Source organism: Chenopodium quinoa, unplaced genomic scaffold, assembly GCF_001683475.1.
Source record: "Chenopodium quinoa cultivar QQ74 unplaced genomic scaffold, ASM168347v1, whole genome shotgun sequence".
Classification (NCBI taxonomy): Eukaryota; Viridiplantae; Streptophyta; class Magnoliopsida; order Caryophyllales; family Amaranthaceae; genus Chenopodium; species Chenopodium quinoa.
The window spans coordinates 1,383,006-1,454,611 of record NW_018742418.1 but is presented as its reverse complement, the minus strand read 5'-3'; the positions used below and the strand labels follow the sequence as shown (position 1 = coordinate 1,454,611).

Here is a 71,606-nt window from a genome sequence, read left to right as displayed (position 1 = left end):
TCTTTGGTGACAGGATTTGCTACTCCTCTATAGCAAGGCCTTCAATTTGAATCCAGTAGTGGACATGGTGGATGTATGAATTGGTGTCTTTTTAGTTACACCACACCTTTGGATGACAAAGCGAGAAGGTTAATCATATATTTTTGAGATTTTGAACTTTTAATACAATCTGAACCTGGTGTTTGCTAGCAGGCTGCTTGTTAGCACTGAATTTTGGAGAAAGATTTCAATCATGTAAAGATTTGGTTTGTTGACTTGTTCTCATCCCTTTTTTCTCAAAATAATTTCAAAGAAAAAATAAAAACATCATCCTGTAATCATTTTACTGCTGAGTGTTGATTTGAAAGCTTTTGCTCAGCTTCCCCTCCCAGCAGGTTATTTATGTGCATCACATGTGTTGATGACTTGATACTATGCCGAGGGCTGCCTCCTAATAAGGACAGGCAAAGCTATTAAACGAGCTTTTTGAGATTGTATATCAAATCCGTAAAGGTCAGATTATAGTCAGTAGTGTTAATGCACACGTAGGGTACTCGATCCAGATTTTGGATTTTAGCACCTGATACTTGATATTTGCTAAACCTAATACTCGTAATAGTCGTGAAGGGTACTTAGAGACAAATAAAAATTGGGCTGCTCCGTGCACGAAGTGTTGCACTACTGTACAAATGTACGATAGGCTTGAGAATCCATGTACTAATTGATCTGTCTGAGAATCTCCTCTCCCTAGTTGGAATGTACAATAGAGGACTGTTGATAATCTGTTATTTCTGTGCTTATTATTGAAGTTGTCCAGTGGTTGACTTAATCCTTTTAATTTGGAAAGGGGTAGATGAACAAATATTTTACCTAAATTAGGCTCATAACAAATCAACAAAGTTTGCTAGACTGTTTGCCAACTATTGTATTTGACATATTCTGTATATTATGAATAGTTTGAAGAGACTATTTTTCAATTAGTTGAATAAACGTGGTTAGTTGTCTAAAACCTGTTCAATATAAAAATTCTTATTGTGTAGTTGACACAACCTAAACATATTTCTTCTCAACGACTTAGCAAGTTAGCAGGCATATGTATACCATTTCCATTCCGTTGACATTCACTGATTCTTGCAATGGATAAGGATGGTCATGTTTTTGTTAGACTTACTTCATAATGAATCTATATTATTGCTTCTAGTTAAAAAGGTTATTTACTAATACAATAGACATAATATTGACACCCTGTCTTCAAAATTCTAGCTCTACCACCACATTTTAACATAACAAATAGGTTAGTCATAACATAATAACTACACTTTTTTATTGGTACAAATTACACATCTATCAAAGATCGTTTATTATATTTGTATGTGGTGAGAACCATCGAAGTTCGAAGGAGGTAATATAGACACATTATAATTTATTTCTGACTAAACTACATTAATTACAATTTTTTTTTATGTTACTCCGAGTCATCAAACTCTTTCAAACGATTATCTTGTTATGTTCCTTCCTTTATATTGTACGATTCCAACAATTAATGTTTAGTCAATCCTAAATCATTTTGGCACTAATGATTTGTTATTGTTGTAGTATATTAATCCAAGTCACAAAATAATTAAAGTAAAGAAACATAAAATTACTACACATTTTCCAGTGCTCATCTTAAGTGGGATTACTTTTCCCTAATTAGAACCTAAGCAAAGTCAAAAATAAAGCCAAAGCTCAACAAACTAAGGGCTTGTTTGGTTAATATAGGAATTAAATTCCTATGGTAATTTGTATTTCATGGGAATTTATTTCCTTCATACAATTTCTAGAAAATGACTGTTAGTTGTTTGGTTCTCATAAAAGAATTTGAAATTTATGGAAATTTTGAGTGACCAAGGAGGAGGTAGGTAATTAACTTCCCATGTTTTGTGGGAAGTCAAAATTTTCATGAATTTCCAATTCCTCCATTTTCATTTTTTGTTGTTAACCAAACAACTACCCAATTTGCAAATTCCCATAAATTTTCATTTCCCGCATATTTAAGGGGTCGTTTGGTTTGCAAAGTGGAATCGGAATGGAATGGGGAAAGGGTTTGGAGGAGAATGGAATGAAACCCTTGAAATTTAGGGCGTTGTTTGTTAAAAAACAAAAAAAAACAAAGGGAATGATTCCATGGAACCACCACCATAGCACCACCATTTAGGGTATTATTTTGACTTTTTTTTTCTAGAAATTGGTAGTTTGGAATTCCGGCGGCGACTAGTGAGGTCGGAGGAGTGCCGATGAAGGTGGAGCGAGGTCTGGGGAGGTGCAGCGAGGTCGAGGGAGTGCCGGCAAAGGTGGAGCGAAGCAGGGGGAGGTGCAGTGAGGTCGAGGGAGTGCTGACGAAGGTGGAGCGAAGGTCGGGGAAGGTTCAGCGAGGTCGAGGGAGTGTCGGCGAAGGTGGAGCGAAGTCGGGGGAGGTGCAGCGAGGTCGAGGGAGTGCCGCGAAGGTGGAGCGAAGGTCGAGGGAGTGCCGCGAAGGTGGAGCGAAGGTCGGGGATCGCCGACGAAGGTGGAGCCAAGGTCAGGAAGAGCCGGCGACCATCCGGCGAGGTTGGTGGGATGTGGGTATGGTGGTGGTTGGGGAATGGTAAAGGTTAGGGGGGTGGGGAATGGGGGTGGAATAAAAATGGGTAAACCCAGAAATAAAAATGGAGAAAAGGAATGACAAAAGTTGCAAAACAAACGCTTACAAAGAGAATCATTCCCATTCTCTTTCCCCATTACAGCAAACCAAACGGCCCCTAAAGGTTAGCCAAAAAACAACTAACATAAGCAGCTCCAATATAATAATCAAATAGAATCATGACCCGAAACCCTCTCACCGCTCGACATGTGACCGTTGCGGCAACGTTCTAAAACCATTTTTAAATTTACTCACGCTCTCTTTTTCTCTCTCATCTGCCTTCTTTACCGTTACTCTCACCACCTAATTCATCTTCCCCAACAAAAAGAAAAAAAGAAAAAACAAAAAAACAAAAATTTTACTACTTTTGTCACCATTAACGTAAACTTTTAATCCTCTGAAAACACCTAAATTTTTATAGATCATTTGAACAACAGATTTTCTAAAACCCCAAATTTTCAATTTTTCTAAAAAATCACAAAAACCCATCTTTGATTTGCCCTGTTTCTTGATTAAATTCTTCAATTTAGTACTCTAAATTGTGAATTAACCTTTAAAGTTTCCTAATTTAAGGCATACTTTGATCAATTCTTTAGTTTCTTGGTTGAATAATGGCAACATTAGCACCAGGAGTTCTAGTAAAACTTGTTGATGGTTTAAAAAACAGGGGTGAAACCCACGGGCGAGCACCGGAGCTCACTTCTTCAGGTGACCGATATCGTACCGGCCGAGCTCGATGAGAAGAATCTATGGCCTAAACATGGATTCTACATCAAAGTATCTGATTCTTCACATTCCATCTATGTCAGCCTACCTTATGAGCAAGATGATCTTGTTTTAAGCAATAAAATGCAGCTTGGTCAGTTCATTTATGTGGAGAAATTGGAGCCTGGATCGCCTGTTCCAGTAGCGAAAGGCGCTAAGCCGATACCGGGTAGACACCCTTTTATGGGTACTCCGGAACCTTTGATGGGTCTTAGAGGAAAGAAAGAAAAAACTGAGCAAAAAGTGGTGATCAATGGAACACCAAGAAGAGGTTCTTGGGAATTGAATCAAAATAATGGGTTTGATGGAAATATTGTTACTTCTCCAAAGTTAAAACCTGTTCCTTTAGATTTTGATCAATGTACTCCAATGAAAGAAAAGGGTAGTGCAGTAAAATTTCATCCTCCTCCAATGTCTCCTATGGTTAGATCAGTAAAAATGGTAAAAGATCATTGTAATTCAGGAATTAGGGCTTCTGTTGGGGGTAATTTGCTGTCTTCAAAGTTTGACTCAAGGGGTGAAAGTCCTGGTTTGGTTAGGAAAAGTTGTGTGACACCCACTACTTTGAAGTTTCCAAGGAGTAAAAGTGTTAATGAAAGAGGGCCAAAGGTTGCTTCCACTCCTAATATATCTGTAGGTACATTGCTCTTTCGAGTTTAGTGTTACGTCGTGTATCATTGTTTGTTTTCAATTTTCGTGTTTTCGATTTTATAGGTTGTGTGATAAAACTAAAAACTTACAACGATATCGAATAGACCCGTAAAATGTTGACTATGTGAGATATAAATGTGCAAATTGCTGATATATTGATTGTAATTATGCAGGAAAAGAAAAGTTGTACACCTCCACCAAGTCTAAGGAGAGATGGGGGTTGTGCGAATTCAGCAGTAAATGTGCAGAATTCTGCCAATTCAAAGGCAACCCCACAACAGTTGCAATCACAGTCTAGTAACCCAACCTTTAATTCTAACAGTGGCACAAGTTTATCAGTAAATTTACCAGGAAAGCTTGCTATGCTTGGCAAAGTAAGTTGTTTTGATCTTTAACTGTTGATTGAAGTGAAAATTTTGTTCTTGTTCAGCTCTGACTGTTTTTGCTGTGTCTTTTTTTGCATATCAGGAAGCCGTTCAGCAGAGAGAACGAGCTCAAAAGATTGCGTTTCAGGCGTTAAGACAGTCTACCGCAACAGACAATGTTGTCCGCTGCCTCAAGTAAGATTCACACTGATTTTGTACTACTTTGCTCAAAATTAGTTGTAACATTGTCCTAACCCCTTGTATAGTGATTGTACGGATTGATAAGTTATGACATTAAATTAGTACTCCCAAGTCCCTTTGTCCGGAATTAGTTGGTATATTGTCCTAACCCTTGATGAGAGTTATGACATTAAATTAGTACTCCTAAGTCCCTTTGTCCGGAATTAGTTGTTATATTGTCCTAACCCTTGGTGATTATATGGAATAATATTTATGATAGATTGCCAGTGGTGTTATTCTAATTCAGTCTTATTCCTGTAATTGATGGTGGCATTTTAGGAAATCGGAGAGTAGTTTCTTCTGAATTTGGAGTGTTAGTTTAAATTTGGATCAATAACATACTTCATGTAAATAATCAAAGACTAAATATGTTAAAGGGTTTGTTTTGCAGGATGTTTTCGAATTTGAGCAAATCAGCAAAGGCAGATGCACCAGCAGCCTGCTTTGATCAGTTTTTGGAATTTCAAAATCAAATTACACAAGCAGTGACTGACATGGTGTCCATTCAAGCAGCTGCTTCCACCCTCGAAACTAAATTAGAAACGAAAGAAGACGGTCCAATCTTACACGAAATAACACATAATTCCATGGACCGGTTCCACGACAATGAACCAAACAGCACCTCTAAGAGAAGATTAGCCTTGTACAAGTCCATTGCATCATTTCCTGAAAGAGTGAGTGAAATTCAGAAACCCAGCAATAATGGGAGGGTCTTAAGGTCACATTCTAAACCAAGTTTGGACAAGAAAGGAGAATGCACTAACATCGAAAATGATGAAAACAAGCAGCCTGGTGCTGATTCAGGGTGCTTAAGCAGCATGATCAAGTTGTGTAAGCAGATAGAATCAGAAGCTGGGAGTTGGTTTATGGAGTTTATAGAGAAGGCACTCGAAATGGGGTTGAAGAAATCGAAAGGCAAATCGGATGCTGATGTTCGAAAAGTTCCTCAAGCACTTATCCTTAAGGTTATGAACTGGGTTGAGGTTGAGCAAAGTGATTCGAGCAAGAGGCCAGTTCATCCTAAGGCTTCTCAAATTGCAAGAAAATTGAGAATCAAAGTGAAGAACCCTTAATTCTTTGTAATGGTTGGGATTCTATTCATTGCATATTATTATATGATTCAATTCAATGGTATTGAAATTATGATCATTCTTTTATTTGTTGTAGATCAATTTATGAGTGGTGATTTTAGATTGTAACATAAGATCAATTGTTGATTAGTGTTTAGACTGTACTTGTGTGTTGTAGGAGTTCAGATGACAATGAACTTCTGTCATGCCTAAAGGAACTTGGCCCAATTGGACCTTCTTTGTAATACTAACACTATAAAGGAGTTGATTCTTGATTGTCCATATGGTTTGTTTTGCTTGGTAAATTGTTTGCTTGATAATTTGTGGTGAATTTTAGAGCTATCATTTTTTTTATTGATTGTCTTAGAGTTGATCCTAGTGGATATTTCGTATTTGATATATAAGTAAATGTTACAAAATAAAAAAATTAAAATTAAAAAAAAATTAAAAAATTAAAAAAAAAAAAAAAAAACCCAACTAGATACCACTCGATCATATTAATTCATACTTGAAGTATAGACTAATGAGGAGTTGTCACCAAAGTTTTCAAGATTGACTCTAAATATTACATTGGCCTTGTTTGGTAAAGAGGTTTGATAATTTTAAAAAGCTTATTTAGGTGTTTGCCCGTTTGGTAAATGACTTATTAAAAGAGTTTTTTGGGCTTAAAAACTTTTTCAGTTGAAGCTCAATATGGCCTTGTTTGGTAAAGTGCTTTTTGAAAAGCTTTTAGCTTATTGAACATTATTAGAGATTTGGCCATTTTGTGTTTGGTAAATAGCTTATTAAAAGAGCTTTTTTTAGGTCAAAAAGCTCTTTTTAGAATAAGCTCTTTATAAGAGCTTATTGAACAATTAGCTTATTGAACAAGGAAGAGAAAGACCCTGTTTGGTAATTAGTTGTTAGTTGGTTGATATAGTTGATTATATTAACTGATTTAACTAGCTCATTATATTAAATGATTTGACTAGTTGGTTGTAAATAGCTAGTTGTAAATAGCTGATTGTGTAAAAATGTTTGGTAAATAATTGTTAATTATTAGTTGTTTTAGTGTATTTAATACTAAAAAAACTAATTCTTCAATAAGCTAATTTCAAAAGGCTCTTATAAAGAGCTTTTTCTAAAAGAGCTTTTAAGGCCAAAAAGCTCTTTTAGTTAGCTATTTACCAAACACCAAAATTAGCTTTTTAATCTGGTCAAACCTCTAATAGTGTTCAATAAGCTAAAAGCTTTTCAAAAAGCTCTTTACCAAACAAGGCCAAAGGATGTGGATATAGAAAAAGCTCTTTATAAGAGCTTTTTAAAATTGGCTTTTTTATTATTAAATAATGAAATAGCCAACAACAAACATCTATTTATCAAACACCTTTATACAATCAACTATTTATAATCAACGTCAAAATCATCTAATATATTAGCTAGTCAAACACTCAAACTAGTTAATACAGTTAGCTATATCAACCAGTTAACAGCTAATTTACAAACAAGACTTTTAAGAGTTTTTTTTTTTTTTTAAATTAGCTTATTGAACAATTAAGTTTTTGGGTATTAAATACACTTAAACAACTAGCAATTAACAGCTAGCTACCAAATAATTTTACACAATCAGCTAAATACCACTTGCTAATTTAACTAGCCAATGAAACTAATTAATACAATAATTTATATCAATTAGATACCAGCTAATTACCAAACACGACAAATATAATCATAAAAATAAAATACAAGTAGGAACAAAAGAGGAAAATTTGACAAGAATAATCCACCTTTAAGGAATTTTCTCAAAATAGTCTAACCTTTTGATTAACTCAATATAATCCAACCTTTTGTCATAGTCTGCTAAAAATGGTATGGTTAACTTGTTACCTGCTTGCTTTATAGGTAATAAATATTTGGAAAATTTGTAAAAAAAAAACCTTTTAAATGCACCATTTTGCGAAAAAAAACCTTTTAAAAGCTTTTTCGTAAAAGAAAACCAGAAGTTAAATTTTTTTGCAAAAGAAAACTCAATTGTGAAATTTTTTTATTGAAGACAACCTAATGCCTCTAATTCACTTAATTAAGCTCTAATTTCTTCTAATTATCCTCTAAGTCTCACTTAACCATTTATTAATTAATTTAACTTATAAATAAATAAATAAAACCCAAAAACGACCACCCCCACCACCAATCAGCCACTCCCTCCTTTTCCCCCTCCCATGGCAGCAACCCCCTCCCCCGAACACCGCCTTGAACCCCCAACTCCCGGCCACCCACCTCGACGGCCAATAAAAACCACCACCCCCACCACCAACCAGCCACTCCCTCCTTTTCCCCCTCCCATGGCAGCAGCCCCCTCCCCCGAACCGAGCCACCGCCTTGAACCCCCAACTCCCGGCGACCCACCTTGACGGCCAATAACATCGAGCAATTAATGGGCGTTTCCAGTCAGGTGGCACGCTTCTTCTCCCTCTTCCTTTTCTCTCGTTGACTCACTCTCTCTCCCTCTTTCTCGCAGTCGCCACCGCGTCGTCGTCCGCCACTCGATGTTGATGCTCTCATCGCTGTCTAAGGGGGGAAGGCGGATAATCGAGGTTAGGGTTCAGGGAAGGGGGAGGGTTGCAGCGGGGGTAAAGGGGAAAGGGAGAGAGGCCGACCAGCGATTCAGGGCGGTGGCTCAATTGGGGGGAGGGGGCTGCTGCCAAGGGAGGGGGGAAGAGACGGAGAGGGTGGCTGGCTGGTGGAGTGGTGGTAGGATGATAGGGTGGTTTTAATTAATTTAATTATAAAATGGCTAAGTGAGAGTTATAGGATAATTACGAAAAAATTAGAGCTTAATTAAGTGAATTAGAGGCACAGGTTGTCTTTTGCAAAAAAAATTAACTTGGGTTTTCTTTTACAAAAAAGCTTTTAAAAGGTTTTTTTTTTTCGCAAAATGGTGCATTTAAAAGGTTTTTTTTGACAAATTTTCTTAAATATTTAATAATTTTTTTAAAAAATGATTAAGATATTTTTGTTGGTTTTCCTTCATAGTGCTTTCGTCCGTCCTCTCTCTTCCTTCATTCTTTAACAAAGCCATCTTCATTTTTTTTACAATTACTGTGAAAAATTCTTCCAAATTGATCTACACATCAAATTGAGCATTTCCAAGAATACTACTTGGATTCCTAAACTGCAGTCAGGGTGGTCTTGGAAGTCGACGAAACCCACCAAGAGCAAGAATAACAAATTGAAATTAACCATTAATGTAATTAATAATGTTACTCCATTGATAGTACGGACCAACTCCCATAATCTTTACCTTTAGCCGTCCGACTACACTCTTTGCATACCAATGATGCGTAGCTAAGATTTTACCATTAGCGCGTTTAAATACTTTGTGGAGGAGGTTTACGTTTAATCTTGCAAATTGGGTTTCAAGATCAGAATCGAAATTATTAATTTGTTTATCTTGATCTTTGATTTTTTTATTTTTTTGTTTTTTTGGCAGTGGGTTGTTTAGTGGAGTGTTTAAATTGTTTGGCAGTCGATTTTGGGTGTGGGTTTAGGGGTGGCTATGGGTTTTGTGGGCGGTCGCATAGTGTTCGGTGGGTTGGGGGTGGCTTAGTGGTGTGGTGGAGGACTTGTTGGTCAGTGGTTCAGGGGTGGTCATTGGGTGTTTTTTTTTTTCACTATGTATTGATTAAAGCTGATAAATTTTAATTAAATTTTTTTAATTAATTAAGTTATAACTAGTCAGGATAGAAACCTGTACAATTAACTTATTAAATAGGTTACCATTAGGTCGCAATAGGTCATGGATCATTTTAAGAAGATAAATGTAAAAGGTGTGATTATTTGTAGTTAATCTAAATGTCGAACCTATTTAAGAAAACAGTGAAAAGATTGGAATTATTCTCATCAATTTTTCCAATAAAAAAGTAGCGCACCTTCCGTTTTTTTAAAAGTCAATTAATTAATTCCCCTTAAGTTAAAACAAAAAGATTATCTTTAGAAAAAAAAAGTCAGAGTCGCATCTGGCCGCCCATAAAGAAAAAGGACACGTGGAAGGCAAAGAAAAAAAGCTTATCTAAAAAAATCCAACTCACCGACTTTCGGAAGTCGCGTGAAAATTCCAGAAAGCGCGTCAAATATAGAAACCTTAACCGCCTCATCCACCTATAAATAACCCCCAATCCTCCTCTTCTTCCTTGTCTTTTTAATGCTTTGTATTTTGCTTCGTCTTCTGCTTTTGTCTTTCTTCGCTTTTTTTTCCTATGTCGCTGTTTTTGCGTTTATCGTCTTGCATAATTTGTGATCGGGTTTCTGTTTAATTCATTCAATTGGTTTGATGATTTTAGGGTTTTGATCGTTTTCTTTGTTGATTGTTGCTGCTTCTTTTGGATTGATCTGTTTAATATTTGCGGGATTTGTGATCGTTTGGTTGATGATTCAATTGCGCTGAAGAACTAGGTGTTTGATTCGATTCAATTTAATTTTTATATCAATTTCTGCGAATATCTACGAATTAGGTCGTTTCTTTTCTATGATTATCATCCTGCAGTTGCTTCTTGGCGGTTGAATTATCGATGATCAAGTAGGTTATTTTGTTGATGATTTCATTGCCGAATTCCGTCAAAGGTTTGCGCTTATTTTGATGCTTGATCAGGAATGCTGATTGGTTACCAAATTTTTCGAATTAGGGTTTTTGGTTTGATTTTTGTGGAGCATATGCAATTGCTTATTGGAATTCGAGACCACGGTGTTTAATTAGGATGGTGGTTGATTTCGTTTCCAAAAATCATCATAAAGGTTTGCGCTAATCGATGCTTGATCAGTTGAGTTGGTTGATTACCAAATATTTCGAATTAGGTATTTTTTTGGGTTTGATTTTTGTTGAGCATGCAGTTGCTTATACGCTGTTGAACAATCAGTGATCAAGTCGCCTGAATACAAAAGGTTTGGGCTACCAATTTTTTCGAATTTGATTATTGACGGTTGAATTATTGTTGATTTCGTTTCCGAATTTCATCAGAAAGGTTTGCAAGATTGGTGTTTTAATTTCTCTAGAGCTGTTTTGCTTTGCCGTTTAGACTGTTGCTGCGCTGTTTCTTGTCGCATAATATTTTGCAGATTTTCGGACAGCTTAATTTTGCAGTTTTTGGGTCAATCAAGCTGTCGCTTTGAAATACTACCTATTATCACCAAAAAAATCCACAAACCTATCTTAACCAAAATAAATTGGTTAAACTATTTAGGTAACAAATTTGATTATGGACTAGTTGGACTTGATATTAATTAAATTATTTGATTATTGATCACTGATTAACTTTTAAGAGTATCATTATTGCTTAGTGACTAATTTGGTTATCTAGCTGATACCGAGACTTACAAGGAAAAAATTACATTGCGATGAGGATTCAATGGTTGGGTATACGATTGAGGTTTGATTTATTGTTGGAATTTTTTTGTCTTGCCTTGCTTGTTTGCTGTTAAAGTATTAGTGATCAAATAGGTTGCTGTTATTTGCTTAAAGGTATGCTTATTGTTGGAGATCTCTATTTGTTTGGTGATGTGGTTGCTTCTTGACAGTTGAATTATTGGTGATCAAGTTGTTGTAATACTCTTGAAAGGTTTGTGCTAATTTGGTGTCATGATTTGCTTAAAGGTTTTGACTTCTTTACTTTGCTTCATGTTGCTTTAGCTCTTGCAGATGTTTTGTGTATGTTAATGCTTAGTGTTTGAATCGTCTAGTAGGTTATTTGTTGATTTCATTGGCGAATTTCTTCGAAGGTTTGTGCTTATTGATGATTGATCAGGAGTGCTGATGGGTAACCAATTTTTTTCAATTAGGGTTCTTTGGTTTGATATTTGTAGAGCATGCAGTTGTTATTGGAAGGTGAATAATGCTGTTAGTTGATTTCGTTGATCATTGAAGAGGTTTGCCTATTTGATATGCTTGATCATTTGAGTTGATTGATTACCAATTTTTTAGAATTCGGTTTTTTGTTTGGTTTGATTTTTGTTGAGCATGCAGTTGCTTATTGGCTGTTGACTAATCGGTGATCAAGTTGGCCGAATATAAAGGTTTTGCGCTATTTGTTGCTTGAAGTTGAGTTGATTGATTACTAAATTTTTCCAATTAGGGTATTTTTTGGTTTGATTCTTGTTGAGCATGCAGCAGTTTGTTATCTGTTGAATAATTGGTGATCAAGTTGGCTGAATAAAAAGGTTTGGGTTAATAGAGGTTTGATCTATTGCGCTGATTGATTATAAAAGTCTTCGAATTTAGGGTTTTTGGTTTGATTTTTGATTATCAGAAAGGCGTGCAGGATTGGTGTTTGATCTCTAGAGCTGTTTTGATTTGACGTTTTGTCTGTTGCTGCACTGTTCTTTGTTACATAAAAATGTTGCAGAGTTTTGGGCAGCTACTTTTGCAGTTTTTGGACAATCAAGCTGTGAATATTACCAGTTACATGAAAAATTATCCACAAACCTATCTTAACCAAAAAAAATTGGGTAAACGTATAAATTCTATATAACTAATCTGTTTTTGTAGTTGTTTGACTTGGTATTAATTAATTTCTGATTAGTGATTAATTTTTACGAATATTATTATTGTTAGTGGTGCTTTTTAGTGACTAAAATGTCTAACTACCCGGACACCAGAACTTGCAAAGAAAAAATTGCCTTGTGGTGAGGAGATGGGTATATGATTGAAGTTTGAGGTTTGAATTCTTTATAATCAGTTGATTTATTGGTGGAATTTCCTTTGCCTTGACTTGCTTCTTTGCTGTTAAGTTATTGGTGATCAAGTGGGTTATTTGCTAAAAGGTTTGCTTATTACTGGATATTTCTTTTTATATGGTCATGTGGCTATTTCTTGGCAGTTGAATTATTGATCATCAAGTTGGTGTTGTAATTTTCTTTAAGGTTTGTGCTGATTTGGTTTCAAGATTTGCTCAAAGGTTTTGGCTTCTTTATTCTGCCTGTAGGCGCTTTAGCTCTTGCAGATGTTTTGTGTATGTTTATGCTTAATTGCTTTTGGCCACCCAAAATCTTGTGCATCTACGCATGTCATGATGAAGTGATGGGCCTGATTGTGTACAGTAGTAGGGTGTCATTGTATACTTGTAGATTGATTACTCGTTGAACATTTGATGATGGTGTGATTGAGGTTCTTTGGTCCCTTAAGTTTGGATGTGGGACTCTGATGTTTGTCAACTTCAGTCTTCTGATGGTTTAATTGGAATTCTGTTTGCAGTATGCTGTTGCTGTTATGTCTTCCATTCTTGTTTGATCATGGACCTAATTTGCTGCTTCTTATGCATTGGTCAGTATAATATCTGTGGAAGTCGTGATCTTTCAAATTTAATTCCGCCGAAGAATTTGGGGTTTGATTTGTTTGTATGTCTGATAATTAACATCCAGTTGCTTCTTGGTGTTTGAATCATCAGTGATCCAGTATGTTTTTTTGTTGATTTCGTTGCCAAATTTTGTCAAAGGTTTGCCCTGATTGATGCTTGATCAGGAGTGCTTTTGGGTAACCATTTTTTTTGAATTAGGGTTTTTTGGTTTGATTTTGTAGAGCATGTTTATTGGAAGTTGAATAATCGTTATTCAAGTAGGCTGTTTGTTGATTTCGCTGATTATCAAAGAGGTTTGTGCTATTTGACGCTTGATCATTTGAGCTGATTGAATACCAATTTTTTCGAATTAGGTTTTTTGTTTGGTTTGATTTGTGTTGAGCATGCAGCTGCATATTGGCTGTTGAATAATCGGTGATCAAGTTGGCTCTATATATAGGTTTTGCGCTATTTGATGCTTGCTCAGTTTAGTTAATTGATTAACAAATTTTTTCGAATTAGGGTGTCTTTTGGTTTGATTCTTGTTGAGCTTGCAGTTGCTTATTAGCGGTTGATTAATCGGGTGATCAAGTTGGCTGAATAAAAACGTTTAAGTTAATTGAGGTTTGGCGCTGATTGATTAAATATTTCTTCGAATTTAAGGTTTTTGGTTTAATTTTTGAAGTTTGGCATGACGAAGATGTTCAGAAAGGTTTGCTAGATTGGTGTTTGAGCTCTAGAGCGGTTTTGATTTTCCGTTTTGACTATTGCTGTGTTGTCTCTTGTCGCATAGAATTTTGCAGTTTTTCGGATGATCAAGCTGTTGCTGTGAAAGACGATTACCAAGGATTACCCTCAAACCTTTATTAACCAAAAAAATTGGGTAAAAGTTTAAAGTATTATATAACAAATTTGATTATGAAGTAGTTGGACTTTGTAATAATTTGTTATTGATTAGTGATTTAATTGTTAGGACTTTATTATTGCTTAGTGCTTTTCAGTGACTAATTTGGTTGATTACCTGATAACTGAATTATACAAAGAAAATTTTTCATTGCGCCGATGAGGAGTGAATGGTTGGGTATTTGATTGGAGTTTGAGGTTTGTAATCTTCATTGTTAATTGTTTATTGTTGGAATTTTCTTTGTCTCGACTTGCTTCTTTGCGGTTAAAATATTAGTGATCAAGTTCGTTGTTGCGATATGCTCAATTGTTTGCTTATTGTTGGCAATTTTGTTCTGTTTGGTCATGTAGTTGCTTCTTGGCGGTTGACTTATTGGTGATCAAGTTTGTGTTGCGATTTGGTTAGAGGTTTGCGCTATCATATTTTGATACTTTGTTTTCAGTTTTTATTTTTTTTTGTCTCGTCTTATTCCTGTTTGATCATAGAGCTAATTTGCTACATTTGTGAGGCTGAATACTGTAAATGACTTTTGAATGTACTTTGGAAGTTAAGATGTTGGTTCTAATTTGGATGGTGTGATGTTTGCATCTCATAATTGCATTCCTTCTGCTGGTATTGGGTTTATTTCTTGATGCTTATATGGAATCTTTATTTGTTGATTTTTGTGTCAGTTGTTTCTTCTATGAAGCATTTGGTTTTAAGGTGGTGTAGTGCATTGCAGGTATGTAAGTGCTATCCAGGTAGTGCTTCTCCTAAGATTTTTTTGTTGTTTGTTATTTACTTAAAATCAAGTCATGGAATCTCTTGGTCCATTATACCAGCGACCACATGGCCACAAAAATTGTACTTCAAACTTCTGAGACAGGCTAAAGGAACCTTTTTCTTACGTTATTGTCTTCTTTAGGTCATTTATTTATTACGGGGTAATGTTTGAGTTGTTATTTTGTTGTGTATATAGATATCACCTCCGTGTTGCATGCTTGCTGGAGATTACAATGATTCGTTTCTACTGTGAGCTTTCTCTGCAGCTAGTATGGCAATAGGAAAATTCATTTGTTAAGTATTTCTTTTTTGTGAGTTGATTAGTTTCAGCTTTTCCTGGTATGTATGCTTATCCTTATTATGATCATTTATATATTTACTTCAAACTTTGTTGTTATTGTGATTTGGTTTTTTTTTTTTTTTTTTTTGGCAATTAGCTTGTGGTGTGAAGCATTTGGCAGTTCTTAGTGATGGTTGGTAAGAGAAGTTTTAAGGTGTAGACTGTAGAAGCAGTTTCTTAGCCTGCTAATGTCCTCGTGACTCCTGGTATGCTTCATGAATTACTCATTTTTTTAAATGTTGATGAAGGTATGTGATAGTTTGTGGCAGACTAAAGAATTTTATCACTGAAAATTTTGGTATGTTTCATTTAATTGTTTGCTTGAGTCGTTTATTATTTTTTTGTATGTTTTTAATTGCATTGTTCTATGTAGTTCTAGAGTTGATAACTTGCAACTGGAGAACTTTCTGGTTTGTTTTTCTTGCAGACACTGCACTATTTGGTAGAATTGATGGTTTGATACACTTTACGAAAGCAGTCAGGTTTTGCTTGTGCTTTGATGGTTTTAAGATGTGTGGTATTTTGCATCTCAGAAGTGCCTCTGCCGTTTGCTTGTGATTACACAGATTGATTTCTACTCATTCCAAGTGAAGTGGTATTGGATTTATTTCTTGAATGGTCACATTGTGTTGGCACACTTTTTTTTTTTGTTTTGTTGGTTTTTGTGTCAATTTCTAACTTCGGCATTCTGATGTGGCGATATGCGCTTATTGTCTATCTTTGTTTTAACTTACGTGGTATTAGCTTGTATTGTGAAGCATTAGGTGTAAGTTGAAGTTGTGCAGTGCACTGCAGATTTAGTGTTGTTCAGGTAGACTCCTCCTTTTGAAGGCGGTAGTGTTATTCCTACTATCTTACTAACTGATGTTCGTGGTACTCGATGACTTTTGGCTTGCTCTAAATTTATTTTTTTCCTTTTTTTTTGGGGAGGGGGGGGGGGGTTATATGTTATTGGTTTGGGGACCTCATGACACATTTGGTTGATATATTTTTGTTTTTTAATTTTAATTTAATTTTTGTTATGTGTTTTGTTTGTAATTGGTTTGTTGTGAAGCATTTGGCTGTACTCATAGTCGGTGATGGTTGATTATAGGTGTCAAGTGTAGAGGTAGTTACTTATCTTGATGCCTTTTCTTTAGTCCTTGACTCCTTGTATTCTACATAGATTTGCTTGGCTTACATATTATTAGTGTTTTGTATACCTATATACATAGGTGTGTGATAGTTTATGTCCAACTGAAGATTTTTATGTTAATAAATTTTCCTGTTTGCCCTTTTTTTGTATGTGTGTGTTTTAATAAATGCAGAGTTTTGTGGTTTGTTTCTATTGCAGATACCACACTTTTTGGTAGAATTTGATGGTGTTTTACTTTTTTGTGTTTTACTTAAAAGAATTTTATGATTGGTAATATTTCAATTTGGCCGTCTGCCTTTATTTTTTGTTTTGTTTTTTAATTCTACTATGGTTATTTTTTTTTTTTTTTTTATCATCGCATAGTTCTATGTGATTGCTGGAGTTGAGTGATTTGGAAGTGGAGAATTTTGTTGTTTGTTTTACTTTTGCAGATTACAGTCATAAGTTTTGGATAATCTTATTCCTTCTTCACTTCTGTAGTGCCCTGTATTCTTACAATTAACAATTATCTTACTATTGCAATCGCACCTTAATGGCAGAAAAAAGTTGAAAATTTCTACTGAGAGCTTGGTTATTTATTATTTGTTATTTATGAGTTATTATTTAATTATTTAATTATTTATTATTTAATTATTTGTTATTTGTTATTTGTTATTTGTTATTTGTTATTTGTTATTTGTTATTTATTATTTATTATTTATTATTTATTATTTATTATTTATTATTTATTATTTATTATTTATTATTTATTATTTATTATTTATTATTTATTATTTATTATTTATTATTTATTATTTATTATTTATTATTTATTATTTATTATTTATTATTTATTATTTATTATTTATTATTTATTATTTATTTATACATGTTCCTTTGTTTTTCTGCACTCATATAAAATGGAAGTGGCCTTAGGCCATGACTTGTTGGTATAATTCATTTACGTCAAGCTTTGTGCTGGTCAAACTATCAGCTTTCTTGGGAGCATCATTTTAGATTACTTTATACTCTATTTGCAGTTGTGATCAGGAGGTTATGTTTCTAATGCTCGAATAATCTAATGCTGAATTGTTGATTATTAATGTTGGAGAATTTTTCAAACTGCTGCTTCTTGATGTTGAATCATTGGTGTTCGGTAGTTCTGCTCTTCTTGTAATTGATGATTGTTGCAGTTCAGGGGTATTGGCTGAAATGATGGCGGCAAATACTAGTTACTTTGATAAGTACTCTTTCCCTGGGCAGGATGTTAGTTTACCTTCAATTCTGTTTAGTTTCAACCAAACCTGCTTTAATTTCTTGTTTTATTCCTAGATAGCAAATTGGTGGATGAGCAATTTTGATGTAGCCAAACAATCCCTTTTGCTTCTTTTGCAAGTAGATTGAGTCTGCTGGAAAGAGTTGGAAATAGGTTCTTTGTATATCATATTGATCTATTGAGCTGTTTGATTAAGTTAAGCGGTTCTTTTCATTTTGCTGTTTGACTTAATGTGCTGCTTGAAGTCACAAATTTTTGCAGAGGCTTTCTTATCCTGCTGCTTTCATGTTGGCCTTGCAGAGCTGTCTCTTGCTTCTATGTTGATTGGGTAATCATAATGAATTACTGAGTTAATTTTGAATTCCATAGTTTTTCAATGGGGGCTTTGATGTTGACTTTAGACTTCATACTAACGTCATTGGAATTCTATTACAGCAATTTGTGAGGCAACTTTGGGAGTTTATGAAATAGTATGGCGGATGGCTGTGTTCTACATGTCTACCTCTACAATTTTGTGATTATGAACATACAGCTCTGTTTTCATTGAACTTGTTCCTTATCACTAGGTGCATGTGAGTGATGTGATGCTGCCTGCATCAGGGATTTATATTTTGTTCTGCGGCTTACCTGCTTGAGGAAGATTAAGTTCGGCTACTGTGTATTCCCGAGCTCTGCTTTGAATCTTTGATGCTTTGACATTGACATTGGATTCACTTGTTAAGAGGCCTGATGGTGATTGTTTTGGGGTCCAACTGTTTTAATTTTAGGCACTATATCATGTGGTGAGGTCAGTGGTTGGTATGTGCTATGATTACGTGTTCATGAATGTTATTTTCTGGTTTGAAGGCCTGTCCTGTATTGGCGGTAGTAGGCATGTGACATGTTTAGTTTTGGCGCTAGTTAAAAAGATCTCTTGAATTACATTATCCTCTACTTTAGGTTCATTCTTATTGTATCCATCTCTATGTGGGAGTTGCAAGGTATGACCAGCAAATAAGTTTTAAGCTTTATCGTATTACAAATGGATTCTTTCAAGATGGTTCAACTTGGTTACAGATAATGTTCTAGAATTTGTTAAAAAGATGAATGGAATACAACCCCCAAACTTTGCGTTCTACAGTATGAATAGTTCTTGAGCTTTGTGAGCTACATGTTCATGGTTAAATTTTGCTATAAATGTACCTATTTATTTTTTTCATCAAAATCTAATTGGCTCATTCTTTATTTTTCCTCCCACTGATTATTGTGGAATTTATGTTTGTGGCTCACGCTAATTTTTTTTTGATGGGTTAGTAGTCTTAGATTGGTTATGCACCTAATTACATGGTAGTTGGCTGGTTGCAGCAGACTGGGATTCGAGTAATCTGTGGTTAAAGTTTCTGGCAGGCTCCACTTAACACTCTTCTGTAGATTTTATGGTGTGATACATGTTCATGGTTAACTTTTGCTATAAATGTAACTATTTATTTTTTTCATCAAAATCTAATTGGCTCATTCTTTATTTTTCCTCCCTCTGATTATTGTGGAATTTATGTTTGTGGCTTGCGCTAAATTTTTTTTGATGGATTAGTAGTCTTGGATTGGTTTTGCACCTAATTTCCACGGTAGTTGGCTGGTTGCTGCAGACTGGGATTCGAGAAATTTGTGGTTAAAGTTTCTGGCAGGCTCCACTTGACACTTTTCTGCAGATTTTATGGGGTGATACAAATAGAATCTCTGTGGTTTCTTGGAATTTCTTAGCCTGTAGAGCTTCTGTCTACATCATTTAGAATATTTTATAAAGGAAATATGCTGTTAGGTGTATCTAGTGATTCCACATCAACATTGACTTGACACTTTTGCGTTGGACTCGACTGATTAAGCTGTTAGGTGTATCTAGTGGTTTTCACATCGACATTATGGACTTTATGAGCTGGTTAATCTGGTATCTTCATTTTTGTTTTGATGCAGCCAATTCACTTGTATCTTGTAGATTTCTGTGTTTCTATTTAATTAAAATATTATCTTGTAATCTGGTATCTTCATATCTAGCTGTTGATTTTATGATAAGACAGGTCTGTTTAGAAAAATTACATGAGATGGTGCCAATGACTTTCTTGGCTTTATTACATTTATTTCCATTGCTTAATGGTCTGGTTTCCATTTCTATGGTCTTCTTGATCATATGATATAGCTGATGTTGGGAGTATTTTTATGGTGATAATGACTTTTAGTTATTGCTGTGTCCTCTTATGTCTCTGCTCTCCTCAATCTTCTGTTCTTCATAGTTGCCATATTTACGTTGATTGGTTTTCCCTATGGTTTTTTTTTTCTAAATGGAATCATCTGTACTGGGTCTGTGTTCCACACCACATAGTTTCAGATTCAATTTTCTATTGCTTTTTCCGTTGACGTGACATTTTATGAATGGCATGATGGTGAAATATGAGGGCTCTACTCCATATAGGGTGTCATTTATACAAATTGCAGTTTATTTGATTGTTTTTTTATTTGAACTTTCTTTACTTACATTTAGTTTGCTGGGGTGGTCAATTAACACCACCTTGATTGTGTGATAGAAAGATGCTTAGTAATTATTTGCTTACAATTTGCTCCCACTGATGGAGTTGGGCTGCTCTTCTCTTTATCTATCACGGTCTATGTTTCTATCTTCTTTTTTAATCTATATTGCATCTGCTTCAAGGAAAGTTCAGGTCCTCGTCAATTGTTAACAGGACTCTCCAGCCTTAAGAATATGTGGTCTGGTAATGTTAGTGAGTTTTAGGGTTGCCTTGATCATGGATATTTTGCTTATTGTATTTTGAGCTCTAATTTGCGAATTTGTCCTTGATTATACTGTCAATATGTCATTTGTGATTATGGGGTGGCAAGTTGTGCTAAGTTCATCTCTATCCTATCTTCTGAAATTTTACCTTTTCTTGTTTCTGCTGCCCAAGCATCTTCTCGCGCTGTACTTTATTAAGCATGCATTTTTGCTTCAGCCTTCAGGTTCATGCTTCATCTTATGATTTTATAGGTTCAGGTTCAGGTTTTTTATTTTATTTTTTTTGGTACTTGGCTTAATGCCTGTAGCTTTGATGATCTGTGGTACTGACATTGCTTTGGCATCGCATTGGGATTTCATGAAATTGAAGGTTGGAGTTCTTCTGAGCTCTATCGTGAATGCATCCTGACAGTGTCAACTAGTTTGCAGCGCGACATTACGTGTAACATAGCCCCTTTCTTGTCATTTAAATAATCTAGTGAGTTTCTAATCCTTTACTTGGATTTGTTTCTCGCCAGCTTCTTTTGGTGTTACAGTGGTTGGAGTTCTCAATGGCTTGCATCATTCTTTTGGTGCGTGCTTGTAGATTATGGTTTCTTGAACTCAGGTTAATGGGTTTTGCCTATCGTTGTGCTGATGACTGCTTGGATTTGCTCTTCTAAGGAGCTTGCACATTTCGGGTTTATGTTGCTCTAGTTTTTGACTATTTGGTGTAACGCTGTGACTACTGGATATTCACATTCGATGATGATATTTTTATGTTCAATTAATCTTACGGCCTTGGTGATATCAGGGTCATGTTCTATTGGATTGGGTTTAAATTTGTTGGGAAGTTTTAGGTGAAGGTGGATCCTCAGGTTGTTGCAATCATGCATTTTGGGAAGATGTGATGGATACATATTAAGAATTTTGTACATGAAAGGTTTACTTCTCTATTATTTTCAGTTGGGGGAAAGTAAAATGACTTGGGGTATTGGTTTGTTTATGTTGATGTGAATCTGTGATATGAAGATTTTTGCAGCTCGAAGGAGGAAAAGCACGGAGTTCTGCTTCTGGTTTTATGTTGGATTTGTCTGCTGTCCCCGTATTGTCGTCATTGTGCATGCTATTGTTTTAGTTACTTCTGTAATGGTGTGTTTGTAGGCATGAAGCGCTGGCTTTTGCTTTTGCTTTTCATTTGGAAGTTGATTTATGATTGAACCAGGGATGTCTGCTGAAAAGGGAGGATTTTCTGGTAAACTTTCTCTGAAGATCTAAATTTGTATGGGTGGCCTGTTTATTTGTTCAGACTCCCCTTTGATATGAAGTATGTATGCCTAAGGTGTTGCACTTTATGAAAATGGTGGATCTTGCAGTGGTTTTTTTTGGATTGAGTTAATGGGATCTGTATGCACTAAAACTTTTTCATTGGTCTACTATGAAGTCTGGGTTTGAGTTGACACTTGAAAGACAGTTGCTTTTCTCCTTACTACATCGACTTTGCTAGGTGGATATGCATTTGCTAATGCTCGTTGGATGATGCTGCATGGATGTTGATTGTGATTTAAGTATTGTGGACTCGGTTTTTGTGCATTTCTTTAGATTGTGTTGATCTTGTGGGTTGTCGAACACTTGTTGCTAGCTTTAATAAGATGGTGGATTTAACTCACATAAGAATATGTTTGTTCACCATCTGTTGTAGTTTATTTATTTTTATTTTTTTTTCCCTTCTTAGCTAGTAACTTCTTGGGCATGAAGCTAATACTTAGTATTGTATAGTTTTCTATGAGAATATTTTTTGTAAAAATTATTAAATTGTGAGTTTGTACTGTTTTGTGATATTGATAGTAGTATGATTGCTGAATGATTTCTGTTTCACAGTTTTTTTTTTTTTTCCTTTTTCCTTCTGGGTGTCTTCATGTCTATATTGTGGATTTAGGGAAAAAAAAAAATTTTAACTCCGCCAGTGAGATGCTCATTGCCAGTCCCAAGCCTGGATAAAGGAGGAGGGTTGCAATAGGCTGCTTTGTTGTATAAATTTATTTATTTTTCTTAATGATGTGGTATTATCTTTACATGGCAGTATTAATGCCAACTTTCCTTCTCATTCTTAAATTTCATTTGTTGTTGGTTTTGCAATGCTAAAAGTGGAAATTATGTATGTATTTTTGTTGATTGTATGTTGATTACAATTGTTATTTTTTTTTTATTTTTTTTTTATTTTTTTTTTCTCTATGGAAGCAGAATGGAACTCTGCTAGAAGATTGATGTGTATGTTTAGGATTATTGGTATGATATCAGCAAGTGAATTTGATGAAACATTATTGGTGAATTGGGTTGCCATAATGGCCTTAGAGCCTTTAATTATTATTTTTTGCCTTACAAAATTAAGTTGATGCATGAGGAAATGTGTTTGCTGCTAGCCATTGCTCTTATAAGAGAGGTTACCTGTCACTAGTTAATCCAAATATTAAGATTCTTTTCATGCTTTGGTTTTCTCAAGGGTAGGCCTTGCAGCTGTTATGATATGGGAGTAGATGAACAATGAATACTGCTCTGCATGTTCAGGCTTTTCTGTTAGTATGTGTCCTTCGATTTTTCTTCCGCTGTAAATGCAACTACTTGTCCATTGATATGTGCACACCCTTGTGTCGAGCCTTTTCTATGCCTGTGGAACTGTTCCTGTACCCAGAGATCCTATGTTTGTATCCAACGTTGTTGTGTTGCCAGGTTTCGGGTCGCATTGGGTAAGTGAAATAAATTGATGCTAATAACAAACGATGGTTGTTAGAAGTCCAAAATAAATACTTAGTATTACTATTGTTTATATTATTTAATAATATTTTAAGCATTTTGTTGTAACTGCACTTAGTTTGCTAATTATTGCTTTTACATTTGAACTGCTAAGATTGATTACTCTAGGCCTCAAGGCTGTCGCCTATATTGGATTGTTTACTTGTTTTGGATTTAACGCTAATAGATATTACTAAAGTCCAGTATATATATACATATATGTTGAGAGAGGGAGAGAGATATAAGGCTTTTAAAAAATATGGGGTTCCGATTTTGAACTAAAAGACATTCCTAGGCTTGTTTATAAGCCTTCATTTTTTCAGGCGGGTTGAATCAAGCAGATGGGTTTGGCTATAAATGATCACATCCATGTATCATGTAATAACAACATAACTTAAATGAAAATATATACTCCGTAGTATTTTTGTTTTGAATTGTTTGTAACTTTAGAGGCAGCGTGGACTCCTAAGCAAAAATTGAGAAATGTGGACTATAAATGTGTGGGGATGTAATTAAGGGAAAAGAGAGAAAAGGTGGATAATTAATGTAATACAAGTATCACATAGGGCATTAACTTCCACACGACCACTACTTACATAGTTGTCACTACTGGTGACACATTTTCATCATTTAAACCTCCCGAAAACCACCTAAATTATCCAAAATCTTGTCATTGGCGCTCCAAATATCCACCCCATTACAGTATTCATTTAATGATTATTACTATAAACTATCAATTACACTTGGCAGATAAACAATGTGGGACCAAATAAAGGGTTCAGACCCTTGTCGCAGTTCACTAATGAAGATATCAAGCAGGTGTGCTTCCAACTCTAAATGTTAAGATAATTTTGGATAAGAAAAGTAATAGTCCCACCTTACATTCTGTCAAATGTCAATTAAATTAGGAAAGTAATCTTTAGTCCCTAAATCTTTTACTTGTGCATTTTTCTCTAATATCAATAACTATAGTTGTGATGAATTAACATGTTGCATTGCTAATGCAGGACAATGGAAGAACATTAGTGCAGCAGTTCATGACTTGAAGGACAGATTAAGGTCTCCAAAGCCAAAGCCTGTTCAACATGCCCCTACTATTTCTTCAGTCCCCATGCAGCAGGTCATGTGAAGAATACTATCTTGAAATGTGAATATGTTGGGCATCAAAGAATGGAATTTTGAATTAGATGTTATCAAAATGGTTTTTGTAGATTTATAACAGGAGGGTCAAGTGCTTTAGGTCTTTAGTTAGCTATAAATGTGTTAGCTTCTATTTGGCTTATTTTTACAATATTGTTAGCTTTAGGTGCTTCAGGTATTTTGTTATTTTTTCATTTTTTTTGGAATTTTAATAATTATTAAATGTTGAATTGTATTTGTTGTAATAAAATAGTTAAATACAGGATTTGGTGAAGATATTCAAGAGATGACTCCAAAGTCTAAATGCTCTAGTTTTTGGAAATTGAATGGCAGATTTGTGGGTTGTGCTTATGCAAAATGTTGTTTTACCTATTTGGCTTATTTTGACAATTTTAGACTATAATTTTAGGTATTTATTCTTTTGTATATCAATTTGACAGTCAATATTTATCACAAATTTATGTATAAGGATGGATATTTTGGGGTTCTTTTGCGGTGGAATATTGTACTAGTTGATTTCACAATCTAGAGTATGTCGTTTATTTCACAATATACATATATTAGGTGTGAAGCCCGTGCGATGCACGGCTTTGGTAATTTTATTTTTAATTTTTTTATTTTTAAGAACAGATAAAGTCATTAACACGAAGACATTAATTATTACTGTAATGGATAAGCTATTGCAATTGTTTTCAAAGAACGAAAAAACTGTTACAATTATTTATTAATAATATATAAAAATCAATTTCCTAGGTTCAAATATATTCTTTTTTTCACCTCTATGCAGAGTAAATTTTTTGTCCGCCTCCCGTAAATGATGCTGACAAAATTATTCTATTCTCCTTTTCAGCCCCGTGGTACATGTATCTTGGGCCTCCCGTGACAGCCCTGGTAGTATCTTCGTTTACCATTGCATCCCTCATCATGATGGTATTGTGAATTTCACCTGTAGGTTGGGTCTTCAATTATGAAATGAAACCAATTATTATTATTTCTACATATTGTGGGGTTAATTGGTGATGCATGTATTATGAATTAAATTAATGTTTATCTATAAGGAAATACAATAAATCATATCTTCTTTACCTAAATTTTATCATTCTTTTTTAATCTTATTTAATATTTTGAATTGTTATCTATATCTTAATTATTATTTTTTTAAATCTTATATCATTATTTTGAATTGTTAATTCATAACTTAGCACACTATCATTAGCATTTATATTTTTATAAAAAATCTTTTGAATGGTTTGTGATATACATTGGATATATATTTATCTTTTTTGCACATCTCTTTAATTACTTTATTTTCTTAATTTTATAATAAAAAAAATTAAAGATCATGTACTTTAATTGTATTTTTTTAAAAAAAAAAAATTAAAAATTTGGGTTTAAAAATAAATACTCAATGATCAGCAGAATCCCATTAAAATACTTTGTAAAACAATTTATTCCATTAATTTCTCTCTCATTCCACTTTCTCTTTATATCAGCTCAATCAAAATCCCAAAATTGAGGTCGAATCGCAATTAAGCTGCTATAGTGCACGATTACTCTATTCTATTTTGGATGAAGATGTGCCTTAGGATTGTCGTGTTTGTTGTATTGTCAGCTGGGGTTAGCTCTTCTAGGCCAGCCCTGCCTAGTGTAGAGGCCGAGATCAAGGAGAAGACGATGTTCGATGTGAAATTGGAGAAGTTTGATGCAGGTGAGAATTTAAAGGTGATTAAAAGAGGTGAGAAGTTTACATAATTGGCTGAGAAAACACCTGCATTTGTGAAGAAAGGGTTTACTAAGGAAGAAGGTGAAGCTATTATCTATAAGTTTCAAATACTCCGTAGAATCAACTTTTCCCAGTTGATTAGACTGAATAATTCAAGTATTATCTTTCACACTGTCTTTGTTTGCGACTTCTTTGCCAGTCTTCCCACTTTGGTTGGATGATCTTCTTAGGGGACTGAGTGAAAATTGATAGCATTTGAACAAAATTAGTGCTAACAAAGATTATCTATAGCAATCTTTGTTTGTCGGCATTTCATTAATAAGTAGTAAAAGGGTGGAAGAAAAGAAAGATCAGAGCAGCTATGTATATGTCTATGAAGGAGATTAACAAATCGAACAAAACTAATTGCAAGAAGTAGGAGAGAGAAGGGCAAGGAAAGAAAGGTAAGGGAAAAATCAGTGTTTTTTTTTTTTGGTTGTTGTCATCATGAATTGAGTTGAAAAATGTTATGTTGCAGAGCATAAATTAGAAATTGAAGCTTTATGATACTTTTGTTGGATGTTATACATATTGCAGTGTTAAATGTGCATAATATATTAAAGTTGCTTACTTGCTTAACATATTAGGAGAAAAAGTAGGTGTAGGTGGCTTCAAGGATTAAATTGTTGGGGGTCAATCATGAGGTTTATTGGCTAGATTTGGAACACTTTTTTTTTTTTTTTTTAAATATATAGTTATTATTATTATTTGTAATTTGATTTATTTGGTTGAGTTTTAACTAATTTTGACAAATAATATTCTAAAAGAAAAGGTAGAGAAGTTAATAGAAAATAATCATGGCATAGTAGTGGTTGCTTGTTGTTCACAATTGTAACATATACTATCTCATTCTTGTTGCTCATGTATTAATTGAGCTGTAAAATGTACTCCTCTATATCGTTAATGTTCAAATATACTATCTCATTCTTGTTGTTCAACTTCAAAAGAAAAAAAGAGCAAAAAGAAAAAAAAATAGTTTAATGTTCAAATGTTCTAAGTGAAGGTTGTTCAAAAGAAAATAAAAAAATAAAAAACTGAGTTTCAAGTGAAAAAATTCAAGTGTTAAAGAGTTCAAAGTTTGCTTGCTTTACTCAAGTTTTACATTGTTATATTTTCATGAGTGAAATTGTAAGTGTTGGGAATTTTTTATATGTTTGGATTTATGTTTGGTGGAATTAGTTGCGTTGGAGATGTTTGGTCATTATTTATTTTAGACCTTGGTTTTATTAGGATTGGCTCCTAAAGCATAGCTTTACTCTCACATTTTCCCAAATTTATCCTACCTTTTACCCTAGCCTTACATTACAAGCTTTAAAGACCTTTCGACCTTTGTGTATAGAGTTGTATGGATGTGAAAGTAGTTGTTTATCAATGCAAAGAATGATTTGACATATTTCGAGTCCACTATTAAGTTGAGTGCTTGTTTTCTTAAACACACGAGTGTTGTGAGTTTGGGAGGGCATTGTTCACAATAAAAGGGTTGGACGGAGAGCGGTCAGATACATTTTATATATATATATCAGCCACATAAAAGAGTGAAGAGTGTGTGAGCACTATTCTTGAATTCCATATACACTTATGGTTTTCTCTATTTGACAATTGTAGGGAGGATGAGTAGTTGGATGGATTTGATTGGTTGACTTTGATGCATATTTGTTGGATTTGTCTTGAATTGTTTGTGCTTGGTTTTTAATATTGATGAGCTCTTTGCTATGGGACAAGCAAAGGTTTGTCTTGGGGGAGTTTGATATGTCCATTTTATATAGTGTTTTACCCTCGTCCCTTGGTCATATTTAGGAGTACATTTGGCTCTATGGAGCCACTTTTATTACTAATATGCGTTTTCTAGTGTTTTCGTAGATTTGGTATTGTTTTATAGGAAATTGTAGATTTGGAGCATTTACCCAGATTTATTGGAGCCACTACGAGCATTAGAGGCGCGTTCATATGACCATATTCCGTAGCCCAAGACCAGTGATAAAGGACTCGACGAAGAAGAGTTCGAGGCAATGGGCCGAGCTTCAAGGACCCAAAGAGGAAGTCCGGATTGGGCCAAGAAACTGGCCCAATCGAAGACCCATGATTGCCCGAGAGCACGCCCGGCCGGACGAGGAAGAAGAAAGAGAAGCAGCCCTTCACCCGGAGGCGTGCCCGACCGAGCGCGAGCGGAGGCTATCCCAGCAAAAAGGAGGGCCCGACCGGGCGCGTGTTTTGGAGGAGCGTTTTTAGTGAATTTTAATTTGCTTTAATTTAGGATTTGTTAGTTAAGTATAAATAGGCTTTTCTAAACGAGATTGACGGACGTCTTTTCATTAGTTAATTTCCAGATTTTGGTTTTAAGCTTTTGGTTAATACTCTTATTCTCTCATCATTTTTGGTTTATTCAATTACATATTTCTATTTATTTTGGTAACGATTCCTTTCCCTTTTATTTTCAGTAATTTAATTGCTTCTATTAATCATGTCTTGTTTATTTGTTTTGCTTAGTTTAGATTTAAATATGTGAGAGTAGTTTATTTCTAGAGTTGTGGGGATCCATAAATAATATGAAGGGGTAATTTATTATTGTTGATTTTCAATGTTTGATTGATTTCCTATTGATTGATTTAATGCTATGCAATTAGATTAGGCCTGGTTTAATTGTATAAGTTATGCAATATTGATTCGAGATTCGAGAGATGAGAATTGATGTTTAGGCTTAGTTTCAATAGGCAGATTAATTTATAAATGGTTAAGTCAAGATTCGGGAAATGCGATTTAATATCGTTAGATTAATTCTATGATTGTAATACATAGCGAAAGCCCTTTATGATCTGATTAATTGATGCATTGATAATTGATTGTTATGTTTTACCCTAGAATATTATTTACTGGTGAACCTATACCCTAGGCTTTGATTTATTGATTTCTCCTTAGTTCAATTCTCCTAAAAATAATTTGGTTACTTAATAGTTTAGATCATATTAATTAATTAGGAATAGAAAGACTTGTTTCCCTATGGATTCAACCGTACTTCCCTATCTACTTTAGTCAGAGGACTTAGATAATTCTTTTGATTAGGAGATACGACTTTATCCTGTCAGCTATATGAATTGGTCTTCATGCTTTTTTCTCATTGAGTATCAATCATCTCCTTTTCCTTCTTTCTCTTTGCAAAGCTTTTTAATGAAATCTTGGTTCATGATATCTCTTAGAATAAATTTACTGTACAATGATTGTGTTCTTTCTTGAGTTGCATATATGTAATTTTATAAAAATTATGATTCAAATAGGTATGATAATTTTATTAAAGTTGGGTTATTAGAATATAGAGTTATGAGTAATATCTTTACAATAAAAGTAAATTTTATCTTTGGAAAATTATACGTGGTGGCCTCTAGGTTTCAGCTTTTCTACGTGGAAGACGAACTTTTTTCCAACTCTCTTCAGTGGCACCAAGGTTTATAAAAATTAACCATAGTGATCTTTTTTAGGTTTATGGCTAACCTTTATGGTTAAAATGGTTAATCTTTGATTTTTTTTATTAAAAAATTATTTTATAAACAATAAAATAAAAAAAATCCTAATCACCAACCCAACCACCACTGCCGGCGACCAACCCCCAGCCGGCGACGCTTGGCCTCCCCACCTCCGGCCGACGACGCCTAGCCTCCCCCACCTCCGGCCAACGACGCCTTGCACCTCCTCTCTTTCCCATTTCCCATTTCCCCCACCGCTGCCCGCCTCGCACCTCCTCTCTTTCCCATTTCCCCCACCGCCGCCCGTCGGGCCCTAATCGCACCCCAAACCACCAAGAAAACCAGCGCCCTTCCCCGACGAACCCCCTCCTCTGTGAGCCGACCACGGAAACCCTATAACCCACCCAAAACCACCAAAAAACCGAAACCCCTTTCCTGGGTTTGGTTTCGAAATCCTAAACGGGTTTGGGTATTTTATGGTATTTTGGGGTGGATTTAAGGGTTTTTGGGTCAGCGAACTAGGGAGGTCGACAAGGAGGTACGCCGGTTTTCGGGGTGGTTTGGGGTGGGGTCGAGGTCGATAGTGGGGCGATGAGGGAAATGGGGGGTGGGGGGGTTCGAGATTGGGAGAAAGAGAGGAGGTGGAGGTGTGGGATCGAAGGCCGGCGCACCGACGAAGGTGGAGTTGGGCGCTGGCGTTGGTGGGGTTGGGAGAGAGGTGGTTGGTGGACGCCGAAAGGGGAGGGGCTGGGTTAGTGGTGGCTGAATTTTATTTTTTTTTCCAAAGGTTAACCATTTTAACCATAAAGGTTAGCCATAAACCTAAAAAAGGTCATTATGGTTAATTTTTCTAAATCTTGGTGCCGCTGAACAGAGTTGGAAAAAAGTTCGTCTTCCACGTAGAAAAGCTGAAACTTGGAGGCTACCATGTAGAATTTCCCTTTATCTTTTTAATTTAAGATTTTTTTTTTATTTTTAAATTTCATCACACATGAAAAGATTATCTTATTTCTTCTAACTTTATAAGGGTCCTCTTTTTTCACCTAATACTTTTTGGTCATTTTTATTTACTTCTTTTTCTCACTTTCTTTTTTTTTTTCACCCCCACCTTCAATAGCATCGTACACACGTTTTTGGTAGCTTCTGTGCAAAATCATAGTCATAGCCAATATTGACTCTCATATAATTTTGTGAAAGCCTCATTCTAAGAGGATAATTAGTATATAATTTTTAAATGTGTTGTTGGTAGAATCTTTATCATTTTTATTACTGATGATATAAATTAGAACACATGTCAAACTTGATCACGTGCAATTAGCCCAAAAAAAAATCACAAATAATAATCAATATCGCGTTGTTTTTGTGTTTTGTTTAAGTTTTAATATCTAAAGATAATTTTTTAGCTTTTAAGAAAAAGAATTTTTAGTCTTATAAATAATTCAAATAGGTATGATAATTTTTTTTAAAAAAATTAAAGTTGGGTTAGGATTAGAATATAGAGTTATGAGTAATATCTTTACAATAAAAGGTTTTTTTTTTTTTTTTTTTTTTTTTTTGTAGAATATGTTATTAATTTTAAATATATACTTGTTTTTTAAAAAAAATTCATCGCACATGAAAAGATTGTCTTTATTTTTTTTTTTTTTGTGTTCTATATTTTCACCCCCACCTTCAATAGTATCATATACACGTTTTTGGTAGCTTGTGGACAAAATCATAGCCAATATTGACTCTCACCTAATTTTGTGAAAGCCTATTCTTATGTGCATATATGTGATATCATTTTAATTTAGTGGGGTCTTGAGCCATAACCGTGCATGTATATTTTTTTTTTTTTTTTTGCATGTGTGCAAGTGATATGTGATATAAAAACACGAAAATATTAACACGAAATACAATAGTAATAATAAAAAGTATAAGATCTCTTATAAAAGTTAAGATATTAAATATTGGAGTACATAATAATTTAAAATCATATGAAGTATTTGCTAAATAGTCTAATGACCAACTTAATAATGAAAATCTAAAATCATCAATGATTATTTAATGAAGTATATTAAAACTATATAATGGATGATAATTTCGAAGCTTGAATATCCTTCCGCACTATGAAACTTGTTATCTTGATCATGAAATTAAGCCTGCAATCTAATATATATAAATAAAGTAGGCATTTTTTAAGAGCATTTGGCGCACCACATAAGCAAAGGTATATTTTCGACCAATTAAAAATTAGATTTCTATTTTATTATGGAATTAAAAAATTCATTTGCCACCTAAACAAAAGTGACGAATAAGATTTAAGAATTTTGCCACGTAAGTAAAAACAACGGAGTATTGATTTATTAGGATTTAATTTTTTAAAAAACTAAAAATTATCTTTTAAAAGAATCATCTTTAGATATAGGATTTATATACCTACTATTATAAGATAAATTTTGATAGTGTTTATGATAAGAAATAAAAATTATTCCTTAATTATAAATTAATTAAAATTTGTGATATTTACCATTATAAATTGACGCATCATATGACACCAACAAAATTTCGTATCAATACAAAACCAAACCAAGCAAATTTTGTGTCATTAATTTTGTGTCAGTTTTATTAGGTCATCAATGGCTGGATAATTATTAGCCTAATTTTTAAAACCCATGTTTAAATGTATATTTGTGATTATTGCTTAAATTGTGTTTATTTGGGATACTTAATGATTATATGTTTATGTTTTGTTTACTTAATTTTTTTTTTACATGCAAATCTAATTTAATCAGAGAATTATATCTTTATAAATCGTTTACATTTATTAAATCTTTTAATGAACCTTTTAGTTTTTATCAATTAATTTTATAATTAAAACAATTTTTTTGTGATTTAGGTAGCTTAATTAAGTCATAAAATTAACTTAATTTTTTATTTTTATTACAGGGTGATTACGTTCATGCCTCAATTAAAGTCAACTTTGTTCTAAAATTTAGTTCAAAATTGATTGAAGGAAAAGTTTACTCCATTAGATACTTTTCAGTCGTTACAAATAAGAAGCAATATCGCACGCATTTTCAGCAGCAACAAAATAATGATTCAGTTTTCCAAAATATTATTGTTTAGGCGATTGGGGATTTAATTTTGTATAATTACAATTTTTAGATTAATTTCACAACAATTATTCAATTTCTGGTAAATATTTTCATTTATTTTATAAGACTATAAAGATTAATTTTATATAAATTTTATTTTTGCTAACATGTTCAATTTATCCACTTTTATTATATGGAAGAGATATGGGTGTGAACAAAGTTGGTGATCCTAACGAAATTTTTTTTTTGATACAAATTTTTTTTACATCGAATTATTACATCTAATAACTGTTATTTTTACTGTTCTTTTCAAAATATTTATTAGGGGAAAAAATTACATAAAACTAATAAAAAATTATCCTTAACAAACAATAGCAAAGTAATCAAAAATATTATGAGTAGGATCTAATTACAAAAATTATTTTTATGAGATTTTATGTATAAAAAGCCGTGGGATATTAGGATATAAATTATTAAAAAAATAAAAATTATCTTATGAAATTAATGGTTTTATCTAAATACCCGATTAATAAGATGTTTTTTTCATAAAAAAAATTTAAAACTTATAACGCAGTAAAAAACTTTACCTTCTTTAAACATTTTATGTCTAAAAAATTGAAAAGACAGATGATTTGCTAGAGAGATCACAAGAAATATACAAAATGATATATAGATTTGAGAGTTTAATTTCAAGTGTAAAAGGCAATGAATAATGATTTAGGATTTAAATTATTTTAAAAATAAAAAATTATTATCTTTTCATATTAAAGATCTTATCCTAATATGTAATCAATGAAATATCATATTTACAATTTTTTTATTATTTATTTTTTAAAGATATCATATTATTGTCATATAACTAACAACAACGAATAAAATACAAAACAACAATAAATTAAGTCGCATTATAAATTACATTAAAAAAAACTATACTTTTGTAATTGGCAATGTCATTTTAATTAATTTTTTTTTATCTGAAATTATTAAATTGTAAAACAAATCAAGTAATTATATAAAAAAATAAAAAAAAAAATAAAAAAAACCTTAGAATATATAGGAAAATATCTTTTCTTGAGATATATGTATAAGAAATCGTGCATCGCACGCGTTCTCATCTAGTATAAATAGATTTTTAAACGATTAATTAGTATATTATTTTAAAAATAAAATAGCTAATTTTTGAGAAAAATTAGATAGATACCTTTGATTTTTTAAATGTGTTGTTGCTAGAATTTTTATCATCTTTATCAGATTCATCATGAGACCGTTTTCCATTATCCTTAGTTGTATCTTCTTCTTTATTTGTTGTAGCTTCTTTGTCGTCCTTCATATCAAATAGTTAGTATAACACTTATTTTTTTGGAAAAGTTTAAAACATTTTTTCAAAATTTTTGAAAGTTAAAACATACCTCAAGGATAATTGTTTCAAAAGTTTTCATCACAGTGAAGGATTGTCCTGATGTTTTACGATTATAAGCAGTGATTTTAAATTTGAAAATCAATCTTTCCCAATGACATTTTTAATTATCTTAGGTATTTCTGATTATGCGTCATTATCGCTAGCATCGTCTTTGTTATTAGCCTCCAAAAGATTAATTTACAATAAATATATTATTATGTAATTAATATTTTTGAATAATCATTATAGTATATAATTGTTTTTTAAGAAAAAAAATATTTAAATTTTTTGTAAGTAATTTAGAAAGGACAACCTTTTCATAAATATGAGGTTCAAAAACAGTACTCACATCTTGACCAATTAACTTCTTAGCTTCTTCATCAAATATAACAAATATAGTCGAACCACTATGATCTTCAACACCAAGCTCCAAACGATACCTAAAGGTCATTATAAAAAAAATATAATTTCAATAGCTAATTAAATATGACTAACATTTAAACCATCTTTTTGGAGAACATGTAGTTTATCTATATCATTAGATTTTTACTTTATTTTTTTCCATGATTCGTGGCCAGTAACCTCAATAGTTTTTAGATAGTATAGTGGTTTAATTAATAATATCTTTTTGGAGAACGGGTAGTTTATCTATATCATTGTATTTTTACTTTATTTTTTTTCCATGAAAATAATTTAATTCGTGGATTTCAATCTACGTGGCATTAAAATAACAAATATATCAAATCTAATTCGTCACTTTTATCTAGGTGGCGAGTGAATTTTTTAATTTTAAAATAAAATAGAAATCTAATTATTTTATTGGTTAAAATAATACCTTTCCTTACATGGCACTCCGAATGCTCTCCAAAAATGCCTACTTTATTTATATATACTAGATGGAAGCCCGTGCGATGCAGGATTTTTTCATCTAAGATTTTTAATTATTTAATTTATTGTATTTAATAATTTCAGGCAAAATTACAAAAGTTTAATATTTTTTTTTACTATAATTTATAATGAATTTATTAAATATAAATAAATTGTAAATATGATATTTTTTCCGTTATATAAAACTTTAATGTGAAATGATAAATTTTTAATAATTTAAATTTAAATCATTATTCATTGTTTTATTTCGATAGAATCACCAACCTCGTCCACAACCAACCTACTATGTCAATGGATAAATTGAACTACGAAATGTAAACCAAATTAAAATTGATATAAATAATTAAATCTTTACATTTATATAAAATAAATAAATATTTTTACCAATAAATGAAAAATTGTTGCGATATAAAATCAAATCTATGCACCAAAAATAACAAATGTCATCCATATATTAAATATACAACATATAATCGTTATGCCATTACATATCAATAATCATAAAAATAAAAATTTTTAACAACTCATGCTCTCCAGATTAACTGAAACAATTTAAATAATATAAATTTCAAAGCTTAATCATATAAATTATAGCTCTTTCCAAGAAAAACAACCACTTCAAACTTTATTTAATCATAAAAATCAAACTTTAATAAATTTTGCTCTCCTCCTTACATTCTGCTCTCTAATTGACAAATAAAATTGACGGTAATGGTAAAGATCACTGATGAATTTTAATCTTTATTCAAGAGGAAAATCAAGATCCTTCACAGCATCGATTCTTTCGGCTAACTTCTTAGCAAGACATGTACAGCTTAGACTCCGTTTTCTAGCCATTTTCCCTAAATAAATATACAATGTAACTAATAATTACAAATATAAATTTAAACATAAGATTTTTAAAATTAACCGGACCTTGATGACTTAATACTAACACAAAATTACTAACACAAAATTCACTTGATGGGGTTTTGTATTGATATGAAATTTTATTTGTGTCGTATGATGTGTTAGATCTGCATGTAAAAAAACATTTAGTAAATAAAGCATAAACATATAATCGTTGAATATCCCAAATTTAAATATAGGATCTTTAAAAGTAAGCTAAAAATTACCCGGCTATTGATGACCAAAAATTAACACAAAATTACTTACACAAAATTCGCTTGATGAGGTTTTTTTATTGAAACGAAATTTTGTTTTGTGTCGTATGATGTGTCAATTTATAATGGTAGGTATCACAAATTTTAATTTAATTATAATTAACGAACAATTTGTATTTCTTATCATAAATATAATCAAAATTTATCTTATAATGATAGATATCAAACTTTATTATAAGCGTTTATCATTTTAATATTTTTTAGTATATTTTTTTTTTGGATTCCTTATACTCGTAATATTGAATTAATAAATTTATCTTTTCCTACATTTTTGCTTTATTTTTTTCATTAAAATAATTTAATTCGTGGATTATAATCTTCGTGACATTAAAATTTTAGATATATCAAATCTAATTCGTTACATTTATCCAGGTGGCGACATAATATTTTAATTAAAAAATAAAATACAAATCTTTCTTCTTATTGGTCGAATTAAGTATATTTCTTACGTGGCGCTCCAAATGCTCTCCAAAAATGCCTACTTTATTTATATATATTAGATTAGATTGTTTATTTATTTGTCAATTACACGGAATCATAAAAAGAGAGTGATGGAATGAGTAAAAGAGAAGGGCTAAGTGGGACATGACTTCTAGAAAGAGGTATAGGGGGAAAGGAGGAGATGTAGAAGTAAAAAGTCGAGAAGCCAAATAGTCACAAAATTCCTAAAAAGATGAGAAAATGAAGACCAAAAGAAAATTCAGGGTAAGAGTGAGAAGGGAGGGAGAGAGAGACTTATAATTTATGAAGGTGTTAAAAAAGAGCAGGGATCGAAGGGAGAAAGAGATCAAGACCAAGAAAAAGAGAGTGTTGGGGGAAATAAAGGAAGCAGGGGGATTCCTTTGCCTGTATGCTCATTTTACAAATATTATTTGAAAAAGGAAAATCACATGGTTACAATAACACTGACTATTGATAACTTCCAATAAACATATCAATAATCACTCCCATCTCTTTAGCTCCAATCTTTTTAATGTTGTATACTTAATTAACCCTTTTATAACCAACCTCAATTAGAAATACGACTTTCATTAATTGCTCAAGAAATGCTATGTTGTTATTAAATATAGTGATTACGAAAGACAACCGTAATTAAATTTCTCGAAATTAATTTGGCCAAATTGAGGGGGTGCGTTCGTTGCTTGCGCTCCCACTAGTCTATATAAATATACAGAGTAGTGAAAAGGTAATGTTAGGGCAATAGTCCAACCATAATTAATATATCATCTTCAAACATTTATTTATGATGTCACTAATAGTTTTGGCAAGAAATTTTTTTATGAATAGTTTACATGTGAAAAATAATGATGTTAGCAATAATTACTTTAGTTGTAGTTATAGATAATTATGGATTGGGAAAATAACACATATGAATCAACCAAAAATACGTAAATGACTTTTCTCTTCCAAAACACATAATAAGCTAAGTAGTTTTCCCACGAAATACCCTTGAGTTATCACTTTATTCACCATATACCCATTAATATTTTCAATTTCATCATATACCAATGAGTTTCACGAAAATGTCACTAAATGCCTTTAATAACTAAGGGTGGTTAAGTTAGTTAGTCATTATAGTTAATTATAGGCCTATGATTGGTTCTTTTTTAATTTTTTTTTTATTTTTTTAGATTATTTATTTAATCATTAAAAAAAACTTTTTATTTTTTTTTAAAAAAAACCACCACCCCATCCAACCACCCTTCCTGCCCCTACCCCCAACGTCCAAACCCCTTGCCCCCACAATGATGCTTTGTAAATCATAATCGCCGCACTCAAAACGCCATGTGCCCATCACGAATACCCCATTTTTTCCCATTATCAATGGGGTTTTTTCCACTAGGTGACTTGAGTTTGAGCGAAGTCACAAGGTTAGTTTCCTACCAGCTCTACCAAATATGATTGGTGTATACATTATCATTTGTGCAGAGTGTATTTGTGCTCAAAGTATTACTTGTATGACCAGGAAAAAGGGAATGGGCTCAAGAAAAGGAAACAAAATGAATGAAATATAATACCCTTAGAGTAAGGAATGAAGTTGTATGTTTAATAAATTACTAGTGTGTAGCCCGGGCGTTGCACCGGGTTGTTATTTTTATTATAATTTTGACAGACATTGTGATTTGTAATTATATACATTTATTTTCATGTTTATAAAATAGTTGATAATTGACTTAGATGGTTAAATAACAATTTTCTTTTAAGAAAATTCATATTTATCTCCTCTTTTAACTTCAGCTGTTTATCTAAGGGCGAAAAAATAAAATCGGGTACTGAAACGTAGCGTAACTCTTCCGTCTACTGACTGCTAACCTTGGTTAACATAACTAACCCGACTTCAACCACGTGTGAGGCACGATTCACCATCCTCAATCACTCCTGCAAAATTTTTACGAAATGGGAGGTGTTGCCCACTTTGGTGTCGTGGATGCGAGATGGGAAAGTACCTAATTCCCAAGGTGTTTGAAGGATCAGGCGAATTGTTGTTTCAATATTTCGATTGTCGAGACCATGGTATGAGATCTAAAACTTTTGAACAACCATATGTTAAGCAAAATTCAGATAATACCTTTTCGACTTAGATCGGCGACCATTTTTGGGGGTTTATAACCTTTCAAACAATTCGAATTACACGAAAATAGACACACCTGGATAATTACCCAACTGCAAAATTCATCTTCTCCATAGCTTGGATTCACTCATTTCTCTCTCCTAACGTCTTAATAGTTTATGATATGTGTATTTTACATGTTATTTTATCCCCCGTCCCACGGTCATTTTTATGCATATTTGAGCTCTTTGGAGCTATTTTTGGTACTAATGTGTGGTTTCGAGTGTTTTGTAGAGTTGACCTTTATTTTGTAGGAATTTCCCGACTTTTGGTGAAATCTATGATTTTCCGACCACTATGATATATCGGAGCTTATGATTACATTCATGACCGTCTTGCGTAGCCCAAGACCGAGGATTTTGGTGACTAAAGGCTTGGTTCGTGGAATTGGTCCAATCAATGGACCAAGGAAGAAGAAATTGGGCCAAGAGTATTTAAAGCCCAAAGAAAATAAAAGAGGAAGATCGGCCTAGAAAAGACCAGTTGCCCGATTGGGCAGATGCTCAGCAGGACAGAGAGAAGAAAAAAGGCGGGCCCGATCGAGCGGCCTTAAACCCGATCGGGCGCGTGTTTTTCCTGGGGTGTTTAGGATTTGTCTTTTGTTAATTTTCGGGTTTAGAATTTAAACTCTTTTGTAAACTTTTTTTAGATACATTTTTAGATTGTGATTTCATTATTAAATTCTTATAGAGATTTTTAGTTGGAGATCATTGTTGAACTCAAGTTTTCCCTTTTAGTGCAATTTCATATTTCCTTCATTCGGTAGTGATTATTCTCGCATCTTTTATTGTTTTAATTATTGCTTTGATTTTGATTACTTTGATTTTAATCATGTTTTCTTTATATGCTTTGATTAGTTTAGATTAAATATGTGTGAGTAGTTTAATTTTAGGGTTCTTGGGGGATCCATAATTCATATGAAGGGATAATTTGTTATTATTAACCAGGTTAGCTCCGTGCGATGCACGGTTTTAAAACAAGAAATGAATTATAGACTCTTTAGCACATATATATTGAGAGAAGATAACTACTTCCTCTGTTTTCGTAATTACTTTCTAATTAAATATGAAAATACAATTCCCAAAAATCCATTATTTTCATATTTAATTATAAAAAATAAATTAAATTATATTATTCACTATTTTTAACAACTACTCGCAAATAACTAAATACGTAGCATAATATGTGTAGAAAACCCAAAATTAAAAATTCAATTTGAATATAACTTTCGAAGCAATGTTAAATATGGTAGCTCAAAAAGAAAATATATATATATATATATATATATATATATATATATATATATATATATATATATATATATATATATGACACCGTCCTTGCATTTTGGAGGGAAAAAACTAAACAAAAAAAGTGGCACGTAGGCAGTGATGACATCAACGGTTGTTAATTTAGTAATATTTATAAATTGTTAATATTGCATGATAATTTTTTGTTGAATTGTTTTAATTCTTTGCAATTGGATTATAAATCGACCAGATGTGATTTGATTGTGAATGTATAGCAATATTGAATTGATGAATCGAGTAGATGTTAATTTATTAAAGATTATTTTCAATAGGAACTTAAATCTAGTAAATTGCGAGAGCCTATTAGATCTATGTTGGTTAATAAATTGCGAGAGCCTATTAATCATGTTATGTTTGCAATGTTAATTGTTGATTGTTATGTTTTATCCCGGAGTATTAATTATTGTTGAACCTGTGACCCTAGGCCTTTTATTATTGATTATTCCCTTAGTTTAATTATCGTCATAGTATAATTGCCACAATCTTACTTGTCCCCTGACAATTCGGATTGTAATAATAAATTAGAAATAGAAGAACGTTGTTTCCTCTTGGATTCGACCCTGCTTCCCTATCTATATTAATTAGAGGAATTTAGGAACTAATTTTGATTAGGTTATCTGACTTTAGCGTGTTAGTTTTTGGCAAAGAGAAACTAGTAACCATGTTAAGAAACATTTTCTAACGTTAAAGTTAGATGTTATGTACCTTTTTCCTTCTTTTTCTTTCTACACATTAGAACTTCGTTTTTATTACAATTTCTGACTTCCTAGTTTCGTTTATCTTGGAGTTAAATGTGGACTTCCATTTTTTTTTTTTTTTTAAAGAGGTTAGATGTTTGAATTTTCTTATCCTCGTGTTTTTTTTAATGGATTAGTATAGATATTCATTCCCACAACCACAATACAACCACCACTAAAGATCAGAAAACCATCATATAACCACCCACACCCCATTTACTTCTTCCATGTCACCGCCCCTCCCTCTATTGCCACCATGCCGCCCCACTTTCTCTCTCTTTGAAAAAACTGAGGGGTTGTTTGGTTGGGGGTATTCAAGAAAGGTAAGGTAATCAACTACCTTAAATTCCTTTGATGATGTTTGTTAGACAAATTCAATCATTCCCTTTACCCCTCCTATTTAAGTTACTACCATGAAAATGGTAAATTTAAGGTTTCAAAGGTTTAATTTAAACATGAAATTCGAATTGACCTTATCTAACCTAAAATTGATAAATGTTTTTTTTTTATTATTATTTTTCTTGATTATTTTGGTTTATTTATAAGGTTGTTTTCGGTGGGTTGGAAGTTTTTGTGGGGTTGGATGGGTGGTTATCAGCGGTTTGAAGGTGGTTTCTTCATTGGTTGAGTAATTTCTGGTTAGTTGGGGTTGGTTTCGTGGTTGGCAAGGTTGTTTCCGGGCGGGTTAGAGGTAGTTTGGCGGATTAGGGCAGTGACTTGAGGTGATCAGCATTTCTAAGGGTGGTGATATTGGTGGTCGTCATTAGTGAGGTGGTCAATGATGGTGGTGGTGGTGGTGGCGACTTTGGTGTTGGTGGCTTGGGGAATGTGATTTCAAATACCCTTTTGATTCACTTTTCCGTACCAAACCGCCCCTTTGTCCTCAAATCCAAACCCAAACCCAAACCCAATTGACCTTCGTCTCCCTCTCTCCTCCTCAAATCTCATTTCATTCTTCATTCATAAACCCCAATTTTCAATTTTTACCAATCCCAAACTTCGCAATTCACAATTCACACTCCATCACTGTCTCACTCTCTCTCCTCCCCAAAATAATCAAACCCCTTTTCTTCATCATCTTCTTCATCAATGGATCTCCTTCGAAGCTACTCCAATGGCGCCGAAGAAGACGACGACGACGAACAACCCCAAGTCCAACCCCACCAAACCAACCACCCAGAAACCCAACAAATTGACAAACAAGACGAAGACGAAGACGAAGAAGAAACCTCAATCATCTCTCTCCCATCAAAATCCGCAGCCCCTAAAGTAGATGACACTGCACTCTCTCTCCTCTCCACCTCCTCCGCCGTCTCCTCCGCCGCAAAACCCTTAGACCCAACTCAACATTTGGTCTCCTACAATCCCACTTACGATCAACTGTGGGCCCCCATCTATGGCCCTGCTCATCCCTACGCTAAAGACGGTCTTGCTCAAGGTTTGCGCAATCACAAATTAGGGTTTGTTGAAAATGCCGCCATTGATTCCTTCGTGTTTGATGAACAGTATAACACTTTTCATAAGTATGGTTATGCTGCTGATCCTTCTGCTTCCGCTGTTAATAATTATGTGGGTGATTTCGACGCTTTGGAGAAGAATCGGGCGATTTCTGTGTATAATATTCCTCAGAGTGAGCAGAAACGACGGCGTTTAGAGAAGAAGAGAGAGAATGAGGAGGAAGATGAGGTTGTTGATAAGGCGGAGGTTGAGAATCCGGCTTCGGATTCGTGGTTGGTGAAGAATAAGACGAGCCCGTGGGCCGGGAAGAAGGAGGGGTTGCCGACGGAGTTGACAGAAGAGCAGAAGAAGTATGCTGAGGAGTATGCTAAGAAGAAGGCTGAAGAAAGAGGGGAGAAAGTTGAGAAAGGTGAAGTTGTTGTTGATAAGACTACTTTCCATGGAAAGGAGGAGAAAGATTATCAAGGAAGGCCGTGGATTTCGCCTCCGAAAGATGTTAAGGCGACGAATGATCATTGTTATATCCCGAAACGATGTGTGCATACTTGGAGTGGGCATACTAAGGGTGTTTCTGCAATTAGATTTTTCCCAAAGTATGGACATTTGATTCTGTCAGCTGGGATGGATACTAAGGTTAAGATTTGGGATGTTTTTGGTTCGGGGAAATGTATGAGGACTTATATGGGGCACTCGAAGGCGGTCCGGGATATCTGTTTTACCAATGATGGGACAAAGTTTTTGAGTGCTGGGTATGATAAGAATATCAAGTTATGGGATACTGAGACTGGTCAGGTGATCTCTACTTTCTCTACTGGGAAAGTTCCTTATGTTGTTAAGCTTAATCCTGATGATGATAAACAGAATGTGCTTTTAGCTGGTATGAGTGATAAGAAAATTGTGCAATGGGATATGAATACTGGTGAAATTACTCAAGAGTATGATCAGCATTTAGGGGCGGTTAATACGATCACATTTGTTGATAATAATAGGAGGTTTGTCACCTCCAGTGATGATAAGTCTCTTAGGGTGTGGGAGTATGGAATTCCTGTTGTGATTAAGTATATTAGTGAGCCTCATATGCATTCGATGCCGGCTATATCTGTGCACCCTAATACCAATTGGCTGGCTGCCCAGAGTTTGGATAATCAGATTTTGATATATAGCACTAGGGAGAGGTTCCAGCTTAATAAGAAGAAGAGATTTGCAGGACATATTGTTGCCGGGTATGCTTGTCAGGTTAATTTCTCGCCTGATGGTAGGTTTGTCATGTCGGGAGATGGTGAGGGTAAGATGTGGTTTTGGGATTGGAAGACTTGTAAGGTTTTCAGAACATTGAAATGTCACGAGGGAGTTTGTATTGGATGCGAGTGGCATCCCTTGGAGCAAAGCAAAGTGGCAACTTGTGGCTGGGATGGACTGATCAAATATTGGTGAGTTATACAATCCTTAATCTTGCAAATTATATTCTTTGAATTGACACCTGCTCTCCAGTTAGTTGTTGCTTTCATTCAATTGGTTTAAGTGATTTGCTCTATTTGGTTCTACTTAGCTGATTGTTCATGGTACCTTAAATTCTAACATAAAACCTGGTTTTGTGTTGAAGCATTTAACCAGATATTGCTTCATTCAGTTGGTATAAGTGAATTGCTCTACTTGGTTCTACTTAGCTGATTGCTCATGTGTTGGTATGTGTTGAAGCATTTAAACAGATAATCATAATTGTATCATTGAAATTGATGATTCCTGTGTAAAGAATAATCTGAATGTTGCTTGAAGCTTGTTGTGTTTTTGCTGAGCGTTTGTCTTGCTCCTACAAACTTCATCACTCCCAAATGGGCACATAGAACTCATTTTTTGCGTATGACATTGTTAGTTAATGGTTCACTGAAAGGGCTAGTCAGCTCTCGTTTGAGCCCTCTATATAATTTGTCGCTTATTGTGCCTATTGCATGATTTGCATCATCTAGGGATTATTTAGAAAGTATGTTTATTGCTTCCTTGTGAAGAATATTCCAATTCATCAATGGTATGTTAACTTTCAGCATTAGAATCTTCTATCTTGTTTGCTGAATTTGTTAAGGGGTTAATATGATATATGGTTTAGTGGAGAAATTGCTTATTAACAAATATATATCTCTAAATAAACTACTTTGTCAGTAATTTCTTATTCTTCTTCTTCTTTTGCTTGAACACCTTAATCCCATAAGAGGGGTCGGCTACATGAACCAACATGAGGACTTCCTAGGAGGTCACCCATCCTAGTACTACTCTCAATCATTCAGTAATTTCTTATTATCAAAGAATAATTATAATCCTGTAGTTTTATTTATATTTTTACAACCAGACTTAAGTCAGGTATCAGAGCTTAATATTAGTAGCTGATACAGTTACAAGTCTGTTAAATTGTTGGCGGCCCCATCGTTACAGATGTGTACAGCCTTCCTGTGCTCACATCTGCTCCATCTGGGACCTATATTTTTACTTATTCTTCTTTGCTATTATGGTAAAATAAAAATTGAAAATTGTATCATTGGACACCTTATCCCCTTTTTCATTGCTCTGGATGAGCAATTAGTTTCATTTTAACCCCTAACTGTGGCTAGTTTGCGGGAATTTAAGATGATGCAACTCTTTTGCTGTTCCTTATCCACCTTGAAGTTCTTAAGTATACAATATTATAGAAACTACAAATCAGGATCCTCTACTCTAAGATGATCTAAGAATAATATATTTTGATAAACTTTTTTGTGTATGGATGCCTTAATGGTATATTCTGTACAAGTGGTTTAGATCTTTTTCCTGGTATATTTCATTGCACTGTCTATGGTAAGGATGATTTGTAGTGCTTAGCGTTTGGTACTTAACTAGTCATTGTGTTTTATCATGGTGCCTTTTTGTCTGGAAATCCTTGGTAATTTTTAGTCTGTGAAGAATCAGAAATTATGTTAGAAACAAAGCCATAGGGAATGGTATAGTCCTGCATTCTCTTAGTCTTTGTGTAGATTCGTCTTTGGGTGGTGGGGGGTAGGGGGTTTACTTTTCAGTTGTGATTTCCAAGCTGACAGTGGTTCCTTTTTTTTTTTTTTTTTTTTTTTTTTGGGTGGGGTGGGGGGGGGGGGGAGTAGAAAGACATACGGTTCATTAGTATTTCATGCCTTCAATGAGGTTTGCTGAAGCAGCTATGCAATGGGTGACTGAATCTCTGAAACCATCTTCTAAGGCTTACCTATGGATTTGGAGAAAAATATATATGGAGATACTCCTGTAACAATGGATGATTTTGAAGTCCGAGGGTGTAGTGTAGAGGACTAAAGGTATATATATGAAACATTGAGGAATCAAAGTGTTGGATATTTCTTGGGGATAACCTTTTGAAGGGGCAATTCTGTACCCATAACAACATATTCAGAACATTCAGGATTTTTTCGTTTCAGAGCATTGGCTTCTTGAGCTCATATCTTTGTATTATAGCTGTCAATGAATTCTATGTTAGTTGCTTTAAACCATCTAATTAAGAATTGGTAAGACTATAATTTTCTGCGGTAACCCAACCCACCTGAAGTGCTAACAGATGCTATAAGATTTATTACCTTAACAGATAGATCTTTATATCTGACCTTCTGCTATCTTAACATACATTTTACTATTAATTTGGAAAATATGGTTGTGGTTATTGTCTTTGTCATTCAAGTATGAAGCTCTTAACACCTGGTATGTTTTTTAAATCATTATATCCTGTGTGTGATAAGGATACTTTGAAAATGCTGAATTTTGGTAGTAATGGTTTTTTTTCATGTGAAGGTTTAGGCTAAGTGATGAAAATGAGAGTTACTCATGGTAATGACCTGGTCGGAAATTTTTTATGATTCTATTATGTGAAGCTCCAAAAGCTATATGTTTGAATCATAGCTGATGGGAATAGTGTGGTGCTGCATGCTGTTAGCCATTACCTAGATGTATAAATCTGTGTAAATTGGGAAGAGAGAGAGAGAGAGAGAGAGGGGGGGGGGGGTTTGGAGCTTTAGGGAAATGTGTTGTCCGTCCTGATGTTAGCCATTATCTCGATGATGCTAAGTCCCTACGAATTTGGAGGAGTATTTTTCAAAGCTGAAGGGAAAGGTGTCCTGCACACTATTAGTTGCTATCTTGAAGTGTAAGGCCTACAAGTTTGAAAGGGAGGGGGGTGTGTATTTTAATTTGAGGTGATTCCTTGTGCTACTGAGAGGATGTGAATTTGTCTAATGGATTTCATATTTTTTTTTTGATTTTTTGTTTTTGTTTTTTTTTTTTGTTTTTTTTTTTTTTTGGGTGTGTGTGTGTGTGGGGGGGGGGGGGGCAGAGGTGAATTCTTGTGCTGCGTACTGATGATGTCAGGAAATGGAGATGACCCTTTGAAGTTTGAGGAGATTTTTCTTGAGGCTAATTTCTTGAAGGGGCAGATATTTAACCTGATGCTGAAATCCATAGGCTTCAAAATTATGTACATGTTGACACCATTATAATTATAGGATGTAGACATTATTAACAGTTGACACCTTATCCATGGATTTCTATTTTTGGCCTGTAACAATCGGTTTTATTTGGACCATCTAAATTTGTGGCTAGTTGGTGAGAAATGATGCAACTCTTCTAAAGCATTTTAATCCATCTTGAAGCTGTTAGGGGTCTCACTGTATTCTAATGAGAGATTTCAAAGCTGCAATCTCCATGGGATGGGCTTCCTCTGTGTGTGTGTGTGTGTGTTGTGTATTGGGGGAGGGAAAAATGGCAACAACAACAAGCATTAGCCCCTCCAGGGAAGAGTAGGTATTTTTATGTTCAATCCGTACCTTCTATGTGCAGAAGCAGCTATGCTGTTATTGCTTGGGCTTGTTGACTTTGCCTACTGGCTGTGTTTGTGAAGGTTGACTATTACTGTTGGAATTAGCTAGATTTATGATGGCATCTTCAATCAATGCTAATTCTTCTTCTTTTAATGGGTGAATGAATGGGACTGTCTGTAATGGCTTACATTAATGGATTTGGAGAGCAAGGTGATTCCTTGTGTGAGATACGGATATTCTGTGATAGGGAATGGAGATTACCTCTAGAAGGTTAAAGGTGTATCATAGAGGTAGATATGAAGCATGGAGGAAAATGATGTCCATGGATATAGAAATGTTACATAGTGTGCTATGGGGGAATTTCGGGGCTGATGTCTTGAAGGGGAAGTTCTCGGCCCGCTGCAGCCTATATTTCGTATAAAACATGCAGGATTGAAAGAAAATAGCTCTTGCTCTGTTGATGCTGAACTTCATAGGCTTTAAAGGAATGTAATATCTGCCAGTATTATGACTTTTTAGAGAGCATTAGCGTAGGCCCAAAACTCATGCCCTAGAACTGACATAGAGCAGAGCAATTTATTAACAAACTCAAGATGAGGGGAGTTGTGCAGGACCTAAAAGTTGACTATAGCTGTACTAATGCCTTGAAAAGGAAACCTTGCCGAGACTATGCCCAAAAAATCCTTTGGTTTCTTACTCTCCTAGTGGCTAGTGTTCAGCCAAATATTAACAAAATCATCTAACATGCTTCAGCAAGCCACTTATTTTTCATCCTTTTTATCCAAGCTACTTGAGCATCTTTAATGGAACAATTGCACCCAGGCTCCCAGCTGACCCCAAACAAGGTCAAAAATAAGTGTCTAAGGTGGAAAACCCAAGGACAGAAAATAAAGTTATGAGGTGGACATATTTCTTTACTTTTCCTATTTATTTTGATGTAGTTGCTGAAGTCTGTATTGATATTCTTTGAGTCATGTTTGTGTGTGTGTTCCATGAGTAGTTAACTTGGAGCTATAACTACTAAGCTACCTACCTTTACTTTCTGATTCCTCATCATTGAATTTTTTTTTATTTTTTTATTTTTTAAATATGCCTACAAGTTTTGATTTTAAGTACATTTACTATCTATTCTATTTCGTCAGTAAAATAAGGTTTCTGTACACCTATAATCTTTCGTGGAATAGTTTATGTAGCTTCCCCTTTAAAATAATAGCTTAAATTAACAACAGTAGGATACAGGTGGGTAGGATAACTGAACTGGGAGGCATCTTCGTGTGACATGGGTTTGTAGGGATCAAACCTAGGTCCATTGCTTGATTTGTTTGTAAAATAATATTTCTGGTTCACTAACTTATAATTCAGCTACTGTGTAGATATAAAATTCCAAAACAGGCCATTAATACATTTTAACTTGAAATATTTTGAATAGTTAATCAATTTGTTTGGCCTAAACTAATATGTTGGCATCTTATGTTTCAGGGACTAGAGACTTTCAGACTGGTACCGCAAATTTCACTTTGTTGGCTTTCTAGCCACAGCCCTCAGGTCTGCACAGCAAACGGTTTATCCAAGTTTGAAAATTGCTGCATCAGTGTAACTGAGCCTACAAAAGAATCCGGCACCAAGAGAACAACGTATTATCTTGGTTTCACCGTTTATGCAATGTAGACTAACCTGAGTACGAAGCACAGTTGATGTTGTATAACTCAAGGTTTTGACCCTTTTTGTTTCATTTTAATCTGCAATAGGGAAACGCCCAGTTCATGTACAATTGTTTCGAAAAGAATTTTACAATAGTTGCTAGAGAAGTAGAAGCTGCTGTTGCTTGAATAATCTTTTCTTTAACTGCTGCTCCAACGTTTGCTGTTGTTGGTATTGTTGCTTCCCTACTTCATTTTACATATTTGCTGTCAGAAAAGATTTTTAAAAAAAAATAATGGGAAAATGGAAGCTCTTGGAAAGTCTTTACTTGCTAATCATACACAAGTTAATCTTGAAGCACCACGCCTGAGTATCATCATCAAAACAGGCTTAAGAATGGATAACTTGCGCATCTCTCACAACATTAAAGTAGTGATGCTGCACCATCTGTCTCTCAAACTTGTATAAAATCTGTGTTAATCGATCAAATATGCATAATTTGACACACATGAAATCTTGTGGTGCCCGCTTTGGCTAATTAATTGATCCGCTTAATTAATTAAAGCCGATTACATGTTAAATTGATATTTGTAACTCAACTTGGTTATTGACAAAACATCAGTTGAGAACGTTTGGTTTTTATTACCTATATTTAATTTTTTGACAAAGGTTTGTTCTACAGTATTATCTCTCAAAACGACGTCGTTTCAGTCCTTAATCAACCAATTGAATTACTGGTGATGCTAAACTGCTGCCCAGTAATTACAGTTGAAGTGATAAACCCTACTCACCTTCCTTTGTTGTGAGAATACACAGAAATGGAGAGAAGTTGCATTTGGATGAGGCGTATTGTTCTGGGTTTTAATCCTCTACTTCTCACTTCTACTTCTCCTTCTCCTTCTCCTTCAATCTCCACCCTTCATTTTCCACCTTCCACATCATCATCTCCAATTCTCTTCCCTCTCCTCCCATCCCACCATCGCCGCCGCTCTCTTTCCGCCACCGCTTCTTCTCCTTTCTATCCTCTCCATTCCATCCCAAATCATTCCTTTTTTTCTGGTAAATCATTTTTAATTATAATTTTTTCCTTACAAAATTGGAATTCTTCTTATTATTTTTTCTCTTTTGGTGTAGGAGCTGCTGAAATTAAGTCCGATGAAGAGAAACCGAAGACTTTGATCAAGAAAATGAGATATCACGAGCTTGAAGTATGTTGATTTATTCTCTTAATTTTAGAAAAAAGGGTCTTTTTTTTTATTTTGATTAGTTTTATGTTAATTTCTATGTTCCTGTGAATTTATGATGTGGTATGATAATTGAAATTTGTTTATCACGGAGATACTTGTATTTCCTCATGACGGCTGGAGTTTTTGCATAAATGATTCTATTTAAGTTAACACTTTTGTACATTGTGTGTATGACACTGGACTTTGCAAATTAAAAATTGGAAGTTGAGAATTGTTTGTTCTTAGCCCTGGTTTTCGATTTCCGAGTTGTCCGTTTTGATGTTCTTTTAACCCGAATTTCAGTACTTGCACTTCATATGAGACTGAACATTTTCACATTTTGTATTTTACTTGAAACAGCGAGTTAGTAAATTTGATACTTGAATCGTCTTTAGGTTCCGGTGAGAATTGAGATAGTGAGTACCATCATTGTGAAGCCTTTATACGGAGTACAATGTCAATACGTGTGCTTATGGCATTTGCGTTCACATTTCGCAACCATCTACGCAGTATGATTATTGATGAGTAGGGGCATAGGGGACGGTTTTAGGAAGTATTTTTTATGGTCAATCTTGAACTTTGGGAGAGGAAATGATACAAGCATAAATGTTTTAGGTTTGATTGACTTGGATTTAGATGTGGACTTTTGGATAGTAGATTCTAATGTGAGGAATTCCAGTCCAACTAAATTGGAATCACTACATCCAAAGAGAGTCAATGGCTAAGTTCTTTTGTGTGAAATGTGAATCAACTCTGTACATATTGCCTAAGCTTGAAGGTCCACCATGCTGTGATAAAAATTTGTGATCGTACCACTACTTGTTGCCTTTTGGTGGAATTATTTATTGTTGAATTCTCATTTGAAATTTGATTTTGACAGAAATGGGTTCAATCACATGGGTTTAAGCCTGGTCAGGCGCTGATGTTGTGGAAACGTCTCTATGGTGACAACATTTGGGCTCATTCTAGTGATGAATTGGAAGGTAATTGGCTTGCACATTGAATCTGGTTTTGTTTGTCCCATTAATTTCCATTTAATTTTCTCTAGCTACTAAACATTAAATTCCTCATCTGTAAAAGATTGGCCGTATTCAATATGTTGATTTTCATTGTCTCATTTTCGTTGATTTTCAAGGCAGCTAAAATATGTTGAAGGGTCTTTATTTTTAGTAAACATAGCAACAATTTGTTGCATTATATCGAAAGTTAGCAAACTCAAAATAAATGTGGCTTAATATTTTGAAATGGATGTAGTTATATTTTGATTTTTTCTGTCAAGCTCTTTGTTGATAAAATTTATTTTTTCATCCCATAGGTCTAAACAAAGATTTCAGAAAAATGCTGAGTGCTCATGCAGATGTTAGGGCCTTGTCTCTGAAAGAGGTTCGCTCAGCATCTGATGGAACTAAAAAGGTGAAAAGGAACTTTCTCATTAGTGCGATGGCCACTTTTACCATGTATTATTTTTTGTTGAGCGAATAAAATTTCTCAGTGTGTTTCTTTCCATTGTTTGTTTTTTGTACATAAAAATCTTCTCAATGATCCTGAACTTCACAGGAGCTTGCAGATATTATTCACTTTGGAGGATGGACTGGTAATCGAAACAGTTATTATTCCTTGTGATCGGGGAAGAAATACAGTGTGTTTCAAGTCAAGTGGGTTGTGCCATGAATTGTCAGTTTTGCTTCACTGGAAGGCAAGGTTCTATCATAAGTTAATTCTCATGACATGTTGTCTACATTATTCTCAGCAGTCATTAAGAATTTTACTTTTCAGGATGGGATTAACGAGGCACCTAACTGCTGCTGAGATTGTAGAACAGGCTGTATTTGCTCGACGTTTGTTCACAGAGGAAGTTGGGTCAATTACCAATGTTGTTTTCATGGTAAGTGTCTGATTTTAGATTAATTGCTTGTAGCGTAGAGAATTTCCTTTATCCTTTTGCCAAGTATGATACTTTGTTTTGTCAACCACTGCCTGAGAGAATCACGCTGTGCATTTTAAATTTGTGTGTAATATGTTTTTTTTTTTATCTTTTTAATCACACGTAAGACTGGTCACTGTTTAGTTTTGCTTGATATGCTTACAGTTGATCTTGGCTTGCGCAGTAACAACAATAGTCAACAAGATAGTATTGCCTTAAAGATGCTCACACCTTAAGCAGGGTGGGAAGATGGGCTGTCAAATTTCTCGACCACCCCTGCTACTGAGTGATTATTGCAAATACTATGACTAGGCTAACAGTAGTATATGCAGCATATAAATTGTTTTGTTGCCTGATAATTGGTTGCTCTTTTACTGATTGTGTCAAAAATGTATCCTGTAGGGCATGGGAGAACCACTTCAGAATATTGACAATGTCGTGAAAGCAGCAGATGTAATGGTGGATGACCAAGGACTTCATTTCAGTCCGCGGAAAGTTACAATTTCAACCAGTGGACTGGTCCCACAATTGAAGCGTTTTCTTCATGAATCCAATTGTGCTCTTGCTGTTAGTTTGAATGCTACTACTGACGAGGTAATATGCTACAGCCCCAGGCGCTTTCCTCTTCGTTTGTAATTCTCGTAAAGATGGAAGATATAGCTAACAACCCGAGGGTAAACTTTCAGGTGAGGAACTGGATCATGCCAATAAACCGGAAGTATAACTTGGAACTACTTCTTGGAACACTTAGGGATGAATTGCGACATAGACATAATTACAAAGTTCTCTTTGAATATGTAATGCTTGCTGGAGTCAATGACAGGTTAGTTCCTTTGTGTTGTACAGCCTCTTGCAGTCTTGCTACAGTTAGTATAATGTCAAATAGGTTAGTCCTCTTTAAATGCATTATTAAGTAGTTGCCTGCATATCTTGGGGTATTTTTAGTGTTCTCTGATCAATTGGGGGTCATTTATGTGCAGTTTCTCAAGTTACCCCTAGGCCTAGGCTTTTCGCCATACACTTTTTTTCTTTTTTTTTTTTTGTGATTTACTTCCTGAATTACTACTTGTTCATGGTTTACAGCATGGAGGATGCGAAGAGGCTTATTAATCTTGTTCAAGACATACCATGCAAGATCAACCTAATCCAGTTTAATCCTCATAGTGGTTCTCGCTTCAAGCCAACCAAAGAGGACAAGATAATTGAATTCCGGAATGTTCTGGCAGCTGGTGGTTGCACTGTCTTCTTACGCCTTAGTAGGGGTGATGATCAAATGGCTGCATGTGGCCAACTCGGAAAACCCGGGGACTTTCAAGCCCCTTTGCTTCGAGTCCCTCCTCAATTTGAGAAAGTATTAAACGCTTGAGCCCTGACTTTAGACAGATTTATCTACGAGTAGTCTTATGTTATTAGGTCATTTCCTTGTATATTCAACCCTTTAATTGCTATTGTTACTTTTCATCGGGTTGCTATAGCATATGAAGGTATCAAATATTTATTGGACGAAAATGTTTTTCCAAATGAGAAGAACAAACAGGATTGGACCAGAGAGTATAAAACTCTCACTTTGGTCAATATCCTATAATTTACATAAAATTATGTGCAATGATTATTGTTGCGATTAATCAAACACGAAAAGAGTAGGAGACCGATTTTTATTTTTATTTTAAAGAAAAGACAAACATAAAGGGACAAAGGAAGTAACGAATAGTGAACACGAGTAGCATAGAATACTAAGGGTGTGCATATAATTTTTATATAAACTTATCGTATTTGAAGTATTTTAATTGTAAATTGAACCGAGTCACTTCTTATTACTCCGAAGTTATCAGAAATTACTCATCTTGAATTTATCTTTATTCAAAACTACGCTGGGGGAATATTCATTTTGTCTTGTTGTATTTGGGTAGCTTCTTACTTTTCTTAAGAACAGAACATGAGTACATAACAGAGAAAGAGGCCACTGTGCTGCTATTATTAAACTTGGGAAGCAAGAAATTAGAAGCCAAATACTTTAAAAGCAACTATTCACACAGCTAAAAATAAAAATGTTCAACTTAGTTGAAACTAGTTGCATGTGATGTGACAACACAATAATGAATAATAAAGTGTCAAACTCAATCATACTTTGTATAGATAATTATACTTCTATTCTGTTTTTGACTTTTTGCTCATTTGCCTACGCATGGCTATAGATTACTCACCACTAAAATTGGACAAAAGATACAGGGTGTGGCGCCTACAACATTAATTTATTATGTCAACAAATTAATAAACAAAGAAGCCAATTTATGTATGCTTATGTTCTTAAGACAATAGACTATAGTCTTTGTCACTATTATTTAAATATTGCTATTTCCATTTTTGAATAATATATACTGTACTATACAAGGATTTGTAAAAAGGTTTGTTTTTAAAACTTGGTGAAATAATAATAAGTAAACAAATGTAAGAAGATTAAAAGGAAAAATTGACAAGAAAGATTTCAACTATTAGCATTCTTCTTTAAAAGGGTCAAACAATTGATTAATCCACAACAGTTCCAACTATCACGGGTTCTTCCAAATAAGGTCCTTGACCTGTTTTGACCGGGTAAACTGGTAAACACTGCCACGTGTTGCAATTTTGTTGGCCCATTCATTTTTACAAAAATTAATTAATTAACCCCTTCTTTCTCCACGCACCTACCCCCCTCGTCAACACCATCTCCAGCAGTCCAACCACTAAACACCAGCTATCAGCCCACACCCATCTGCCCTTCGCTCACACAATCACCCGCCTGTCCCTGCTCACCACCGCCCAGTGCCTAAATCCAAACACTAACCTTCTTTATGGTGGCTGAATGTTGATAGCAAAAGTAAGAAGGTGGTCGGTGTATAGGGTGGTCGACAATGGTGGCTGGGTTTAGGAAGGAGGATGAATGCTTTTAGAGTGGTCGATACTCGATAGTCGTGAATGATTTGGGTTCTGATGGAAGAGGAGCGGCGTTGCAGCAGCAGGTGGTTAGGGGTTCATCCGTCCATGTACGGTTGTCGGTGCGGTGGTTGAGATTGATGGCTTGGTGGCCATGGGAAGTGTCAATTGTCAAGTAGGTGGAATGGGGGGGGGGGAGATTTTTATTTATTTTTTATTTTTTTTTGGGAAAGGAAGGTTTTTTTTAAAAAACAAAATATTAAAACATTAACCAATTGATTCATGACATGTGGTATCATTTACCGGTTAAACCAGTCATAAACAGGTCAAGGACCATTTTGGGAAGAACCCATGATAGTTGGGACTGTTATGAATTAATCAATAGTTTGACCCTTTTAAAGAAAAATGCTAATAGTTGGAACCTTTCCTCTTAATTTTTCCAAGATTAAATATGTTCATTTTGTACAGTTCTTCCTCTAAATTTCATTTTCATATTGTAAAATTTTGTTCAATTCATTTTGTTTTTATCTATTTCAAAAAATTATCGTTCAAACAAGTTAAAATAAGAGTTGATGATTTCAATTTGATAGATTTAGGATTAATATATTTAGATAAATTCGAATAAGAACTAAGTTGAATTTGACAAATTTTTTTTTAAAAAAATCACATATGACATACCTTAATTATAAATCTCAACCAGATAACAAATAACATACGGAGTATTTTTATTTTAAGCTAAGTTGCAATTTCCAAGGAGTTTTGTTGAGAGCCTTCATACAGTATACTAATTAGGACCAATACTAATTACACCTATACACCATCCCACATTACTTCTTTTTTTTTTTCTTTTTTTTAAATAATAATAATAATAAAGTATACAAGTAGGGTGTAGTCTATTCACCTAATTCACACTTATTTGAACTTTAACTTAACTTATTTGAACGTATCTAAACTTAACTAAACTAACTACAACTTATTTTAATTGTAATTTGAACTTGGATAACCCTTATCAGAACTTATTTTTCCTGACCTGAAATTATTTGAACTTATTTTTCCTGAACTGAACTTATTTGAACTTATTTTAACTAACTGAACTTATCTGAATTTATTAGACTTGAAATAAGTGAAAATAAGGTGAACAGAACAGGCTCATAATATATCTTGCTCGTGATAGTAATCACAATTCGCAACATTATTACTAAATCAAATCTACTAAATAGGTTTCGAACATTGTACAACAACAAACACATTCAATATATTATCGTCTATATATATGCAAATAACATTTATAAAGTATTCATTGATGTCTCATAACTTCCAACATTAACTTCCCAAATAACTATCAATATCAATAACTATCATGTAACTTTTTAATTAAACCTCCCAAATAACTATCAATATCAATAACTACCCTGTAACTTCCCAAATTGAACTTTCCAAATACCTATCAATCTAATAACTTCCCCAATAATAATTCCTAAAATTATACTTATTTTATAAGATGAATAAGATACACCCTAATTCTGAAACCTCTCCCCTAAAAAGTTGTATCCACCCACATTTATACCATGGTAAAACAAAAGACTTCTTTTGTTATTTTAAGTGTCCCATTTGGTATTTCATGCTACAAACAAAGGCTCACTAGGTGAGTTTATTACCTCAGATCCCACAAGTTTAGGTTTCGAATCCTACTAAGTGTCTAACCTGTAAATGCTGAACTTACAAAAATATGAGGGTTGAGGTTTGATTAGGGTCATCCTTACCATTTAGTAGAGGAATTATATGTACAAGTATATTTTTTTATGTATAAAACACAAGTAAAGGCAAAAATTAACAAACAACTGGGGGCGTTGGATACAATGATTAAAAGTTAAATAATAAATTAAAATAAACATTAATTACACCAATTGGCGCATGATTTTAACACATATTCCCAAATTAATATCATTGTAAGAGCTATTTTAAATTGGTAAAGCTAACGAAATATCCAAAAATACTTTGTTATCAAACGTTTAGGATCTAGCTAACGAACATCTCAACTTCGAGGCATTAAATAACCCTTGAAAATAGTTTCTAAAATGTATTGTACTGTATTAATTTGGGAATGCATGCCAAAATCACGCATCACTCGCTGTAATTAATGTTTGTTTCATGTTATTGTTTTTACTTTTAACTATCTTATCCAACGCCTCGGGACGTTCATTAACCTTTGCCTTTTTTTTAAAGAAAAATGTTATAAGCCCTAAATGCTATGTATAAGAAGCTAAAAGAGAAAAATATTAATGAAATATATTCATTAATTACACTGATTTATGCGTGATTTTGTCATGCATTTCTAAACTTATACCAAAAAAAAATAAAAATATTAAATACTTATTTGTAACACTAAGGACTAAATATAGCATTACCCATTTACTTTTTTTTTTAAATAATTGGTATTAATTGCAAATCTTTAACACATTCCCCAAATTACTACCCTCCTAACCAATCAAACAAAAATGTAACCCCACCTTAATCAAGAAAGGACAGTCTTTTCATATCTATATCACCCCAAGATTAAAAGCAATAAATTTAATAAAAATAACCAATAATAAATAAATAAATAGGTATACTGACAAAATAAAAAAGATAATAAAATAATTTATTTATTATTAATATAAAATATTTGTAAAATATATATATTCTCTAAATAATATCTTAAACATAAATAATTCTAAATATATTATTCTCTTAATAATAAGAAAAATATATCACACTATAATTTTCAATATCTCATTTTTCTAACACATATCCGTATATATACACATTTCCTCTCAAAATTCTCTTGTTTGTCACTGAACAAAGAGAAAGGTAGGCTTATTTTGCTGCTCCAATTTTCTTGCACGCTACTTCTTTCTCTCTCCTGTTTCTCTCTCTTCCTTTCACTTTCACTCTGCAAACAACCTTCTGCTCGAAGTAAAATGGGAGAAATCGTCGCTGGCGGAGTTTCGGAACTGCAAAATCTCAGCTCTTCCGATTGTCGCCGGTATTCTAAGCATGTTAAAGATAATGTTCATGGATTCATTCTTCTTGATCCGGTATTTTGTTTTTTGATCTTTTCTACTGTTGATTGCTCGTCTTGTTGAAGAATTTTGATGCTCATTTTTCCAGATTTTTCAACTGTTTTTTTTTTTTTTTTTTGCTGCCTTTTGAATTAGATGTTTGAATTCGAGTGCTAGTAGTTTACTTCACAGAATTAAGCGTCGAAATTTCGGCGAATTGTGGAAACAATCGTGTTGTTTTTCTTAATTCTTCTATGTTTTATATGTTTTTGCGTTCGAATTTCCTGCATTTTCGAGTATTTAGGTGTTAATTCTGGTTAATTTTTGCAAATTTAAGTGTTAAGTGAAATTAGAGTAAACCTGAAAACAGAGTCGGAAAGTGATTGCAGTCTTCTCAAATTTTAAAGTTGAAATGACGAAATCTTGAATTTGCAAAATTGTTTGTGCTCCTTCGATTTTCTATATTTTCGTCGCATTTTTGAAAATTCGACGAAGTAATTAGGCGTTGTTTAGTATTTTAGTGTGTAATCAACTAAAATTTTGTTTATCTGGTTGATTATTACTATTATTAGCGAATTTGCCGATAAGACTTTCGTCGAACATGTGGTGTTCATTCATTCTTCGATAATGAAATGCTTATACGAGTTAATTTCTGCAAATTGCAATATGAATTTGATCAAAAATCTTATGAAACAGAGGTTTAAGATTAATTTTGGCAAATCGAAATATCAAATTGTTAAATTATATATTTGCCTTTACTTTTTGCACTTTTTAACAGAAATTGACGCAGTTTCATTTCATAAGTTGACTATCTGAGTCAGAAGAGTAGAGTTATTTATTAATAAAGTAACTTTCGGTTGTAATAATGTCAAAATCAAACTAAATTTACGAGCTAATTTTTGTTAATGAAGTGTATTTTAAGATCAAAGATTTTTATTGTTGTTTTCAGCTTGCATTGAAGTTCATAGACACCAAACAATTCCAGAGGCAAGTGTTAATGTTTTTTCTTAATTAGTTGGCCTTTAAGTTTTGCATTAGACTAATTACTCTCTTAAATCTTTGTTTTTTTTTTTTTTGCAGACTACGTGATCTTAAGCAGCTTGGTGAGTTTTTAATTCATAGTTTTTTTCTTCAAATTTCTATGTTTTTGCGTTTTGACTTTGTTTGAGAATTCATTTAATTATATCCTGGTCCATTGATATTCTTGATAAATTATGGAACCTGCTGGCTTGTGATTATTAATTTATAATCAACTTATTTCTCCGTAAAGCCAGCAAGTCTTTATATAATTTTGCCTGTCGGATATATGCTAGTACATCTGGCATATCGGCATTAATAATGATATAATCATTTGGTTCATTTCCTATCTCCATCAAGAAAGTAGTTATGTCATTCTGATCATTATTTTAATCTTTATTTTGTCTGTTAATTAGTATCATTCAGTCTTGAAAAAATTAATTTTGGTTCACTTCAAAGGATGAGTTGTTGCCCCAATGAAACTAAGGCAATAATAATGGTCTGATATGGTTTTTTTTCTTTTCCTTTTCACAACACTGAGACTTGACTGAAGTAACAAGAGGAATTGTTATTTATGTACTTTTTCTTTATTCAGTGCCTTAAGCAATGCTATGTCTAAGTGGAACACTGATCAAGTCTGATGGCTTGTACTTTTTCAGGGGTAACAAACCTGGTTTTCCCAGGGGCTGTACACTCTCGGTTTGAGCACTCGCTAGGAGTCTATCATCTTGCTGGTGAAGCTGTTAATGAACTTAAAAGATACCAAGTGAGGCACTTGCTTGAATTATACATCTTATTGAATCAGGATTATTTATGTAGGCATGTTTTTGTAGGGTTCAGAGCTTGGAATTGAACCATTTGATGTACAGTCGGTAAAAATTGCTGGTAAATTGATTAACTTTTTCTATATCTTTTACCTTAATTTGATTCGAAATCAGTAATTGCTGTAGTTTAATTTTTTAGGGCTACTGCATGATGTTGGTCATGGTCCATTCAGCCACATGTTTGAAAGTGGGTTCCTTCCCAATGTTCTTGGCGGTGCTAAATGGTATGCTCTCAACTTAATTGTGTTCTTAAACTTTCTGAAGTCAGGACATTCCTGTTGCTCTATTTTATAAGTTATATGTTGATGACATTTAACTTCTAAAGAAAATATTTATTGTGTTGATTGATACTGTTGAAGGTCTCACGAGGATATGTCTGACCGATTGGTTGATTATATAGTTGATGAGCATCACATAGAGATGGAAGATGGAATGTTAAAGAAAGTGAAGGTATCAAAGCACTATTACTAGCTTGTTCTTCTTGCTGTACAGCCTTTTGATTTCTGGTGTAATGGCAACTTAGTAATCTTCTATACTGTTGTCAGAGTATAGAAATATTCTGTTGTCAAAGCCATATGTATAAGAATATCTTTATTAGAGGGGAACTTGATTTTCTGGAGTATTCCTTTGCTATCATAGTTGTTTAGTTAGAAGAGATTCCTCTTAACTGTGTAGACCAGTAAAAAATATTAATCGTCGTGAAGCTTGGAATGACTCTTATTTGTTTATTCCAAAGTTCATTTTCATCTGACTGTGGAATATATACATGGTAGAGGCTCTTTTAGTTTTCACTGTTTCTCTCTCTCTCTATGAATTTTTTACCAAACCATTTCTCTTTGGATAGGAAATGATAGTTGCCGGTACTAAGCATGGTTCAGCAGAGGTGAGAAATTGAATTATAATAGTTTTGCTCTGATGACTTTCAGTTAGTGCGCTAAATTTGTATCATGTATCCTTGAAAAGATATAGTTTTATGTCCTGATCTACTTTATTGCCGCAGCGTGTGAAGGAGAAGAGGTTCTTGTATGATATTGTTGCAAATGGACGAAATGGAATCGATGTTGACAAGTAAGCGTGTTTTTTTTTACTTCCACTTTACTTGGTTTGAACGCTGTTTGCTTTCTGGTATTGAACATCCCTTAATGTTGTTCCCAAATCTCACACAGATTTGACTACATAGTTCGTGATTCTCGAGCTTGTGGTCTTGGATGCAGCTTTCAGTTTGAGAGGTATGTATCACATTCTGTTCCTTCTGCAATGTTATTAGAAATTTGCTGAGCTGCATGTTCAAAACGGCATACTCCTTACTTCTTACATCACAATCCAATTGCTCTCCTCTAGAGGTCATTTGACAGCTGAATATTCGTGTGCTATATTCATAACTTACATTCAGCAGACTCCTGAGTCATGATACATACATGTTTACCTCTTGCTTGCAGGTTGCTCCAAACAATGCGAGTTATGGATGATGAGATATGCTACAGAGCCAAGGAATGTCAGTACAAATCACATATGTGCTTTCACTGAACTTCCATTGTTATTATCTTCTCATGTTCTTGTTTCACAACTCTGCCAGATCTTACTGTCCACAAGTTGTTCAATACCCGTGCTGATCTACATCGAACAGTCTATACGCATGCAAAAGTGAAGGTGCTTTGTTTAGTCTACTGTGATTTCTAGTCGCACTGAATATGATTCTTGTAGGATGTTGCTGAGCATAGAATATTGCAGTGGTGTTTGACAGAAGATATGTTTTGCAGGCAGTAGAGCTTATGGTGGTTGATGCACTGCTGAAAGCAAATGATTATCTTCAAATTGCTTCTAAGATTCATGACCCTGCTGAATTTTGGAAGGTAAAAATTTGCTTGCATTATCTATAGTTCTATACCCTAGTTCCTCTCGTATAACCCGTCTGTATCTGCGGTACTAACATTGTATTCTTACGAAAACCCAGTTGGATGACACTATAATAAAAAGAATTGAAACTGATCCTTACCCAGAGCTGAAAGAATCTAGAGACTTAATTTTGCGGATAAGGAGGAGAGATCTCTATCAGGTTTGTGTACAGTCTATATTTTGGTATTGGGTGATATATTACAGTTTGTAGACAATAACCTCCTGCTTTTTTTTTTTTTTTTTTTCCAATTAGTTCTGCAACGAATTTACTGTTCCAAGAGATGATCTTGAACACTTCAAGGAAGTTACTGCCAAAGATATTATATGTTCACAGGTACAAGGACAAAACATTGGCCATGATTATTCTTGCTGGTTTTCTTTCTAAATTGTATTTCCTGTAGGTGTCTGGTGGGGTGACATTACAAGAAGATGACGTTGCTGTGAGCAATATCAAGATTGACCTGACACAAGGCAAGAATAATCCACTTAAAAGGTACATAAGACTGGTCTATCAAAATTGGTTAATACCTTTAATGGTCTTAGTGACACTCTTCATTCGTGCTAACATTTGTCTTCTGCTTATGTCTCCAGCATCAAATTCTTTCAGGTATGAAAATCAATTTTGTTTCTATCTTGGTTTTTTTTTCCTTCTTCTGTTTTGCTGTTAAGTTAGGGGAAAAGTCCATTTCCATGAAAGCTGGTTTCCTATTTTTCTTTGTTTGGTTTGTATAAGAGGATATTTTCTTGTATTGAAATTCTTGAAAATAGATTTTACAAAGGATGGAAAAGATTCTCCTTACTGAGGTAGAGATGTCTCATTTTCCATTGCCTTGATTTTCTTCTGTCCTTTCCATCGCTTTCTCTCCATCTCCTGTTCCCTTTCCTCAGCTTTTTAAGTGAACCAAACAAAGATTAGTCTGAAAGTTCTCTGTTAAGCCATCTTTGATTGATGACGTTATTTCTTCGGTGCTTCAAATAAACTGGATATAGCTGTTTTGATATGCCGAAGATGCTGAACTAATGGGAAGTAGTACTGTTTTATTGGGCCAACCAGAGCATGTGGGGAACAAAATTCAGTTTATACCACGCACATTACCTATGCTTAACATTATGCATTATTTTCTTATTACCAGAATATGCTGTCTAACATTTTTGTGTGATGCATTTCAGGACTATGATGTTGATCAGAACTTCACTATTAGCGATCAAAGCATCAGCCAGCTACTGCCTTCATGCTGTCTAGATAGAATAGTCCGGGTGTACTCTAAGAAGCCTGAACTGGTTCGTAAAAAATATGACTATGTTATACTTGTTTCCATTAATAATATTCCTTACCAGTACTGAATTAAGATAAAAAATTCATGCAGGTTGCAGTGGTGTCTGAAGCATTTGAGAACTTTCAGCAGCAGAAATATGGGAGAAAAACTCAAGTACATGGAACACCACAGAAGAAGAAGCAGCGAAGAGTCTGAAGCTGTCAACTTGTGAAAATTGTCAAGTGTACATACCTGAAGACCAAGATGTATATCATAGTATCTTTTGTAGGTAATATGCAGACTAGATTGAGCTGAAGGGGTTTTAACACGTGACTAAGAGTTCATGGTGTTGTACATCTGCACATTGGTGACAGAAAAGTTCTAGTCTCGTAGCTGAAGTAAGAAAACTAGCAGTAGCAGTAAATGACACTGCAATTTTTGGGAGCTTAATTTTGGTCTTATATTGAAGACCTCACTGAATTTACAAGATGAGATTGAAGAACTGGACATCACATTTTTGGCTACGTCTGGTGTTGCCGTCAGTACGTTATTTGCAGCGCTATCACAAGTCTGGAATAGACAGCACATTCCTCATTATTCTTATTGTAAGAAGAATTGATGTTTGTACATATCCAAAACTCCAGATATATACACACTAGTGTATACGAATTCTGAAGTATATTTGGTGGTTTATATGCAGTCTAGCAGACATTGGTAACAACAGTTACGAGTTCTACACTAAATTGTGCAGTATAGTGTTGCAAATTACTGAGTTTTATTATACTGAGTTTTCGAAGCGTCCGAACTTCCACTGTTCCTAAACGATTTCCTATGGTGCTCTGTATTTCAAGGTGGAATATTACAGATGTTTTTTTTTTTTTTTTTTTTTTTTTTTTTTTTTTTTTTTTTTTTAAACCACCAGTAAGGGAAAATTACATTAAGTAAGGTCAAGTTCCGCCAAAATTACCGTAATAAGCTTTGAGGAAATGGACCCAAACAAACCTGTTCGTTACAATCATTAGTTTCCCACCTCGCAACAACATGAGACAACTTAAAAGCTACAAAAGAAAGAGAAATAACAAAAATATTTTCTAACAGCAAACAGATGTCTAATTACCAAGCTAAGCTTGGTAAGTGGAAAAGATTGTACCTTTCAACCTTGAGGTTGGGGGTTTAATTCCCAGTAGAGACACTTTGACAGTGAGGATTCCTTACCCTTCCCCCCCCCCTCACTCTTAAAGTGTCTAATCTGCAAATACCGGACTAAAAAAACCATGAGGATTGAGGTTCGGTCAGGGTCCTTCTTGAACAGATGTCTAATTGTTAGGTTTTCTAAGAAATATATATAGAAAAGTATTTTTTTTTATCAACTATTTCTTTATGCTACATTGCGTCATTGCTACTTTTCCAAGTAAATTTTAAAATTTAGAAAATTAATCTTTTTTCTTTTACAACAATTTGAAAATTTTAAGGTGATTACATTGCTTATCAATTATTTTATACTAGAGTGTGATATACGTTTTACAAATTCTCTAAAAAGACGGGTTGTTAAATTAATCTCTAACAGCTTAAGCTTTTCCTTCATTCAATCAACATTTTTATAATACAATAGTTTCCTAACCTCTTTACACTAGGAAACACAATAAGATAGAAATCTAATATATATAAATAAAGTAGGCATTTTTGGAGAGCATTTGGAGCGCCACGTAAGAGATATACTTATTTCGACCAATAAGAAGAAAGATTTGTATTTTATTTTTGAATTAAAAAATTATGTCGTCACCTAGATAAAAGTAACGAATTAGATTTGATATATCTAAAATTTTAATGCCGCGTATATTATAATCCACGAATTAAATTATTTTAATGATAAAAAATAAAGTAAAAATAAATAACATAATAAAATTTTGATTATTATTTATAAAGTACGTCACCTAGGATTACGTTTATCAAATAAGGAAAAAAAACTTAATAAAATTAATCCTTAAAAAAAACTTAATACTTAAATATTAATAAGAAAAAAACTTAATAAAATTATCATATTAAAAAATCACATTGCAATATGATAAGGATGCACTAACTTGGTGCCAAAAAAAAAAAAAAAAAAAAAAAAAAAAAAAAAAAAACCTTAATACTTAAACTTAATATTCAATTGAAATAGAAGACAAATGGTAATTAATATTTTAATATATTTGTATATATTATTATTATCAATTACGATAAACTAAAATTTATTATTGTAAGATAATTTATATTTGATTTATTTTAGATTTATTAGTAAATTATTTGTATTTTGATATCATGGTTAGGGGACAACGAATCCAATTAAAGATTTGGGATAATGTATTTCTTGATTATTCAAGACAAATAGACCTACTTGCTGATTCTACTAAGCCTTTTGGTATAGTTGTTACTTCAACAATGGTCAAATATTTTAATGGTAAGTATCATATATTAGTCTTTATAATAACTTTTTTTTTAATATTTACAACGAATAACCTAATTTGCCATGCATTGTCATTTTGTTTACAGGGAAAATTAGTCTAAATACTTCTACATCAACCAAAATTTATATTGATCTTCAAATTTCTGAGGTTGATGAATTGAAATCTTTATGGAGGTATGTTATTTCAATAATTTTAATTTTTATGCTATTCTTTCTACATAAATATATCTTTTATATATGATCATTATAATGCAGTGAGAAGTTAGATAATGCTACCATTGGAAAACTTGAAATTCAACATATCAACATTGGACTGGAAGAAATCAACTCTAAAAAAGTTGATATTTTAACGCTTACGAATCATGTACAAAAAAACTTTAGAAAAGGTATTTTAATACATCACTTTATTATACTTAATATGATAAATTTTAAATTCAAACCTAATTTTATTTTAAAATCATATAGGATTTGATCTTCTATTGCATGGCTAAAGTGGATACAATTATGAGTGAAAATAGTTGGTATTATATCTTATGCCCAACATGTAAAAGACGTATCACTCCAAGAAAAACAGATTTTTGGTGCATTCCTTGTGAGAAACAAATTGAAAGGCCCACCCCAAGGTTTGTTTCAAATTTCTTCTTTACCCATATTACAATAATAGATTAAACGAACAATAGATTATATAATGCCTAATTTCTTCATGCATTTTTTTTTTCTCAATCAGATATCGATTGGAGCTTAGTGTTATCGATCATAGTGGATCAACAATATTTGTAGTTTTTGATGAAGAAGCTAAGAAACTAATAGGACAAGATGCAAGTACTCTTTTTGAGGCTCATACTTATGAAAAGGTTTTAATAATTGCTTTTAACAATAGTTAAAAGTTTAAATTGTTCTACAAATGTTTTTATCACTTATTTCAATTAAAATTGACATATCAATGATCATAATGATGATGATAATAACAATGAAGATGATGATACTCAAATTCCAAAGATGATTGTAAATATCATTGGAAGTGAGTGAGTGTTCAAAGTTAAAATCACCTTTTATAATCATACAGCAATTCGATAAACTTTTACGGTGATGAGAGTTTTTGACAAAAGTGTCATTGAGGTACTAAATAATTGTTACAAGTATTTATTGTTTATCTAAAAGTCATGAATTTAAAATTTTAATTTCTTAAAACTTTACATAAATAATTTTGATGTAGAATAAAGATGTCATAAAAGATAATGAAGATACTTCAAAAGATGAAGCTACAGTCATTGAAGAAACCGCAAAACGCCCTTTTAATAATATCGATTCAACGGAAAAGGATCACGATTCATCCAACCAAATCACATCAAAGAAGATAAAGGTATATATTTTTTAGAATATATATAATTCATTTAGATATTTCTTACTATTTCTAATTTTATCTTATAGATTATTTAATAGTATACTAATATTAACACTTTAATTTGTGTACTTTGTGTATGATGCAGGTTTAGTTTTATGAATCAAGAATTCTCTCGAAACATAATAAAACTCCATGTTCAAGAAATAGAGATTTAGATGATAGTTTTTATTTTATATATGTTTTATTATTAATAGCAAATCATATACTTAATACTTTTGTTTACCTTTATTTTTGAATTGTTATATCAATTTTATAGTTTACAAATGATAATAATAATAATTTATTATTATATAATAAGATACAAATCTTAAATAATAATAAAAACAAAATCGTGCATCACACGGGCTTCATACCTAGTAATAAGATACACTAGGAATATTGCATAATATCCCAATAATTTCCAAACTCTATCTTAACATGGGTGTACGTTAATTTATTGTAAGACGGGTTAAAGTTATTTTAAAAGTATTTAAAGTTACCATTTATCCTACAAAAGTTATTATTTTTCTAATAATAAATGTTATCTTACAAAAAACTTATAATGTATTATATTAATCATATTAGCCTTTATAATATATATGTAATCATGAATCTATAAGAAATTACACATTAAAATAAAATTCAAACTAACGACAAATTGAAGTTACCCTTTACGAGGGTTAAAGTTACCATAAAAATAAGGCCAAATTAGAAAATAACACCTGCTAAAGACCCCGATTTTGATAATAACACCTGTTGAAAAAAAGGTTTTATTATAACACTAACAAAAATCCCAAAATTTTGGTTTCACCACCCACTAACGGACATTTGGATGGAAACCGTTAGTGGGGCCCGCTATGTACACGTGTCAGCTGTGTATTGGTATAAAAAAAATTAAAAAAAAAAACAAAAAAACCTAACCCCCTAACCCAACCCGCCCCACCACCGGCACCACCTGCCCCAGCCAAGCCAGCCGCCGGAACCCTCCTAACACCCAGGCAGCCCCAGAAACCTCCTCCCCTAACACCGACAACCCCTTCCCTAACGCTGGCACCACCCGATATCCCCTCCCCTAACACCAGCACCGCCCTAAACCCCCTCCCCTAGCACCGACAACCCCCAAACCTCCTCCCCTAATACCGGCATTCCCCTAAACAGCCAATTTCGTTCGCCTCCACCGCAAAATTGACAGATCTGGGGCTTCTAAGGTCGATTTCGGCCGGTTTGAAGGTGAGGGGTAATTCCAGGGGTGGTTTTCGGCGAGGGGGCGAAGGGGCTAGGTGGTTTTCGCGGGGGGGCTGTGGTGGGTGGGGGTGATTTTTTCGGGGAGAGGGAAGGGGGAAGGGGATTTGTGGGGGGGACTAATGTCGGTGGGGGTGATGGCCGGTGATTCCGCCGGTGAAGGAAGGGTTTCCGGCGGTAGTGGGGGTCTCCGGCGGTGGAGTGACGGCCGCCGGTGGTGGCTGGGTTAGGGTTTAGGGATTTTTCTTTGAAATTTACTTTTTATTTTTATTTATCATTTTTTAAAACCAATACCTTATTGACACGTATACATGGCGGGCCCCACTAACGGTTTCCATCCAAAAGTCCGTTAGTGGGTGGTGAAACCAAAATTTTGGGATTTTTGTAGGTGTTATAATAAAACTTTTTTTTCAACAGGTGTTATTATCAAAATCGGGGTCTTTAGCAGGTGTTATTTTCTAATTTGGCCTAAAAATAATTAAAGTTACTCTAAATTTGACAATCTTACAATAAAATTAACGTACACCCACCTTACACAAGACTTATTCTATATGTTTTACAGAAAGATATTAAAAAAAAAAATCTAATAACAAAAATTGTATTTTAAATACGGGAAGTTGATTTTAATATAGTAATTAACTCTTATATGTGGTCAGGCACACCACATGGCTAACTATTATGGGAGTTACTTTGTCAATGTTATAGGGGTTACCCGTTTAATGTTATAGAGGTTACCATGTCAGTGTTATAAGCAGGGTTACTCCATTAGTGTTATAGTATGGGGGTTACTTTATTCTTTTGCAAGCAACCACACTGGTGGTTTGTCGCACAGAAAACATGTTGCATATTTTTTTTGATGTTGATGATTATTGAATGATTTTTAAAATTATTTGATAGTGTTATAGGCATTACTTTGTTCTTTTGCAAGTAGCCACACTAGGGATGGCAATATTATATGGATATCCGCTAACCCGCTCCACCCGGTTCAAATAAATGGACGAAAATGCGAATTAAATGGATGAGAAGCGGGTGATGGATGAAGCGGATGATGGATCGGATCAGATGTGGATGATACTATTCTTCACCGCTAACCATCCACCCACCCGTATAACATATATTAATTTTTTTTTTCTAAAAATTTTAATAATAAAATATGAAAAATGTGCAAGAAATTTACTTTTTTTGTTGCAAATTAATTTTTTCAAACAATATGTTGTTATTGTTTCCTTTTTTATTAATAAAATAAAAAAAATTGTATAAATAACCGAATATTAAAGTTTATGAGAATTTTTTTCACTTTAAATACTCATCTATTAATCATCCGCTCCACCCGTTTCATCCGCAGATGATGGACGGACGGATATGCATGATGGTTGAAGTGGATGACGGATGGATGTGGGTGAAGCGATTAGAATAATGAATGGATGCGGGTGAAGCTCCACCCGATTCGAAACCGATCCATTGCCATCCCTAAGCCACACTCTGTGGCTAGTCGCATCAGTGGCGGATCTAGGGGTACATAGAGGTATAGCTGTACCCCTGGAAAAAAAAATGATAACAAAAGAGATCTCCTGTATCTTATAGGCAGTCTCTTAAGTAATGTTATGTAGTTTGCTCGGCCTGCCTATTTTGTGTTAAATTCTAAGAGACCGCCTATTTAAAAAACTGGTCTCTTAGGTGATATTTTTAATATTTTCCACGCCAGACTAGTACTTTCAAAGAGACCTATTGCTACAAATAACAGGTCTCTTAGGTGACATTGTTAATTTTTAGGGTTTTCTACCTAGTAACCTTGTAGTATTTACTTTTCAAAGTTGTGCCTCCCGCTTTTCAAACTTCCACGCTGTAACATCAAGGTACATTAAGTGATTACGCTGTAACCTTGGCGTTAACCTTCTATTAGTTGTTGACGTTAGTGGGGCCCACTTTACACATATTAAAAAAAGAATCTCGATTTGCGTTCCGGGCCGTTAGAAGTTTTAAGGGCCATTTTAACCCTTAAGGATCCAAATTGAGCTCGGATTTGAAAAAAAAAAAAGAAAAAAAAAAACGTAGAATTCCCGTTTTGTGAATTCGGATTTCCGTAGTTAAAATTAGAATTCACAAAACGAGGCTTTTACGTTTTTTTTTTTTTTGTCAAATCCAAGCTCAATTTGAATCCTTAAGGTACAAAATGATCCCTAAAACCTTTAAGGGATATTTTTCAGCACGCAAATCGAGATAAAAATATTGGTCCCACTAACGGTGACCCCGTTAATGGTAGGATAACGCCAAGGTTACAGCGTAATCACTAAATGTACCTTGAGGTTACAGCGTGGAAGTTTGAAAAGGGGAAGGCACAACTTGGAAAAGTGAATACCACAGGGTTACTATGTAGAAAAACCCTAATTTTTTCCACCGTAGATTAGTACTTTTGATCAAAGAGACCTACCATTACAAATAACAGGTCTCTTAGATAATCTCTTTTTTTAACTCACAGACATATTTAGTTACTCAATTATAAGCCTTGTTGATGGAAGATAGGCTGTATAGTACATGTAAATACTAATACAATAGTGAAATGGTTTATTAATTCAAAATTTAGTTAGAAAAAAATTATTACACTCCACATATTACTTTGTACTTTGTAATTTTTTTTAATTTTTTATTAAACTATTTTGTACCCCCATTCCCCAAATCCTAGATCCGCCATTGAGTCGCATAGAAAACATGATGTATATATATTTTTGGTTTTGATGATTATTAAATTAATAATAAGGTATGTATTTATTAACTTTTAAAAAATATTTAAAAAACAATTGGAAGATTTTTTAAAAGGAAAATAGTGAAACTTACGGAAAAAAATGAAGTGCTCATAATTTATAAATTGAGTTCCTTTTAACATTAGGGTTTCTAAAACTATGGGGTTTTTTTTTCGTAATATTAAGTAAAATGGATAGTAGGTGTGTAATTAGAAAAAACAAATAGTAGAAGTGGAAGTTAATTTGAGGTTTATTTTATAAAATAAAATAGAGAGGTGGAAGTTATTTGAAGGATAGTGCCTTATTGTCGATGATATTTTTCAGATTGTTGAATCTTTTGATTTAGGTATGATTTCTCATGTAAAACGTGTAGGAAACACTGTAGCCCATTTAATTGCTAGCTAGATTGGATACTCGTAGCAATGCCGAACTTGTTTGTATGAATACGTTTCCAGAAAGGATTTCTACTTTGGCGGCAAACGATATGATATAATATGCCATCCTAATGTTTTCCCTCAAAAAAAAAAAAAAAAAAAAAAAAAAAGTGCATGAGAATTGAGTATTGGCCTTTGGAGGGTGGTGGTTAAGTGCTAAAAAATATTCTGCAATTATATAATAGATAGATTAACTAAAAGATTTCTTAATTTATCTAAGACTAAAACAAATCTATCTTTTGATAGATTTGAATTTAAAAACAAATCTATCTTTTCAAAAATATATATCAACCAAAAACTTAGAAAAATCTTTAGAAAACAGCCTATAATAACAAACAACCTACACCAAACTCCATGTTTAGTAGCTTCAGTAGAAAAATGGAAGCTACAACGATATTAGACTCCGAAACTATTGATTTGCGTATGTTAAGAGTGAAGAGTGTGATTAGCCAAGGCTCTATTAGTTCTGTGTTCAAAGCATCCTATAATGGCCAAGAAGTTGTAGGTCAGTACATATATACAATATAATTATCTTTATTTTTTTGTTTTTTATGCACCCAACTTAATCAATCGTTTTTTTTTTTTTTTGGTAATGAAATATAGTTAAAGTACTTGTAGTTGAACAAGTATGCCAAAGGGTAAAAGATTCAGTGAAAAAACTTTTTGATCAGGAGGTTTCAATGTGGAGTAACTTGGATCATCCTAATATCATCAAGGTAATTTGAATCTTTATTATTATTATTTTTTTTAATCCTATTAAAGTTTTAGAGATTTCTTTTATTAATTCCTATAATTTAGAATAATCTTAACATTGTAATTGTGTTATT

General features: G+C 33.6%; 5 protein-coding genes, 2 long non-coding RNA genes and 1 pseudogene across 9 annotated transcripts in view; all 8 read left to right on the top strand.

The window, feature by feature from the left end:
• LOC110708643 (protein NUCLEAR FUSION DEFECTIVE 6, chloroplastic/mitochondrial-like) overlaps nt 1-815 on the top strand; it is a 4,363-nt gene extending 3,548 nt beyond the window's left edge. The window contains exon 3 of the mRNA XM_021886828.1: nt 14-815. Coding sequence (XP_021742520.1) covers nt 14-33 — 20 coding nt within the window. The 3' untranslated portion in view covers nt 34-815. The remainder of the gene's footprint in view (nt 1-13) is intronic.
• Nucleotides 816-1,881: 1,066 nt separating this feature from the next.
• On the top strand, nt 1,882-6,356 carry LOC110708635 (annotated as a pseudogene).
• Nucleotides 6,357-8,772: 2,416 nt separating this feature from the next.
• On the top strand, nt 8,773-16,420 carry LOC110708628. The gene is made up of 2 exons (XR_002508776.1): nt 8,773-15,041; nt 15,140-16,420. It is a non-coding gene; the product is annotated as an uncharacterized LOC110708628 (long non-coding RNA).
• A 558-nt stretch (nt 16,421-16,978) lies between these two features.
• On the top strand, nt 16,979-24,529 carry LOC110708621. The gene is made up of 3 exons (XR_002508775.1): nt 16,979-17,760; nt 17,868-23,787; nt 23,976-24,529. It is a non-coding gene; the product is annotated as an uncharacterized LOC110708621 (long non-coding RNA).
• Nucleotides 24,530-40,961: 16,432 nt separating this feature from the next.
• LOC110708606 (pre-mRNA-processing factor 17-like) lies at nt 40,962-48,755 on the top strand. Of its 2 annotated transcripts, XM_021886782.1 has the most exons (2): nt 41,366-43,401; nt 48,274-48,755. In XM_021886782.1, the coding sequence occupies exons 1-2, from the start codon at nt 41,603-41,605 to the stop codon at nt 48,278-48,280; spliced, it is 1,806 nt and encodes a 601-aa protein (XP_021742474.1). In that variant the 5' UTR covers nt 41,366-41,602; the 3' UTR covers nt 48,281-48,755. The 2 variants fall into 2 exon arrangements, with proteins under 2 accessions (XP_021742482.1, XP_021742474.1); XM_021886790.1 differs by lacking the exon at nt 48,274-48,755 and having other exon boundaries at nt 40,962-43,405.
• Nucleotides 48,756-49,197: 442 nt separating this feature from the next.
• Nucleotides 49,198-53,086, top strand: LOC110708596 (dual-specificity RNA methyltransferase RlmN-like). Its single transcript, XM_021886772.1, is given in 10 exon segments — nt 49,198-49,494; nt 49,570-49,643; nt 50,542-50,644; nt 50,977-51,074; nt 51,229-51,299; nt 51,301-51,357; nt 51,438-51,546; nt 51,988-52,179; nt 52,272-52,408; nt 52,669-53,086. Coding segments are annotated over 10 exon segments (1,365 nt in total). The 5' UTR covers nt 49,198-49,253; the 3' UTR covers nt 52,952-53,086.
• Nucleotides 53,087-57,315: 4,229 nt separating this feature from the next.
• Nucleotides 57,316-63,310, top strand: LOC110708579 (deoxynucleoside triphosphate triphosphohydrolase SAMHD1 homolog). 2 transcript variants are annotated; one of them, XM_021886761.1, is made up of 19 exons: nt 57,316-57,575; nt 58,489-58,526; nt 58,620-58,642; nt 59,216-59,322; nt 59,390-59,441; nt 59,520-59,604; nt 59,740-59,830; nt 60,225-60,263; nt 60,381-60,448; nt 60,547-60,609; nt 60,820-60,875; nt 60,957-61,030; nt 61,141-61,233; nt 61,335-61,436; nt 61,530-61,610; nt 61,678-61,769; nt 61,868-61,877; nt 62,441-62,557; nt 62,644-63,310. In XM_021886761.1, the coding sequence occupies exons 1-19, from the start codon at nt 57,459-57,461 to the stop codon at nt 62,746-62,748; spliced, it is 1,413 nt and encodes a 470-aa protein (XP_021742453.1). In that variant the 5' UTR covers nt 57,316-57,458; the 3' UTR covers nt 62,749-63,310. The 2 variants fall into 2 exon arrangements, with proteins under 2 accessions (XP_021742453.1, XP_021742446.1); XM_021886754.1 differs by having other exon boundaries at nt 61,868-61,883; nt 62,447-62,557.
• A 1,523-nt stretch (nt 63,311-64,833) lies between these two features.
• LOC110707721 (replication protein A 70 kDa DNA-binding subunit D-like) lies at nt 64,834-66,474 on the top strand. Its single transcript, XM_021885763.1, has 7 exons — nt 64,834-64,972; nt 65,065-65,152; nt 65,234-65,342; nt 65,444-65,601; nt 65,706-65,832; nt 66,195-66,341; nt 66,469-66,474. Exons 1-7 carry the CDS (start codon nt 64,834-64,836, stop codon nt 66,472-66,474), a joined length of 774 nt encoding a protein of 257 aa, XP_021741455.1.
• The last annotated feature ends 5,132 nt before the right edge of the window (nt 66,475-71,606 follow it).

Bases quoted from the DNA above. Each gene is read 5' to 3' on its own strand.
- LOC110708579 (XM_021886761.1), top strand. From the start codon at position 57,459: ATGGGAGAAATCGTCGCTGGCGGAGTTTCGGAACTGCAAAATCTCAGC. The intron at 58,527-58,619 runs GCAAGTGTTAAT...TTTTTTTTGCAG, and splicing joins GACACCAAACAATTCCAGAG to ACTACGTGATCTTAAGCAGC. The intron at 59,442-59,519 runs GTAAATTGATTA...TTAATTTTTTAG, and splicing joins ACAGTCGGTAAAAATTGCTG to GGCTACTGCATGATGTTGGT.
- LOC110707721 (XM_021885763.1), top strand. From the start codon at position 64,834: ATGGTTAGGGGACAACGAATCCAATTAAAGATTTGGGATAATGTATTT. The intron at 64,973-65,064 runs GTAAGTATCATA...TTTTGTTTACAG, and splicing joins AATGGTCAAATATTTTAATG to GGAAAATTAGTCTAAATACT. The intron at 65,833-66,194 runs GTTTTAATAATT...ATTTTGATGTAG, and splicing joins AGGCTCATACTTATGAAAAG to AATAAAGATGTCATAAAAGA.
- LOC110708606 (XM_021886782.1), top strand. From the start codon at position 41,603: ATGGATCTCCTTCGAAGCTACTCCAATGGCGCCGAAGAAGACGACGAC.